The sequence below is a fragment of the Chenopodium album genome, chromosome 5 (assembly GCF_948465745.1).
Source record: "Chenopodium album chromosome 5, dcCheAlbu1.1, whole genome shotgun sequence".
Taxonomy (NCBI): Eukaryota; Viridiplantae; Streptophyta; class Magnoliopsida; order Caryophyllales; family Amaranthaceae; genus Chenopodium; species Chenopodium album.
The window spans coordinates 61,867,488-61,939,576 of record NC_137838.1 but is presented as its reverse complement, the minus strand read 5'-3'; the positions used below and the strand labels follow the sequence as shown (position 1 = coordinate 61,939,576).

Genomic DNA, 72,089 nt, shown 5'->3' with positions numbered 1-72,089 from the left:
TGGGAGCCCAGATTGTATCTCGGCTTCCCACTGATTTATTGTAGGTTGTATGACTTTTATTTTTGAGATAATAATAATAATAATAATAATAATAATAATAATAATAATAATAATAATAATAATAATAATAATAATAATAATAATAATAATAATAATAACAATAACAATAACAATAACAATAACAATAACAATAACAATAACAATAACAATAACAATAACAATAACAATAACAATAACAATAACAATAACAATAACAATAACAATAACAATAACAATAACAATAACAATCTATGATTCTAGGTTACAAGCCGAATTCTAGGTTACAAGCCGCGTGTCTAGTTATGGTTGAATTGGTAAAAAATAGAAAAAAAAAAATCAATTCACCAGCCTACAACCACCACCACCAGCAGTGGCCACCACCCTCCCTACCCCACCCTTCCCTACTGCACCACCGGAAGCATCCCCCTTCGCTTACCCCTGAAAGTATGGAACAATCCATAATAAAGTCCCCCTACTCGAAACCACCGTTTACCAAAACCCTCGCCCTTGAAATTTCCCCAACCTCATCCCCACCACCGAAACCACTCGTATCTTAAACCCCAGCTCCTGAAACTACCTCCCCTCCCCCACGCCTCCAAAACCACTAAATAAGAATCCAAACCTTCCACTTTCTCTCTCTTTAATGTGCTAGAAAACGCAAATAAAATGAGGTGAGGGTAGGTTTCTAGTGTGGAGGGAAGGAAGGGAGGTCTTAATTAGGGTGGCCACTAGCGTTGGTGGCCGGTGATTCTTATTTTTTTATTTTATTATTTTTTGTAAGTGGAAATATTAATTCTAATAATCGTAGTGGTTCGCTATTAATCCCAAATTTTGATTATTATCTAATAATCCCATCTTTATAGGAAATTTTCTTCTATTGGTTCTAACTTATTAGTAACCGGTTTTAAAAGGTTATATGCTACATATCACTTTGTTAGAAAATATTTTTTAATTTTTTTTTATACAAAAAAAGAAAGAAAAATAACCAACTTACCTTATTCCTTAAAAAAAAAACCCACCCCAACCCCCACAACAACCCTCCAACAACCTTCCACTATAGTGGTAGGCGACACAGATCGCTCCTCCACGCCGGTCGACCCAGTCACCCGCACCAGCCAACCCACTCCCTACTCTCTTTCATATCCCATCACAGCAGTATGATTCTCGTGAGAAAGAATCATCGGCTTATTATACCGAGCAAGTCCAGCCGATTCCTAAGCAAGATTCCTTAAGATTGTGGGCGGTTTTGAGGTGTGCCCAAAGTGAGGAGGAGCTAATTTGTGGTGGAGGAAGGAACGAGAAAGGTCGGGCTATCAGGGCTTAGGATCTAGAGAGAAGTGGATGGTCAAGGCGGATAAGGGTGAACAGGGGCGTTGCTAGGTCGACCGACACAAGGGACTATTAGGGATGTCAGTGGGGTGGGTCAAGTAGGAGACTCGCCCCATCTTCGCTCCACTAGGGCGGGGATGGGTCTTGGTTTGGTGGGTGGTGGGGCGGGGATGGGGATAAAAATCATACCTGCCATGGGTGATGGGGTGGGGGTGGATTTTACATTGTACCCGCCTCATCCCCGCCCCACTTCGTACCCGCCTTATCCCCACCTCACACCCACATCTATATATTTTACTAGGTTAGGTTCCGTGCAATAATGCACGGTTGTTAAAGTTCCAATATATGTCATATTATTATAAAATAAACTCTCACTATATTGATTTAGTACAATTAAGCCAATCTATATTTACCTTATTAAAAATTTACATTAAATAAAAAATATAAAAAAATCAAAACTAAAAAACACACCAGGAGATGACACGTGTCATTGCCGGTGTGTCTTTTAGTATATAGTTATTGATAAGACAAAATTATATACTTTTATACTATTTTATATAAAAAAAAATATGTAAAAAAAAATAGTAGATATAATAATTTGTAATACACTAATTTTATAACTAAAAAAAGTGTGAAATATTAATAATAATTTTATTTCTTGTAATTTATACGTAGTATTAAATTTTTTGGATTGTGTATTGGGAGGTGGGTCTTAGGTGGGGATTAGGCGGGTCTTAGGTGGGGATTAAGTGGGGATGAATATCCAAGTGGGGGGTGGGGCGGGGATGGTTTTGGAATTGTACCCGCCGGGGCGGGGGTTGGGATGAATTTTGGACCCGCCGCGGGGATGGGGATGGGGATGAAAATTTTAGGTGGGAATGGGGATGAAAATTTTAGGTGGGGATGGGGATGGGAAGACCAACATCCGCCCTGAGCCGCCCCATTGACATCCCTATAAGGGATGAGCTTAAGTTTGTCGGCTGTAAGAATCATTTGAAGCACGCCTAGGTAAGCATGTTGTAAATATGCTTGGCACTCATAGGAAGTGGGAATTAACATATATGATTAGGGACACGGTTACAAACAAAGCAAAGTAAGGAGCCGCCAACAAGTTTTAAAGGAACTTGTAAACCGTTCATGGATCATAAAAGGCAACCACGAATAAAGGGACAACGATAAGCAACAACGATTGACCCATGAATGTTACACCCGATTCATAATCCATGAGATTACTAACTCCATATGGTTCGGAACCATAATATCGTTAGCCAAATCAAACAATAATAAACCTAATCATGATACTAGCAATATTAAAATAAAATAAGTAATTAATTCGTGCGCTCCTTTAAGTTGCTACATCGTGAAAAAATTGTTAGTAACTTCAATAAAAATATAAATCAAATTGAAACAATTAAATTAAAAAGTAGAGTTGATTTGGTCCAAACCCTCATTTAATTCTACCATTCACGCCTTGGTTTAAGGACAAAACTTCGGGTCAACTATGGAATCCTAGGAGTGCTTAGGGGAAGTATTGTGGAAAAATAGGAAGGCTAGTATTTTAGGCTAAAGAGGGAGAAGAAAATGAATTTTCATGCCCCCAACTACAAAATTGAGGGGGTATTTATAGAGGAAATGAACAGGTGATTCCACGAAACCCTAGAAGATATAAGAGTTGCAAAAAAACCCTAATTGGGTACCGTGGCACAGTGTGTACCGTGACATGGTACTAGGCACCATGACACGATACTGTCCACCGTGGCACAGTACTGTACACCATGTCGCGGTATAAAGTTTGTCTAAAAATGTGTCCAAATTCATTTATCGCTTGAGGAAAAACACGCACGTGAAAGCACCATGGCACAGTGAAGAATACTGTGACATGTTACAATGCACCGTGCCACATTGGCATATATCGTGACGCGACGTTTTATCTGTTGCGCGGTACTTTTGGTTTTTTACACGTTTTCAAAGCTAAGATAACTTTTGGTCCGTAACTCATAATAAGGCATATAATATATAATTGGAAATCTCATGAAGTATACTTTCCAACCCAATTAGAATCAGGTCAAAATAATTTGTTTATTTTAAGCTATGGTTGTTTTAGTGAAAGGGTGTCAGTTATGGGTCGAGTTTAGTGTTTTGCTCATATCTTCTTCGTTTTAAACCGGAATTGGGCTTATAATATACCATTGGAAACATTATTTCAAGTCTTACCCAACCCAATAATAATTGGATCAAAATTATAGGGCCACAAAATCAGTTTCTCTCGGTTTTGTGATGTGGACACGAAAAGAAGAAAATAAGTAATGGTTTAGCAAAATGGGCTAGGAATCGAGGTGGTTTATGAAATGTATTGGGATTGAATATGGATTTAAGCACTCCAAGATTAAATACTCAACCCGACCAATAATGGGTGTGAAAGGTTGTTCATCCTCGGGCTTGGTTTCCGAGAGACATTTTTAGGTGTCTGCAGAAGCCTCCACTTTGGCTGAGTTTGTAGAAACGTCAATTTTGAAACCGATAGTCAAAGTAGTCGATAGGGACGGAGAATGATTAAAGACGTTCTGTGATACTAAATCACTCTGTAAACGCCGATACCTGCAAAAAAATGTTGGTTCTACAGATAAAAGAGTGAAGGGATAGATAGCGTATCTGACACCGATGTATTAGTGACGAATATGTTCGATAGTGTTTGACACCAGTGTATCGGTGGCAAATAAATTTGTTAGTTTTCTATGCCTGAAGAAATCCACCAGATGAATATTGTTGCGATATTATTTCTATGCTTGAGGAATGCTAATAATTGATATAATCGCTGACTTCTTTGCCTTAAGACATGGTAACGACCAACAATTTTCCATGCTTGAGGAAAAGCATGTCAGGTGATGAGATTGCAAGTCTTTGTGTATCGAGAACCTTGCGCCGTGAATCGTCTTCGCTTTGGGAGATGATCACTAATGTTTGAAAAATGATTATGGTTTGAGTGTCCCCGAACGTGGGCTATAAATAGTTTTCTTGCCACCAAACCTGGGCTGTAGAGCTTATCCCCGAACGTGGGCTATAAATGGTTCTCTTATCTCCGAACATGGGCTATAATTGGTTCAATTATCCTCGAACGTGGGCTGTATATGGTTTTCTTGCCCAAACGTGGGCTGTAGATGGTTCGCTTATCCTCGAACGTGGGATGTTGATGGTTCACTTATCCCCGAACATAGGCTGTAGTTTGTTTGATTGTCCCCGAACATGGGCTGTAAATGGTTTGCTTACCCCCGAACGCGGGTTGTAGATGGTTTTCTTATCCCCGAATGTGGGCTATAGATGAGACTTGCAAAATAAAACCCGTATAGACCGCGATTGACTTGACATGACATGTGTATGACTTATGATTGTGTGTGTATGTGTATGATTTGAGTGTGTGTGCAGACACAAGCAACCTACAATGCAAAAAGCAAAAATTTTCATTCACTTTTGTCATGAGTGGAGGGTACCAACTTTCTCCAGAAAAAGAAATACGTGAAAAGTAAAGTTTTGTTTTTGAACTTCCCTTGATGAAAATTTTTTTTAAAATTTTTTGAACTTCCTTAAAGGAAAAGACATGAAAAAGGGAATCAGTTTTGAACTTCCTCGTTTAGCAAGACGAAATGCATCATTTGGATTGAATTTCTTGTATTGAAAATAATGTATGCATGATGTATGTTCTTAGGCCAGGAGGCTAAGAAAAATTACATCATGTGACACGATAGATGAATGAACATAGGTCATGGAGCTAAGAATCATATATGATGTAAAGAAACGATCTTTAACGTCACTTAGCTCTAGAAGCTAAGCACATATATAGATGAAGTGATTGTTGAGTATTGTATAATGGATGTTGCTTAGGTCAAGAAGCTTAAAATGATATGATTTGTATGATTAAAAATCATTGATATATAAATGTTGCTAAGAAAATTATGCGATGCGTGAAACAATGAACATTGTTCAGGTCATAAAGCTAAGCAAGTATACAATGTTTCTTCTAATGAATGTTGTCTTGAAAGATGATGAAGCATGCGCAGTAGAGAAACAAGATTTACTGGTAAAGGGTTCCTAAGGGAAAGATGATATGTCTATGTATGTGTGAAAGTGATACTAAGGTAAGGCTACAAAGGATATGATGATGGTAAGAAATGTGAGAAGAAACGAGATGGTGACTCTTTAGGCTAGGTAAGTGTAGGGAAAATTTCAAGCATCTCACACTTGATCAGCCCCACTGTGATCATAACACTACTACAAAATAGGGATAAGGCACCAATAATAAGAAACCATTGATGTCACTTAAAAGGTTTCTTACATAAAGAAACCATACAATTCAAAATTATGGTATCTTAGGAATTAATAAGAAACCTTTGTTGAAGAATCATGGTCTCTTACATATGGAGCAAGGAATTTTTTTTTTATTTTTTTTGTAAAAACTGATTTGCTGACAAAATATTCTAAAATGCTTTTTTTTTTTAATTTTATTTTAATTTTATTATTATTTTTTTAAGTGAAGCAAGGCAAACATCAAAAGCCCAAACCCTATTTTTTTTCCATTTTCATCGCCGCTTCTTCGTTTCGCTCTCATCTTTCTCGCACTCATCTCATTAGTTCGTAGGCCAAAATAATTAGTTTGTACTGATTGAATTCTTAATCTTCTTCACAGCTTCGATCGAAATTGGTGCCCCTTTCTTTCTCTACATTGCTTCAATTATTTTCGAAATATTGAAAATAATCCCAATTATTTGCAGAACATTCTTTCTAATTCTCTGTTAATATCTACTCGTCTTCGTATTTCTCTCAGAGGCAACGTTGTTGGTGATAATGGGTAATTTTTTTTCTCAATTTTATGTTTATCTTGGCTTTGAATTGATTGCAGGTTTGGGAAGACCTTGATGAATTAGTATCCTTATTCTTTGTATTATTTGATTTTAATAACATTTTTAATTTTAATTTTTTTTCAATAATATTGAATTTTATGATGTATAATTTTCAAAACGTTGAAGGGTTTGATCAATTGAGCTTATTGTATAATGTTTGTTATTTGAAGAAATGGGATAAAAATGGCAACAATTGAGGCGGATTTGGTGACTAAAGAGCTTCAAATACAAGTGGGTTTTCTTCTTTTATGATGTATATTAAATCTGTATGGAGCGTTTTGTGGTTATTGAAGCGAGTTAACCTCGACTCATTGAAGCAGCAATGCCTCTCCCCCATTGAAGCATCGATCTATGAGAGGCGAAAGAGCAATAGGATGAAATTAAGATTAGTCAATTAGTTTTTTCAATTGCTTTGATAATTTTGTTACTTAATTTTCAATTTTAGACCTATTAATTTTATTAATTACTCCTCTCACTAAAAAGTTTACTCGTAATTTTTTTTCTTGTAATTTCATAGTATAATATTTGGAAGGATAATTGTAATATTTGAACATACATGTAAATTTGTGTTTGTATTTTGTATTTATTTTGTATTTAATTATAATTGCACTTAAAAAATTTATATCTTATAAAGTAATAATGTTTAATTCGTGGGGGTGGGTGGATGGTGGGTAGTGGGGGTGGCTACAATGGTTGCGCGTGGGTTCATGGTCGCGTGGAAACTGGGTTATGCAAAAGTCGGTTTCCCATGAATTTTTTTTAAAAAAAAATATATCGTTCTAAGAGACCAGACTTCTTTGACATGTGGTCCCTTTTCTCCAACCAAAGAAACCATTATTTGTTGAAAAAAGGTATCTTTGCCTTCTAGATTTATAAATTAAAAAGATACCTAAGAAACCATATATCTTATAATCATGGTCTTTTTGTTCTATTTAACAAACCATATCAAAAGTATGGTTTCTTATGCTAAGAGACCATTGAGATAGAAACCATACAATTGTTGGTTTCTTAGGCCTATTTTGTATGGTTTCTTAGCCATTTTTTGTAGTAGTGTAAACTTATGCATGGTGGCGTCCAAAGGGAAGGAAGATAGAGCAAAATAATCGCCAACAAGTTTTAGGAACTTGTAAACCGTTCACAGGATGAAGGTTACACCCCTTTACGATCCATGAGATCGCTAACTCCATAGTGGTCCGGAACCATGACTGGATATTCGAGGATGAAGGTACAAATCCAACCTAAAAGAGATTGAACCTGCCTTAAATAAGCCTCTACTTTATTCTTCTCACATTCATGTGTGCTTTCTGACTAACATACAATCATTATATTAATCCTAAACTTGTTTAATCTATGTTGGTTAAATATTAATGCACAAATAAATCTATTATCGGCGATCACTTAAAATTAAAATCACATTAGCCCAAATAAAATTATTAGTTGTCTTATTAAGAGTGATTTCAAGTACAAATTCCCTTTAAACCTGCAAGAGAGGGCGTAATCAAGCAATAACAATAATATCAAGCAACATAATAATATTGATACAACAAATCATAATAATATTATCATCAAAGAATTATAATATTAGCAATATCTTAGGCATGATACTAACATGATTAGTAACAAATCCTAGCATGTCGCTAAATAATAAAGATCAAATCTTTAGCCCTAACATGATACTAACATGATATTAGAAATAGGAAGCAACCTAAGCATGATACTAGAAAATAATAAATAACATCCTAACATGATACTAGAAATTAAAATAATATAAGCATGCTTTCTACAAAATATAGAGTAATTAAACAACTTACTTTGTTGCCTCATACCTCTTTCTATAAAACAATACACACGTAAGTAACTTCAAGAAAAATATTAAATCAAACAATTAATTTAAACAATTGAAATAGGGATTTGGGACTAATCCCTCAGAAATTATCAACCTTTCACGTCTAGGGCGAAGGCAACTTCGAGCTTGATTGGCTATATGTGTGTCTAAGTCTCGCGATGGACGAATATTATATTTGAAAAGGCTAGGCTTAGAAAGAGGGAGAAATAATAAGCTTCTAGCTTTGAGAGTGAATAGAATAGAAATATGATTGTTGATGATTGTTACTAGTCAAAAACGGGGAAATAACGCCCCAATTTATAGGGAAAACATCCGGAACGCTTAGAAAAAAAGTCAGAATTTAACTCGAAGTAAAACAGCCTCTATCGCGATACGATAGAGCTATCGCGATGTTATAGACTCCTCGCAGCGCGATGGTGTGACTACGATAAAACAACTATATGGAGTCCTTCCCCTAATATGATTAGACTATTAGACTTCGTGTTTATCATTACTTTAAGATCAGTTTATCATTAAAATATTTGTTTTATTCCAAATAAAATTCATTATCTTTTCTAAATAAAATATAATAGTATAATTATAAATCCTAATTCCATTAGAACTTAAAATAACCTTCTAGATTACTCTAAAAGATTAAAGTCAATCCTAATAACTTTAGGAATAACAATTAATGGGCCCTCCACTTATAATTGGGCCATATAAAATCATTTTAGGCTCAATTTAGTATTTTGGCCATAACTTCCTCATTATTCATCGGAATTGGGCTTATATATATCGTTGGAAAGCTCTTTTCGAGCCCTATCCAACTACACCATTATTGGACCCATATCATGGACCAAATGAACTTGATTGGACATTTTCCATAAATAAGGTACGAAAAAAAATATTTTTGAAAACAAAAAGAAGTATTTTTATTAAAAACAGATGCATCACGAGACTCTTTCACATTTCACCTTGTTCGATAATCAATGACGTGAAAGATATTCATCACTGAGTTTTTTTTTTTGGAGACACAATCAGGTGTCTATAGAACCCCCCACTTTGACTTAGTTTAGAGAAACATAAGTTTTGAGAACAAAAGTCAAAGTAGTGATAGGGGCGCAGAATGATTCAGAACGTTCTACAATCCTAAATGTAACGCCGATGCCTGCAAAATAGCGTTAGTTTAAACAGATAAGAGAGTTGAGAAACGTGTATCTTGCACCGTCGAGTACACGTCTCCGGGGTAACTGATTTTGTTGCTTTATCTGTGACGATTGTAGACACCCATTTGTGTCTCCCCAAAATCAAACCCAGTGATGAGTACCTTTCACGTCGAATCATAATCGAATAAAGTGAAAGTGTGGAAAGTCTAGTGTTGCGGATAGTTTTAATTTCTTTTCTCTTCTCTCTGTTTTTTAAAACTTATTTTAAGAAAATAGCCAATCCAGTTTTTTTGGTCCATGATATGGGTCCAATAGTAGTGTAGTTAGATGGGGCTTGACAAGAGCTTTCCAACGATATATTATAAGCCCAATTCCGATGAATATTGAGGAAGTTATGGCCAATTTACTGAACTGGGCCCGGTTTGAGCATTATATGCGGCCCAATGATCTAGAGGAGGGCCTAATATGGATATATCATTCCTAATGAAATTAGGAATGGTTTTAGTCTTCTAGATTCTTCTAGAAGGTTATTTTCATTCCTAATTCAATTAGCATTGATAAATTGACTTTTGTTGACTTTTCAGAGTTTTAATTAAAATCAAAGAGCATTTTTGAGGGAAATACGATTTTATCCTCCTGTACGGCAATTTTTATCTGATTTTAAGAAAACGCGTGATTTTCTGAATCAGCGCCAAACGCCAGCTATAGCGCCAGGCGCTACGCTTGGCGCCTGGCGCTAATGTTGGCGCCTGGCGCCAATAGCCAGTGTTGGCGCTGGTTTGGTTTTTTGTGCGCCAGAGCTCTGTTTTGATATTTTATCCTTTTGGCTGATTTTCTCTATAAATAACGTGTTAAAAACTCTGTTTTCGATAACCAGTTTTCATCTATAATTAACCAGTTTTTCATCTACAACCTACAATTCTCTCTCATTCTCTCTTATTTTCATTCTCTCTATTTTCACCAACTCTCATCAAGATTTCTTGATTACTCTCTCTCTCTCTTTTTCTAAACTAGCTTCTCTCAAATATAAAAAATTCCGCATTCATTAGATCTAAAAACACCTAGCCATATTCGAAGTTGGCTTCGCCCTAGACGTGAAAGGTTTAATTTCTGAGGGTTTGGTCCCAAATCTCTCTTTCCATTATTTAATTTAATTATTTTGTTTGTTATTTTCCTTGAAGTTACTAACGTGTGTATTTTGTTATTAGAAAGAGGTACGAGGCATCCAAGTAAGTACTTTAATGGTTTAATTGATATTATGATGTACAGATCATGTTTAGGTTGTTATTATGATATTCCTAGTATCATGTTTAGGGTAACTTTAATATTAAGTATGAAAAGTATGATGCTTCCTATGTTCTTCCTAATATTTATGATTGTTAGCATCTTGTTAGGGCTAAAAATTTGATTTTTATTGTTTAGTGACATGCTAGGGTTTGTTATTAATCTTGTTAGTATCATGCCTAGGATCTTTCTATTATTATTATGCTTTAACATGATTATAATTATTATTAATTATTATGATTTTCATGATTATTTTAATTATGATTATAATATTATAATGATGATTATAATTTATTTGATTATTATTATGTTGCTTGATATTTATTTTTATTGCTTGATCACGCTTTTATGCATGTTTAAAGGGAATTGGTATTTGTAATCACGCTTAATAAGATAATTAATAATCTTGTTTAGGGTTAATTTGATTATAATTTCAAGTGATCGCCAATAATAGATTTATTTGTGCATTAAATTCAACCAACATAGATAAACAGGTTTAGGGTAATCCTATTGATTGCATGTTAATCAGAAAGCGCACATGAATACGATCTGAATAAAGTAGAGGCATATTATTAGGGCAGGTTCAATCTCTTTAAGGTTGGATTTGTACCTTCATCCCCGAACCCTTATTTGGTTCAAGACCTATTGGAGTTGACGATCTCATGGATCGTTAAGGGGTGTAACCTTCACCTCGTGAACGGTTTACAAGTTCCTAAAAAACTTGTTGGCGACTCTTTTGCTCTATCTTCTTCCCTTTTGGACGCCACCGTACTTTAGTGTATGATCACAGCTAGGGGATTAACGCTTGAAATATTCCCTACAACGATCTTCCTCAAGACAAGGGAATATCGCCAAAGACCGCTCCGCTTGTAGTTGTCTTCACTTTTTTTGATGTGACAGTCCTCCGCAAGCTAGGGAACACCATCGAAAATTGCTCCGTTAGTAGCGATCTTCTGCTATTTTGTGACCATCTTCCGCAAGCTAGGGAAACATCATCGAAGATAACTCTACTTGTATCCATCTCCCGTTTTCGTGACAAATCTCCACAAGCTTGGGAACATTGTCGAAGGTGACTCTGCTTGTATAAGGAGGGTGTTCCCATCGTAGGGGATCTTTCTCCTTAAATGCTCATGGCCCTTTAAAAGCCTAGGACTTTACACTTGTTAGGGTGTATTAGGATTTGAATTCCCGACTGTTTGGGGGACCTTGAATTAGAATGGAGCCTATTATCACGCTTTTTTGTAAGAAACAAGTAGGAGTCGCCAATGAGTTTTAGAAAAACTCATAAACCTCGTTCATGCCTTTCTCCCAAGTAGAGTTCAAGGGATATTTAGCAAAAATCGTAAGTTTACCCATGCCTAAATTGGTCTACATAAACCAGAAATGAGTTCGGGAGCGATGGTACCAAGATAACATTCCCTTTAGAGGGTAATTGCTATCTTAGCCCTAGTACGGCCTTTACAAGCTATTCCTTTTTCACAATTTCATCACCAAACAATATATGCCACGTGATACCTAAAAACTAAGTTAGTTGATTTTATTTACACGCGTCAATCACGTAGGAATTACATTGCAAAAGTCTTTATTCTTATTTAATCAATATTCTGGACATAGAAGATGGGGGAATGGTTCTCCCAAGAGGTTGGGTGCTCGATCCTCACGCCCTCATTCATGTTATAGGGTGCCCTAGTATCTTACCAATTTACCATTGCACTAAAACGAAACAAAGTTCGTAAAAAGTGTGGGATGCAAAAATGAAATTATGTGAGATATCAAGACATCGATGTGTGGAAAAAAAAAAGTCTTAGGCCATGTTTAGTTAGTTCATCTTATTTCAAAATCTTACATATTAATTATCTTAAATTAAATCAGAAAAATTAAGTTTCAGATTTAATTTGATCAGAAATAAATAAGTTCAAATTAGAACAAATAAGCAAAAATAAGGTGAGCTAAACATGCCTTACACTTATCACTTCAAAATTTCACCATTTTTGTTAAAAATATTTGGAAAAACAATCATGATTAATCCCAACTTTGCTCCGTCCGACCCGCTAATATTAATTTTAACTTTCATTTATTTTTTATCACTCCCAACTTTATACCGTATTAATTTTTATTACCCCAACCGTTCATCCAACTTGATATTGCAAGTTACCAGACACGTGTCCACACGTGATAGGTCCAAAAACAATTTTTAAAAAATAAAAAAAAAAAATTAAAAAAACCCAACCCTTACCCAGCAGCAGGTGGCAGCCTGCCACCTTCGGTAGGTGGCTCCCTTGTCGTTTTCGACAGGCGGCAGCTCCTACTATCGTCGGCAAGGAGAAAACCCCTACCAATTCGGATAGGCGGCAACCGCTGCTAACTCCGACCACCGACCTTTTTCCTTCCCCCTTCCCCACCGTTTTCGCCCCTACTCCTGCCGTTTTGCAACTCCATCTTCTTCCCCGTCCGTTTGCGCCCCCTTTACCCACCAGATTTTGCAATCCTTTCACTCCTCCTCGAACTCCCACCAGCCACCTTCCATCCCCATTGAATTTCGACCCCTTTCCCCGTTGAATTCCGCCCCCTTTTCCTTTCCCCCGCTTTGGTGCGTGAGAGAAGAGAGACAGATGGGGGCATGGTGCTGCTATGTTGGTGGCTGGTACTCTGGGGAAGGGGGATGGCTGGTCGTGGGTGGATACGGGTTGTTGGTGGATGGTTTTTTTTTTTTGTTTCTTTTTTTTTTTTTAACCTATCAGATTGCGACATATGTACAAGTAATCCAAAGTCAGCAATATTCACCTCTTCACCCGGTTTCAAGTCACTTGGGGGTGATTAAAATTAATAGGGTACAAAGTTGGGAGTGATAGAAAATAAATGGAAGTTTGGATTAATAACAGCGGACGAAACAAAATTGAAATTAATGGTAGGAATTTTTCCAAAATATTTCACCATTGTTTAAATTTGTGGCATCTACTCGTGAAACAAGTGAATTGAGATAGGCTGATAGGGGGAGAATATATAAAAAGTGACTGCCTAAGCAAGACGAGAGCCAGTTATGAACACCTGGGTGTAACGTACACCGAGGGTCATTTTCTCATATAATTGACAAAATGAATAAATAAGTATTTGCTCAGTTGTTGATTAAATTAGCAAATTACCTGGGTGTACGATACACCCGGGAGTATATAACAAATTCTAAAGCAAGACAAACTCCTGAGAATTTCATATTACAGGTTACATATTATATACTGTAATGTTTTTGCTCCTCCAAAATACCTTGCCTCAGATCCCAAATTGTAGAAATTACATTTTTGTAAAATTCTTTTCCAATTTACAAAACATTATTGCCTTGGCTAATCTATAATATTATTAAAACCCAAGGGAACAACATGGTCACGCCATGTGTCACTCTTCCCACAATATGACTAGGCAACACATGTGTGTGAGGTGGCATCCTACGTGTCACGTCTTTTCCCAATATAAATTGATTTCACCGGCATTAATTAAAACTCTATAACTTTAATTAAAAACTAAATATTAAAAAAAAAAAAAAAAAAACTCTTTGTATGTATAACCTCCAAATTTAATTCTATAACTTTAATTCTCTATAATAATGTATAATTTTAATCAAAAACGCTTCATATGCATAACCTTCAAATTTAAATTTGACATGCTTATTTTAAATTTTCTCATATATTAATGAAAGATCATATAGATTATTACTCTGTATATATTTCATTCACTTATTAATAATCCGTATTGTTTAGCATTAATCATTTTTTATTAATTTTGATCAAACTTAATTATAAATTTACGATGTATCAGGGCATCACCCGGGCCAATAACTAGTTAGTGTTAAAAACTTAAATACTTGGTGCCTTGGTGGTGCTACCAAAAGGCTTTATTGGATAGTTATTGTTTTATGGATTTAAGATTAACCATGATTTAGGGCCTATTCTAATTTACTGAAATGAACTGAACTGAACTAAACTAAATAGATTTGAAATAAATTATTTATGAAAAGAAGGAAATTAAGAGCTGAACTGAAATGAGCTAAACTAAATTGAACTGATTGGAGCTGAACTGAACTGAACTAAGTTGAACTAAACTGAATTGAAATTAAGTCGAAGAGAACAAACCATTAATGAGAATTTGTGTGTAGAATAGCTTATGCTTAATCGATAGCAATCTTCCTTTAATTTGAATAAACATATGTTAATGTGAATCTATTCAAGTGTTTGACTAGACTATTCTATAAACACCTTTTTCTAATTTTAGCCCAAAATGAAGTATTAAAGAGTCCATACCAGTATCAAAAAGTCGAATTCATTATGAGTATTCAAGGTGAGACGATGGAGGTATGAAGAGAGAAAGAGAGAGCATTACACTATTAAATAACGTTATATTATATATTCAACCATTAATTTAATTAGTAGCATCAAACTAGGTTAACTAATAAACACTACTAAATAGATAGAAAGATAATATAGGCAACAAAAGAGCAATTACTTTTGTTAATATCTTAATCACTAGTTAATCATTCCTTAATCAGCAACAGAAGCAACACCAGACTCTCTCTCCACAACTTCTATCAGCTTATTAGCAATTGCACTTGCATACACTGATGACCCTTCACAAATCTGCAACAAAATTAACAAAAAAACACAAACAATTAAACACAAAAAACAAGCAATTAAACCATAATTAATCCAAACTTCTTGGCCTAATCACCTTAGTGTTGAACAGATAGCTGTAATAGTCCCCAACTTCGCCACCAGCTACATGGCGTAAATCCAACTGAAGCTCATCAAGAGTCCTAGACACAGACAGTAAACAGTTGATCTTCTTTCGTTGCACTAGCTTGATGGTAACATCATCATCAACAATTCGAACGTCGACTTCTGAGTCCTTCCACTTCCTCTGAATCCATGAGCTTCGGAGTTGGATGGCTGTGGAACAGTTGAAATCCTCCTCCGGTTCCGGTTTCACTGCTGCCACTGCATCGACACCGGTGCCGTGTTGGTCCCCACCAACAGGAGGGGTGTTGGTATCCTCCTGAGTTTTGTGCCTTTTAATTTTGGAAATTCTTTTCTTATCAACCAGGATTTTGAGCTCCCCTACTGTCCTTCTCAGTTCATGTATGTGGTTTATTGCATCCAGTACTATTGATGCTCTATCAGTCTACATTACATTCATGCATTTCAACAAACAGTTAATGTGCAAACTAAAAAATCAAAAAAATAAAATAAAAAAACTCCCTGCTTTCTGAAATAATAGTCATGTAGGTAATGTTATTTGAACGAGTAATTACATGACTATTATCCAACGATGAAATAATCCACATGGATAGAAAAACAAAATCCTTTGAAAAAAAAATAATTGATATGTAAATAGTGTAATATAAATAATAGTCACCCGCACAAAAATTTATAAACCAATCACCCACACCAAAAAATAATCACCTACATAAAAAAATTATAAAATAATTTGTTTCTTTATAATAAAATAGTCAGGTATACAGTATAAACTAAACGAATAGTTACGTGACTATTAAATCAATAGTCATGTAGATATTGCAAACTAAATGAGTAATTACATGACTAATAAAATAGTCATGTAGATAGAGTAAACTAAACGAGTAATTACGTGACTATAAAATCCGGACAAAAGAATAGTAAAAAATTCAACCATAATTTTAATAAGCATTATATACCTTGGTTTGGTTGGGAATGAGTTTGCTGAGATACTCATACTTGTCATTGAAGTTTCTCCTCCTTTGTTTCTCAGTAGCAGAATTCTTAGGGCTCTTATTATTATTATTATTATTACCCATTTTCCCTTTCCCTTTCCTAAACTCAAGAATCCCATTCCCAAGAAACTGGGTATCATCTTCTTGGTAAACCCCATCAATCCCATTCACATTCACAGTACTAAACTCGTGATTAGGATGAAACAAAATCTGATCTCTCATCATAAAAGCAGAATTCTGAGGGAACAAATTAGGATCATAAGAAGATCCGGACCCGGCACCGTGTACCGGGTAATCAACCATCATAGCCGGGTTAAACTCCCCTAAAAACCCGAAAGCCGAAGGCGGTGGTGGCGAAGAGGAGGAAGCAGAAGCAAAAGAGGAAATGGGTAAGTGCAGAAGTGTAAGAAGATCAGTTGTAGTAGTGTGATGGTGTATGTTTTCAACAAAATTGGTGAAACCCATTTCAGAATTATGGTCCCAAGTAGTATTGGGATCATAATGAGAATGATTACAAAGATTATTATTAGGGTTTTGGAAATCTGATTCCTGCAGATTTGTTGTGATAGTCTTTGTCTTTGTCTCATAGGATGAAAACCCATTAATTGCAGCAGCAGCAGCAGCAGCAGCAATTGCTGCAGCAGCAGGTTGGTCATCAGGGTGGTTGTTGGGGTCAAAGCAAGCAGCAGATTCACTGTGATTATACATTTTCTCTCTCCTCCACCTTTTATGGGCTTCTGTCTCTGCACAAGATCAAATCTTTTTTCAGTATAAAAAAGTAAAAGATAAAATAAAGTAAATAAAAAGTTGTTGATTATCAACATTTATGCATAAAGTTACTACTGTTTTGATCTATTTCAGGTAAAATAGAAGGTTTATGGAATTATGGATTATTGTATATATGAAAATTAATATTGAATAATCATATTGTTAGTATAAAAGAGCTTACCTTTTTGTTTGATTTCTTTCAATAAATGTGTAATTAAAAAAGTAAAAATGTTGAGGAGTGAAGTATGAATTACAGGGAGATAATAAAAAGGGGAATTTGTCCTGGTGTAAGGAAGAGGAATATAGAGGGCAAGGAAAGGGCAGGTTTATATTGTACTTGTTAAATGTGGAAATGTGGAGAGTAAATAGGCCTTTTTTTTTTTTGCATTATTTCCTTGTTATTCCTCATTTTATTAATGAGATAAATAAATAAATAAATTAACCCTACCTTCGTTTATTATTATTCTGCAACTTTGGAATATTTTATCTCTCAAATAATGCCCAAAGTTACAGATAACAATTAACGGAGATAATATATAGTATTCCATGGTCTCAAAAAAAACTATGTAGTACTTCGTATAAATTAAGTAATTTTGTGGTTGTTATTTAGTGATTTTTCATTATATTTGGATCACACACTTATTGATTTTATTACAAACATCACAAGTTCTCAAAAAAGGTGAATGTACATGTTAAAGATATATTAAAAGTACTTAAAGTTATCTTTCATACTGCAAAAGAAATTATATTATATTAATAAATTTCATCTTACAAAAACTTACAATGTATTACACATCAAAATAAAATAGTTATAGTGGTAGTTATGCTCAAAGTGACTGAAGCGATACCTCCGTTTCCATTCTTTGTTTATCTAGTACTACGTGTATAGTTGATAAACTTGAATTATCTCAATATTCATTTGTTTTTATTTTTTTCTAGCCTTATGGAAATGGAATATTGGACCTTTATCTATTTACACTCCCTCACTCTTTATGCATGTACTAAACTTTAACCACCCGCCCCCCCCCCCCCCCCCCCCCCCCCCCCCTTTTTTTTTTTTGGGTAAGGAGTTTATGAGAATGTACCATTCTAGGAGAAAATCTCACACAAATCTGTTCACATCCTTAACTAATAGCCAACATCCTATGCAAGTACTTGTATTAACCTAGATACAAATTCCCCCCTCCAAAGTGTTTTTAATGGGGATTATTCCTACAACTTCAGATCATGAAATATATAATCAACACTAGTTCAAGTATTATCTAGTAAGAATAGTATAAATTGTTCGTTGGTATGTAAATTTTTAATCCCTCATATCTATACTCCATATGAGGATAAGGAAACTCAAAGAGAATAAAAGGGTTAAAGTTATTAAGCAGTATTACTTCGTATAATATACAAACAAATTAATAATCCATGTTTATACGTATTGTGTAATTGATAATCTATTGTCATCAATTATAATGTTTAAAATATGTACATATATAGTTCCAAATTAAGCCTAAGCTTTGCTTAAGTGCCACATAACCTCGTAATACAACGACCAAACAAATTTTTATTGAGACAAATGGGACATAAAGGATTGCAAAATAGTCTCCCTCAATCTTCAAAACATTGACCTCAAATTTTTAATGATTGCAAAATAGTCTCCCTCCCTCCGTCCTCAAATTTTTAATATAAATGATTGCAAAGTTTGTGTGATTTTGGTATATAATATTGTGTTTTTCACCCCTATTAAATTTTTTAGCTTTATTTTTATTTTTTACGATTTTTTTTTCTTGGTGAAAAATTTAATTTGGATTTTGTAACACTAGCATTACAATATCCTAGAGGTACCCAATCTATGACAACTAGTTAATGTGATTCCCAAGTGGCAGATCTAAAGGGTACATAGAGGTATTGCCGTACCCCTGTCCCGAAGAAAAATAATAATAATAATTATAAAATGGAGCCATGCATGGAAAGATGAAGATTGTATACCCATAAGACCCTATTCAATGGTGAGACTCAAGTGAGTATTTTTAAGAGGGAGAGAGTATTTTTTGCAATGTATACCAATAAGTTGGTATCTAAACTTAGAAATCTAAAAGAAAGTTGCTAACTTTAGATACTCAACTTTAAGTCTTATTTGACAAAAAGTGTGGGCCCCTTGTCATATTCTAATATATTTTGTAATTTAGTTAAATTTTACCTTTTTTTTAATCTTACAATATTTGATAATAAAAAAGAAATGGATTTGGTGAGCCATAATTGAAAGTGACATTTGTATATTTTAGAGAGTCGCACCATTGGGAAATTAGGCTTCAAATGAGTTGCTAAATTGAGAAGTGACCACGGTATCACCATTGGGTAAAAAATAACTCATTTTGTATTTCAATACTCAAATTTGAGTCCTATTATTGGAGATGGTCTAAGTTTTTATTAAAAAAAAAAAAAAAAAAAAAAAAAAAAAAAAAAAAAAAAGCACCATATACCCTTAATGACCACGAGATAAGTGGAGTTTGATTAATTAAGCCACGAAATCACCTCTAGATCCCTTCCCTTACCACCAAAATCGGTCACCACTCGCTCTCGGCCTCCCCTAACCCCTGAATTCACCACAAATCTCAAGAATCATGTATGTATGATTAGTTTTCGAGGTTGGGAAAGGAGATTTAGGTTGGTTTAGTACTTTAGTGGGTAGGGGAAGGGAAGGTAGTTGGTTTGGAGCTTGAGGAAAATGATTTGGGATAAAGATTGACAGAGCTAACATTTGTTAGTCCATAAGGGTATTTAGTGCATTTTTAGAAAACTTGGGATTTATATGGTGTATTTGAAAAAGTTTGGGGGTATACGGTGAACAAACAAAAAATTTGGAGGTACATGATGAAAAAACCGTAGATATAAGTTAGGATTTTTTTAAAATAACACCACAAATTTTACAAAAAAGGGATTATAACACCACAATTTTTCAAATTTTTATCATAACACCACATAAAAAATCAAAAAAATTGGATTTCACCACCATGTAACGGATTCTTGGATGGAATCCGTTAGTGGGGTCCATACAAGACACGTGTCAAGTTGCTAGTGGTTTAAATAAATATTAAAAAAAACCTAACCTAGCCATCCCACCACCTTTGCACCACCTGCCTCAACCGCCAACCGCCGCCAGCATCCACTACCGCAACAAAATCCGACGAAACCGAAGCCTTTGACCGCTGATCACTTCGCCCCCTCTCCCTCCCCGAAAACCACCTTAAGCCCTCCAAACCACCGCAAAAACCATCCCTAACCGCCGCAAAATCCACCCCCATTTCCCGATCAGCCCCAAAATCCACACCCATTTCCCCAGTTTTGCGTAATCGGCGGCCGAAATAGACCAATCGAGGGCTGTCATGGTCGATTTCGGCCGTTTTGAGGGTGAAAGGTAAGGGTTTTCGTGGTTGGTGTTTGCTGTGGTAGGTGGTTAATTGCGGTGGGTATGTGGTGATTTGTGGCGATTAAGCAGGGTTGGGGTGGTTTTCAGGGTGGGGAAGAAGGGAAGGGGAATTTCGCCGGGTTTCAGGGGTGCAGGTGACGCCGTCGGCTTGGGGTAGGCGTTGGCGCGGCTGGAGAAGGTGGTGCTGGTGGTGGGGTTGGCTGGGTTTAGGTTAGGGTTTTTTTTTTAATTTTTCTTTTTTTTAAAACCAATGTGTTATTGACATGTGTCCATCGTGGGTCCCTTTAACGGATTCCGTCCAAAAATCAGTTAGATGGTGGTGAAATCAATTTTTTTGATTTTTTTTGTGGTGTTATGATGAAAATTTGAAAAATTGTGGTGTTTTAATCCATTTTTTGTAAAATTTGTGGTGTTATTTTCAAAAAAATCCTATAAGTTATAAAAAGTAGATATTCAAAAATCATACATTGATACATTCTAACAAGTATTCATGTGACTATGCTCATTTTTACTCGTCCTGTCCTAAATTACTCGCAACATTATGACTTTTTGCACTATTTATACATAACACTTTGACTATTTTTTTTAGCTATTATATAAATGTCAATGTAATCAAGTAAGATGTTCTTGGGTCTATTTTAATGTACAGTTTCTTAATATAAACTTTTTTAACTTTTATTAATATGTAATAAAAGATATCAACGGTCAAATATATGTATCGGCATTCGGCAAGTATGTCCAGTCAAAATGTTAAAAGTAATCTGTAACCGATGAAGTATGGATAAAACATAAACATTGGTGAAAGTAATATACTTATATAAATAATACAACAGTCAAAGCAGGATACTTAGAAAATGGAGGGAGTACAAGATAAAATTAAAGACGACTAGCAGCTAATTCATGCAAATTTAGAGGGTATACTTGCCACTTTGCGAGAAATTAGTTTAGGTTGTCAAAGACTAACAGAATTCAAAGGACAATGAAGTGGGGTCCGATGTTCAGCAAGAATTCCACGCAAATTGACATCCTTAACTAACTCCCTTTAACCGTTTAGAGATTCTTTGGAGACAATGAAGTTATTGCTTACAATTTTAAACAATCATTTTCACCCAAAAGGAGGAAAAAAAAAAAAAAAAAAAAAACAATATTCTTCACCAGTTCACCCTCGTTAATTACAACAATTTGTATATTATCCACCATTTTCATTTAATTACAACAATTTAACTTTTACATTATTTGTATATTTCTTATTTATTTTGGGAAAATTTGCAAATTGTAGTCATTTAAAGTTCGTATTTTGTAAATTGCAACCATTTAAATTTTTTTTTTGCAAATTGAAGCCCAAAAATTCGTGTAAATTGTAAATTGCAGTCCAATTCAAATTTTTCATCGGCTTACATGTTGAAAAATCTTCGTTTAAGGTTTAAGGGGCCATTTTAGCTCGGAATTAGCAAAACAATAACGTAAGTGTCTCATTTTTACAGTTTTCCACAAATCGATATATTTTTATTACGCAAAGCAAGGCACTTATGTTATTTTTTTTGCTAATTTCGAGCTCAATTCGAACCCTTAAGAGATAAAATGGCCCCTGAAACCTTAACCGAAGATTTTTCAACATGTAAATCGATGTAAAAGTTGAATTAGGTTGCAATTTACAATTTATACGAACTTTCGGGCTGCAATTTGCAAACAAAAAAAAAATTAAACGGCTGCAATTTACAAATTTTCCTTTATTTTGACTATATTATATATCTGTATTAAATATGTCATGTAAAATGATTTTTGAATATGTCTATTTTTATCCTATCAACCTTTTCTATTCCTTTATACGGAGTAGTATATATAGATTTTTTTTTTTTTTTTTTTTTTTTTTTTTTTTTTTTTTTTTTTTAACAAGTATATATAAAGTATTTGTATACTATGTTGATTGTCAAAGTTGAGCAATGACAGATGTATCAGACAAGTTGTTATAATTAATCTAAAAGCACAACAATGAATAACATTTAAGTCTTCCCTTAAATGTTGTAAGGGCCTGTTCCGATTGACTGAACTTAGCTGAACTGAACTGAACTGAACTGAACTGAGCTGAAATGAACTGAACTGAACTGAACTTATTAATTAGTGATTTTTAACTACGGATTAGTGATCTTTGATTATTTATTGATTATTTATTACTATACATATGTGTATATACAAATGTACATATTATTATTAATAATAATATTATTATTATTATTATTAATTATTGATTATTTATTACTATACATATGTGTATATACAAATGTACATATTATTATTATTAATAATAATATTATTATTATTAATTATTATTATTATTATTTATTGATTATTATTATTATTATTATTATTATTATTTATTGATGATTATTATTATTATTTATTGATTATTATTATTAGTATTATTATTTCAATTATTATTGTTATTATTATTATTATTGTTATTATTATTATTATTATTATTATTATTATTATTATTATTATTATTATTATTATTATTATTATTATTACTATTATTATTACTATTATTATTATTATTATTATTATTATTATTATTATTATTATTATTATTATTATTATTATTATTATTATTATTATTATTATTATTATTATTGTTGTTGTTGTTGTTGTTGTTGTTGTTGTTGTTGTTGTTGTTGTTGTTTTTATTATTATTATTGTTGTTGTTGTTGTTGTTGTTGTCGTCGTTGTAGTCAAAGCTTAAAAGAATAAAATTTGGCTTTATATCATTAGCAATATCATTAGACGTAAATTAAGAGTTGAACTGAACTGAACTGAACTGAATTGAACTGAGCTGAACTGAACTGAACTGAACTGAACTGAATTTCAACGGAAGAGAACATGCCCTAAGTCTTGTAATAATTGCACTTTTTGGCACTTTTTATCCTCTCACCTCTAATTACGGAGTACATGTTATTATATAGTCCTACGGGCTATATATAAGCATTAAATATACTATTGGAAATTGTATAAATTTGGAATTCAGACAAAAATACGCGTAAATCTATGTTATTAGTGTTTATATTTTTATGATTTCTTAACATTTTACGATTTTCAAGTGTAAATTTAATGTTTATATGTAGCCCTAATGGCTATGTATAACATTTTCCTTATATTTTATATGCAAAAAAAAAAAAAAAAAAAAAAAAAAAAAAAAATTCACCCAAAAGGAGAAAAAAAAAAAACAATATTCTTCACCAGTTCACCCTCGTTAATTACAACAATTTGTATATTATCCTCCATTTCCATTTAATTACAACAATTTAACTTTTACATTATTTGTATATTTCTTATTTATTTTGGGAAAATTTACAAATTGCAGTCATTTAAAGTTTGTATTTTGCAAATTGCAGCCATTTAAAATTTTTTTTGCAAATTTGCAAATTGAAGCCGCCCAAAAATTCGTATAATTTGTAAATTGCAGCCCAATTCAAATTTTTCATCGACTTATTACATGTTGAAAAATCTTCGTTTGAGGTTTAAGGGGCCATTTTAGCTTTTAAGGGTCCGGATTGAGCTCGAAATTAGCAAAACAATAACGTAACTGTCTCATTTTTACAGTATTCCACAAATCGATATATTTTTGTTACGCAAAACAAGGCACTTATGTTATTTTTTTGCTAATTTCGAACTCAATTCGAAACCTTAAGAGATAAAATGGCCCCTGAAACCTTAACCGAAGATTTTCCAACATATAAATCGATGTAAAAGTTGATCGAATTGGGCTGCAATTTACAATTTATACGAACTCTCGGGCTGCAATTTGCAAAAAAAAAATTTAAACGGCTGCAATTTGCAAATTTTCCTTTATTTTGACTATATTACATGAATACTTGTCATCAATCCAAAATCAATTAATTTCTAGGGTTTTTGAGGAATCAACCTTAAGTAAATTTGGGGAGTTTTTTTTAAAGAAATTGGTTGGGCTTGTAGTAGGGACGTCAGAATAGACGTTTCTGGAGCTCCTCCCAGCCGTCCCCAAATTAGCTTCCTGTACCACATTTCGAGGGTACTCTTTGGGGACGTATTTGGGTCGTACCCGTACCGCACCCGTACCCGATACACTTTGGCGTACCCATGCATCCTTGGTTGTAATAATTGCACCTTTTGGCACTTTTTACCGTCTCACCTCTAATTACGGAGTACATGTTATTATGTAGCCCTAAGGGCTATATATAAGCATTAAATATACTATTGGAAATTGTATAAATTAGGAATTCATGACAAAAACACGCGTAAATATATGTTATTAGTGTTTATATTTTTATGATTTCTTAACTTTTTACGATTTTCAAGTGTAAATTTAATGCTTATATGTAGCCCTAAGGGCTATGTATAACATTATCCTTATATTTATATGTAAGAAAAAAAATTACTCCGTATATATTATTTATACAAGGTCTTGTTAAATATACCTCGTTGTATATCTTTATATTATCCACATTTTAAAATTATTACTCCGTATTATAATATTGAAATTTGCATTATGATGCTTAAATCTCCTTCATGTTGCTATATTTCAGGGAATTGGAGGATATGTATGGCTTGGGGACAAAGTAATAGCGACAGAAAGTGCACTCTTGTACATCTGTCGCCAATTTTAATTAAAACTTACGCTTGTTAATGCGGATTTTATATTCTATTCGTAAATAAGATTGACAACATCAAATTTTAATAAATAAATAAATAACACAATTACTGTGTTCAACATTGAAGCAGTAATCAAACCAGCAGAGATAATCTGGATGTAAAAATTGAAATTCCCTGCTTAATAAACTGTAAACCTAGCCAGTCAGAGCAATTCTCAAAATACTTTGTATGATTTATGAACAGCTTACATGTATTTCATAGCCCCAAATGAGGAAAAACTCTTTAACCAAAATTCTATACAAACACCAAAAAAATTAACCAAGTTCGGGCATGAAAACCTCTGATTGTACAGACGAAGCAATCAAGCAAACGTATAGTAGCAAAGAATGGCATTACCACATCCACAAGATCAAACTCTAAAAAATAGATATGTGAGCACGGTGATAGTAAAGCAAGCCGCTGATACAGCAGTCCTCAGACCAGAGGAAGCTATCTGGATAGTAAAATTGCAATTCCCTGTCGAGATATTCTTCATTGTTAACCTAGCCATACCTCCAAAGTCGCAGGCCTCAAGTTTCTGATACTGAGTCTGATAGTACACATTAAAGGCATAGGACACGTTCCCATTTAAATCCAGACCGTTACATGAGGATCCATACCCAAGAGGTGTACAATCAGCATAAGTGCACGCGAAATTAATGTTATCTCCCAGCTTGCTCAGATCCTTAGCATTCGGGTCAAACTCACACCATTGCTTCTCAAGATATTGGACATTCCTTGCACCAATAAGATAGATTTCCCGGTTTTCACTGGCAAGATACATGGGGAATTTTGGCTGTCCGTCATACCGGAAAATTCCCCAGTGCCTCTCAAATGACCCAGGTCCAACACTTTTTGCATCCTCGTCAAGGAGCCCAAACAAGTACATCTCTATATATCCAGGCCTCAAAGGAGTACCAGTGTTAGCTGCAAGTCTTGGAAGGAGGCCTCGATAGAATTTGATAGCATTGTTAATATTGGCATTAATATCACCATCAGTGGGCCACCCAACCTCCCCAACAATTATAGGCATAGTCCCATACCCTGCTGCTTTTAAGGCCGAAACCAATGTATCAAAGTTGGCATCAAAAACATTAGTGTATTGGATCCCATTATCATCAAGAGGAGTAGCTCCCCCATCAAAGAATGCATAGTTGACTGGAAAATCGGGGTTACCATACAGACTGAGGAAAGGGTAGATATTGACGGTGAATGGTGCATTGTTTTGGCTCATAAATTGGACCATCTGGGTCATGACATCAGCAATATCAGGTCTGAATCTTCCAGCAGAAGGTACAGGATTGGACTGTGGTGATTCGTAAACATCAGCATTTAAGGGCACAGTTGCTTTAACTGAGTTTCCTACCCCAGCTTCATTAAGAGCATTTTGAATATTTTGAAGGGCCGGCAGAGTAGCATTCTCAAATGTACCATTGTAGGTCTTGAGAAAAGGTTCGTTTCCAACCGCCACATATCTGCAACCGGTAAAGGGTTCAATGTTGCAGAAGTTTGCACATTCTAACACATCAAAAGGGTAACTAACAATTGCATATGATTTGGCATGCACCAAGTACTTGTCCACTAATCAACCATCTCTAGATATTTGCAAAAGCAAAACCCAGTTATTTAGAATATTAAATGAAAATGATCATCAAATAAGATTTCTACTACTTCGAATTTATGTACAAAATGTTTTCTGGTCCTCATTTATACATTTTATATTTCGAAAAAATTGGACAATAAAACATAACAGTGCCCACATCATGAAAGACTACTTTAAGCATACAATAATGGGAATGTGCACAGATATAATCTAAGACAACCTACATTCATGTGCTTTTACTGTCTGGGTCATACTACAGCTACAGGCACACTAGAATTTGTCAAAATTTTTTATTTCTGCATCATTTATTATTGATTTCCTCTGTTATTTACAGTCTAGCAAGAAAAATAAGAAAAATGAAAAAAAAATTGCCCTAGGAAGTGCATTGTAATCATTACTTTTCTTAGCTCTATCACCTTTATAACACTGGAAAAGTTTGAGAAGCTTAAGATTAGCATGAATACAATCACATGCCAAAATCCCAAATATATTATCCTATCGACTGTTCTTTCTTATAAAGTGCATATATAAAGCATCAACATGTCCACTGCCACAGTTAGTATAATCAGTCTAGTGGGAATGTAAAGAGAATATGAAGATAGTAACTTACTAGAAGAATAGGATAAAAAATGGTTCAACAAAAATATAGAACAAGAGATGACATGACTCACATGAGAACAAACTAGTACTAGACCAAAAAATTGTACAGATGGATCCAGAGCATAGCTCAAAGTTGGTAATGAAAATGAATTGGATCATAAATATATGATATATCAGTCAATCATTTAACTACCCTTAAAAGGTTTCCCCTTGCTCAATAATTATTATACCTCATCATTAATTTCTCCAAGGTACAATGGTACATAACACAATCACATAATGACCTGTTAGCAAATTTAGATGATAAAGTTGAAGGTATAAAAAGAGAATTAAGCACTAATAGGTAACGTGATGTCCAAAATTCACATCAAGGTAGGTTTGTACATGTAACGTTACCCAAATTCATGGAAGGTTAACAATATCCCTAATCTACCCAAATGATATACTGAAATTCATTTCTTTGAAGCATTCAAATTCAGCAGGCCTAGTCATTACGACTTTTTTTAAAATTAGAACCAGTTACTCCACTTTCCTGTCTTTCAACGCCCTTCCCCCTTCAAAGATGAGAACCATCACCTGTCTGCTCTATCATGGTTGCTGCTTATACATGGTTAAATTCCTCTGCCATTTCCACTCAACCCTCCAAATTCAAAAATTTTGGCCTACAAGATCAATTACATCACAGCTAACATTCCAAACGTAACCTCCAACAAGATATTCCTATTCCAACTTCCAATAAAATTCCAAAATTTTTGCAGTTCAATTGGGTGTACTCTGATTGCTCACCACTAATAGTAAGATGATGTTGCTAGAAAATTTGTCCTTCAACCACTCTCCATATAAATCATCTAATTCAATTTCAATTGGGGATGGATTAGTCAATTAGGAAAATCAATTATCTCCTAGTTCAATCTTGTGGAACATAGTATTTTGGAACTCCCCCGTACTTCTGTAAGTCGAAAAACTTTGTAGGCTTGAGTGTTAGTTGATAATTGCATAGATTACTTTTTTGTGAAAAAATCAATGCACACAATCACTTTAACAAAAGTTTAGTACCTTTTCCATAAACTTTTTAAAAGGAAATTAAAAAGTAATCCATAAAAGGCAATTTAACATCAAAAATGAAAATAGAGGTAGCTCAAAATTAATGTGAATTTTGGAGTAAGCTCAGCACAAATTTAGTGTAGTGAAGTTATGGTCCAGGAAATGAAGATGCTTTAAAAAAATGAGCTAATAAGCACAAATCACATGGCAATTGGCAAGTGGATGAAATATAACATCCCACAAAATGAAGAAAAGGGGAACACAAATTTTGCATTTTTATCATTTTGGATCAAGACAAATTCTTTGTCACAACCCAGATAAACAGGACAAGATCTACCAGCATATTCTAAAGGGTTAAAACAAGGGAAATAAAATTTGATTACACAACTCACTTGATGTTGACTCCTCCTTTGAAATTGTAACGCACAACATTGCTCCGAACCCACTTTTGAGCTTGATGATAATCAAGCATAGCAGCCAACTCACCATTAGGAATGGCAACCATAACTTCAATATTAGTACCAGTGAGCGCACTCAAAGTAGATTCATCAGCATCAAACAACTTCACTTTTTGAATACCATTATCCTTTAACAGCTGTACTACAGTACTAAGAGGCAATTTGTGATTAGCTTGAGTTCCCCAATTGACTCCAAGCCCTTCAACCTTACAAGCCCTTAATGATACCCCGATTATCAACCAACTTACAAACAACAGCCACTCCTTTTCCATCGAAAACGAATGTTATCTATGCATATAGTACAAGTTTTATGGCGGCGCCAAAATGAATTTATTTAAAAAAAGTCAACAGCTAAAGGTTAAAGCCTCCTATTCAAAGAAAAGAGCAATTGAGAAGGTATAGATAATTAAAGGACGATGCAGAGAATGAGAAAAATGTCAAACAGATACCTCTCGGTTGATTATTTGTGAGCAGAAAGGAAGCCAATCAATGAAATTCAAAGAGGCTTCTTAAGTAAGAAGAAATATGAAATGGTAAAAACCCCCAGAATATGTCAACTAGAGAGGTTGACTATGATCAAATTATTGCAGAAGAACTGTAAAAGCAGGATAATGCAGAAAACCCAAGAGGGTGATACAGGATTACAGTAAAATTTATGCAAAAGTGGAGAAGGGAAAAGTTCACTAATCTGAAGAAAATGAAGAGATTTTGTAAGTTGTATGTTGTGTGGACAAGATTGAATGGTATAGAAAGCATCAAAGCAATTATTTAGTATGACAATGAGTTGATATATTCCCCTTCCTGAAATGGACGAGGACAAACATATATGACTAATAAGAATTAATGTTATAAACTATGAATAGGACAGCATATCAAAAAGAGTATAATGATGTACTTGCCTAGTCAGCTATCTACCCTAAACCCAAACATCATTATCTTAGGTGGGTTGGTTAGAGTCTTTGGGGTTGAACCGAAAACTTGGGATCGAATATTGTCTACATCATTGCCTCTACGGCTCTCTCTACTATACTACAACAATAACAAAAATAAATTAATATATAAAATAGGATTCCATTTTTTATTAGGTTACTTACCTGTAATAATAACTCAATCAACCCCTAAAAGTTGGCAGCCATATCTTCTTTCCTAACATATCAAAGAAAAACCATAATGTAAAGAAGAAACACTGTAGAGAACTGGTCCACTTGATGAGCTAGTCTTTTCAACTACACAACCACTTCCAGAAACATAAGTCAAGAACAATTTATAGGTAAGTTAGTGAAGTTAATAATAAGCTTTTCAAACGCGAGCAATAATCAAAAGAAATGAAATTTGGTATTTACTGTATAAGTTTAAATTGCTCATCACACATCAAAACCCCAGATTAAACCGAGAGTAGGCGGTGTCGGAAGCAGTTCAACTGAGTAATACAGGTTGATCTCAGCAGGGTGAGGAAAGGGTGTTGATGTCACGCCATTACCTAGTTGACAAAATTAACAACTAACACAACAGCAAAGGAGCAAAAACAGAACATTCTTACAAATTAATTAATTAATATAATTGAACTACCAACTATCTAGCCTCTAACTTAATATATTACTGGAATATTAGCACTTATTTGCATGTTATGTCAATAATTAATAGCTATATAATCATGAACAAGTTAATAAAAAGTAAGATTACAACCATAATTAGAGGTCATAATCAACAAAAAATATAACCCATAAAAAGACTGAAAACTACATATAAATAATAACACCATAGGTCCAAGTTTAGTTGTCATATTAATAGTTCAAATTACGCTATTGACGTGACTATTAATTCTAGACCGAGCAAAAAAAATCACAAGAACAGTAATTCAGGGTTTTTCTTTCAAACTTTAAACATTAAACAACAAATTTTACACTGGTTCTTTGTACAACAAATCAAATAAAATTCAATGTTACTCAGTTCAAGAACACAATTACAACGAAATTACTGTCACAAAGAGCTAACAAATCACTGTTGTATTCTAAAATTAAAATCCAAAAAAATAGACTGTAATTTTCAATCAATGAAAAGATAAATATCGTATATAATTGAAATACTGAAACTAGAATAAAAAGTTCTGTAAAATTGAACTCACTTGATATATGAATAATATGATTGTAGTGTTCATCAATAATTGAACAAGAACATCAGAATATCAGATAGTGGCTTTTATGGATAGAGAAGTGCGGGAAACAGATCTGCACCTTTTCGTTGGTAATTTCTCTCTCCAAAAGTAATACAAGTGGAAATTACCCACTGTCATGTGAAAAAAATATAAATAAATAAATGTACTCGTAGAAAACTTTGGGTTAAAAGCTTATCCAAGATAAAACTTTCATTTCTTGTCAAAAAAATAAATTAAGTAAAATAAAATCAAAGTAAAATTGTCGGGAAAGTACCTTGAATTTGAGGAAGTACTGGACAAAAGGGGAGAGGGTCCAATTGGACCAGCGCAACAATAAAATAATAATATCTCCAATTAAAAATAAAGGAAAAACAAAAAAAATAATAAAATCTTCCGTTTGGTTGCAAAAACGGGAACGGCATATGTTTTTGGGGGGAAATTTTGCGCCAAAATACTGCTGATTGATGCTGAGGTCACTGCTGGAAGAGAGAGAAAGCTCAGTCTTTCCCAAAATTGATAGAAAAGGAAGAGAGAGAAAGCTTCAATCTTCAACTCTTCAACCAAAAATACAAAGAACGATGAATCTAAGTTTTCAAGCTGCAACACTTACGACTATGGCAATTCCCTGTTCGCAAATTTGTTCTCACTTCTTCTCGTGTTCTCATGATTGGTTGCGAAAATGCTGGTAAGTTTTCGATTTTTATTTTATCAATTTTTTTTATTTAATTTGTGATTTGTTGATTTAAGCTAGATAACTTATTAAGGAATTCTGGGGTTTTTGTTTTGGTTGTTTCGATAAGATTTTGGGTTTTTAATGTTGGAATCGAGTGTTTTGAGCTGTTTGATTTTGCTTTGTATTAGTGATGATCGACTGATTGTCATCAATGCATCAAGAAATGCTTTAAACTGAAAAAAAATTACAGCTTTATTAGAAAACTGAAATTGCTGAAGTTTTTAGATGAATTCAACTTCGTTGATGAATTCTTCTACACCTTGCCCAGATGCTCTTGAAAGCCTTTATACTGCTATTTGTTGACCATTTTCTAGTTTACCCTGTAAACAAACATCATATTATCTCCTGCTACGTTTTGTTGCATTTTAGACTACGTAAGATCGTGTTTGAATTGAACTCATTCTTACCTTGGCCAAAACCACCCTTCCCAAGCAAGTTACTCTCACTAAAGCCGTCTGTTGCTATTATCAGATCTTCAAGTTTTGAGACTTTTCAGTCTTCAATCATAACTTGGGTTTTGTCTCTGAATAGATATGAATCTGTTGCTTTCCCAGCTTTCTTCTCTGGTATTAATTTAGATTTTCTATTTCTATCCGATGTGTGTTTACCCTTTTTCCGAGCTCTCCATTTGAACAGGAAGTATGTGATATTGGCAATCACTGTTGTTCCTAAAGTCATATCTCTTACTAGTACCTGCAAAGCAGAGGAAATTATTTTACATATGCATACTAACATGATCTTTTTTACTAGGTGGGAAGATGAGAATTCAGAAGCCTATAATATCTCCTAAAGTGTCTAGCATTCAAAATTTCAAAGAGGTATGATTAACTTACTTAGCTCTGATTGTTCAAGCCGAATGAATAGGTCCACCCCTCCAGGCGAAAGGTCCTCTATGTCAATCAAGTTCTCGCTCCATCTCATACATCCAGTTCCAGTATCATGTGTATAAGCCAAACAAGAGCAGTTTGCCAGGCAGGTTTTTCTGCACTGATCAGGATTCAGACCCACAAACCATTCAGCAATATCAGCATTAACTGGCACTTTCATCATCTTTAACCTCAAAAACCCATCTTGTTTTCCCCCTTGAACCCCACATTGTAGGCTTGCAGCTTCTTTCTTCTCACACACCCACTTGTCCAGTTTCCTCTCCTCCATTCCTCCGTGTTCTTTGGCACAAACCCTTTTAAGCAGCTGCACATAGGTTTAGTCTGCGGGTTGCAGTTTCCAAATTCTCCACACATACCATAGGTGTCACATATATTTTCCGGGGCATGCCACAGTTCTTCTTGCTATCATCCCACCACCTTTCAGCTAATATCCCTTGATCAGTTATTACATAACGAGGCAACAAAGTCTCATTCGCACCTGTAAAAACTAGAGAAAGCATCCCTCTTACTTCCTCCTGTGCGAATGACCCAGTGTTAATGAGTATATCACCATAACCAGTATTATGATATCTTGTTCCCATGAAAATGTTTCCATTCCAAGGTCCACTTCGCCAATAAGGGCGATTCCCATCCCATATGATAATCTGAAAAAACCTAGAGTTAGTACCAACTGAGTACCTTCCAACTGATGGATCTGAAGGACTTTTCCAGGCTTGCACGACTTTCCTGAATTCAGGATTATTGTTAAGAATGAACTTCATATTTGGTAAGACTGAGTCTGCAGGATACTGAAAACTCTGCCATATGATCGTCCCATTGCCACGACTCGTGTTGTTCGGAAATCCTTGGATAAAAATGTTCCCGGAATCTTGAAGTTGAGCTGCTACGAAACCAGCTGTAGGATGAGTGACATTGGATGACCAAATAGTCTGATATTTTTGCATCAGAGAGTGATATCTTAATTACACCAGAAAGTATCAGTGAGGGGATTGTTCCTGTTAGCTACCCATACTAAATACAACTTCCATTTCAGAAGGGTGATTATACCAGATTTCAACATAACGATTGGAAGAGTTTTGAGGGCTGAAAATTCCTAGCTTGAAAATGCTATTTTTAGAAAGTATTGATTCTGAGTCTTTTAGGAATTGTGTTGGTGTAATACTGTCAATTGCAGAGCAGATTTTAGAACTGAAAAGAAGAATGTATGGAATTAATGCAAAAATAGGTATCATTCTTTGCTTAATTGATTATATCATGTAACATTTGGCAATTTAGAGATAATATAAGGGCTCTGAAGGTAAGTTGTGTGTGTGTGTTTTTTTCTCTCTTTTTTTTTTTTTTTTTGCTCAGAATTTCAGAGGTCTTTGGTGTTAGGCCTGTTAGCTCTTTGAGTGAAACACGTGAACTTATGAGTGCTTTAAACTAGTGGATGTTCTGGACTTCTAGTGTATTGGTGCTGTTGTTAAGGTTTGTATTGATTGACGACTATGACGAGTAGATTAAAATATTTCGAGTTTGACTAGCCGTATTGTTATATGAGATGCGTTATATAAAAAAATCTTGATATATATAAGATATAAACTTTAATAATTTTTACTAATCTGAAATCAAATATATAAATGATCAAAGTATTTGTATTGTTACATAGCAAGATAAATTAATATGTAAGATCATTCATGAGTTCATATGGAACGACATTAGTTGGTACTTGGGACACAAATTTCTCAAATTTTCTCCACACCAAAAGAAATAAAACAAGCTAAATTATGCATTACATCTTGAAACCATATGAACATTACAAGGAACCTCTTTGGAATTAAATGTTGGAATGTATTTCGAATGCAACTTATGTATGCATTATATATATTTGAAGGCTTGGTACTTAATGTGTAAAACATAGTATTTTTAGCTATATTCCTAGTATGATAATGAATGTACTAAAAACAAGATGAAGGGTACCAAATTCACGACCGAGGGTACCTAATAAAAAAATGAATGATCAATGATAATATATGTGACATGAAGTAATTAGATTATTAGTACTACATCCGTTACATATTATTTGCAACGATTAGACATTTTTCCTCTCTACTTTATGTCAAATCGTTGCAAACAATATGTAACGGAGGTAGTATATTAGATCAAATAACAAAGAACTATATACTATTCGCGAGGAATTCAATAAGGTATTAATGTTGTTTTGACTATAAGCAATGATACTGTCACTCTAATGTTTCTTAATCCCTCTAGTAATATATGAATTGTATATTGTAGATCATACTATATACAACAATTGCGTGTCAACAATTGAACGCACAGGACTAACAAAGAATCTATCCACAAATGTCTTATTGTACGCGTATCAACAAATGAATAACAAATGTCTCGATTTGCTTGTTCAAATTTGAATTAGAAGGGGCTATAAGAAACAAATCTGAAAATCGAATCATAGAATCGAAATATTCGACAGACATGCACAATCAAGACGTCATATCCAAATTTAAATCGAATAATAGAATAACATCAACAACAACAACAACAACAACAACAACAACAACAACAACAACAACAACAACAACAACAACAACAACAACAATAATAATAATAATAATAATAAAATAATAATATTAATAATAATAATAATAATAATAATAATCAATAATAATAATAATAATCAATAATAATAATAATAATCAATAATAATAATCAATAATCATTAAATAATAATAATTGATAAATAATAATAATTATTATAAAAATAATCAATAATCAATAAATAATAATAATATTATTAATAATCAAATAATCAATAAATAATAATAATAATAAAAATAATAATAATCAATAAATAATAATAATAATAATAATAATAATAATAGTAGTAGTAGTATATTTTTCTTAAATATTTTAATATTTATATTTGTATATACACATATGGATAATAATAAATAATCAAAGATCACTAATCCGTAGTTAAAAATCACTAATTAATAAGTTCAGTTCAGTTCAGTTCAGTTCAGCTCAGTTCAGTCCAGTTCAGTTCAGTTCAGCTCAGTTCAGTTCAGCTCAGTTCAGCTCAATTCAGTTCAGTTTAGCTGAGTTTAGTCAATGAGAACAGGCCCTAAGGATACTGAACTCAAATATTGCTTACCAATAAGTGTCTAACCTACTAAGGATACTAAGAGATGTTGTGTAGTGGGGACACTAGGAAGGGTACTTCGAAAACTATGTCATATAAAAAGCCAGGGCTACGAACCTTCACATTATAATTTTTTCTTTTTTTTTTTCTTTTTTTTTTTTTTTTTTTTTTTTTTGCTGTTCCAATGTATTCGCCCTAGAACCTTCACATTATTTTTTGGGTTTTGATTTCCACCATACCTCCTAAATCACACAAACATGAATTGTAATAATATATTTGACCAGGAAAAATTACTCATGCCTTGTTCGTATGAAAAATTAATTTTTCTTTACATGAGTATTCTAAATGAACGCATAATATGAAATACAGAACAAATTGATTAAAGAGATTATTTTTATTTGTAAATCTATTTATCTATCTATTTATGTATAAATAAATATTACTAAAGTAACAACCGCTTATATCACTACTTTTTTTCAAATTGTACACGTGTCAGCTTTTCATTCATTTTTTTTCCGCCTCAACTTCTTTATTTTTCTAAGTATTGATTGCAAAGTAGTTTAATATAGTACATTAGACTTTTTAGTTTTCAATACTTTTTCTTTTACAAACCTTTAAAAAATCTTAAGGAAAACAAATATCAACCTTTTATAAATGTGATTACTCCATCTAATTACTAAGAGATGTTGTATTAGTATTGATAATAAATTAATGTAAAGTCTTTCACTATTATGCATTATAGTTGAAGGCTTGGTACTTAATGTGTAAAACATAGTGTATTTAGCTATATATCTAGTATGATAACGAGTGTACTAAAAACAAGATGAAGGGTACCAAATTCACGACCGAGGATACCTAATAAAAAAATGAATGATCAATGATAATTTAATGGCACATATCTTGACTTATAGTCATTTTCAACTCAATTGCTAATATATATGTGACATGAAGATTATAACAAAGAACTATATACTATTCGCGGGGAATTCAATAAGGTATTAATGTTGTTTTGACTATAAGCATTGATACTGTCACTCTAATGTTTCTTAATCCCTCTAGTAATATATGAATTGTATATTGTAGATCATACTATATACAATAATTGCGTGAAAACAATTGAACGCACATGACTAACAAAGAATCTAACCACAAATGTCTTATGGTACGCGTATCAACAAATGATTAACAAATGTCTCAATTTGCTTAATTTATTAAAATCGGGATTTTAATTTGAATTGGAAGGGGCTAAAAGAAAGAAATCTGAAAATCGAATCATAGAATCGAAATATTCGACAGACATGCATAATCAAGACGTCATATCCAAATTTAAATCGAATCATAGAGTCGTAAATCAAATTGCATGACATTCTTAAATCATAAAATTGTAAGATTCTAAAATATAATCGGGATTTTTATCACATTATTCACATGAATAGTCAAATGCATTTAAATAAAGGTAAATGATTTGATATAATTTACTTAATTTGAATTTGGCTAAACTTAGGGCATGTTCTCTTAAGTTGAAATTCAGTTCAGTTCAGTTCAGTTCAGCTCAGTTCAGCTCAGCTCAGTTCAGTTTAGTTCAGCTCAGTTTTGTTTAGTTCAGTTCAGCTCCTAATTTCCTTCTCTTATAAAATATTCATTTCAGTTCAGTTCAGTTCAGTTCAGCTCAGTTTAGTTCAGTTCAGTTTTGAGAAATGTGAAGGAAATAGAGAGGGAAGGGAAAGAATTGGCCCAAAATGACGTCACGTGCTAGTTGGAGGGCAAGAAGGTGGTAACTTTTGATGTTTTTGAAAACAGAAGGTGGTAATTTTCAAAAAAAATAAAATAAAAGGTGGTAATTGCTAAAATGGACATAACAGAAGGTGGTAATTGTCAAAATTTCCTTAATTTAATATCTTAGTCGGTCCATATTTTAATCATGTTGTAAGCCGTTTTGAACTTAACTATATTATTTCCTAATTAATAATATTTAACAACCTTAGCTTAGTTATTATCTTATAATTTACAACTACTTTCGATTTTGATATTATCTAAAATATTTTATAGTTGTATTTTAATGATAAAATGATTTAATTATCAAATTAATTACTTTCTTAATGATTTTCGTATATTATTAAAAAAAAAATCATTGGAAGGATCAATTGTTTAAATGCTATCCGGCTTTCTCAACCGCAGAAGTTAATTTTTATGAACTTTATCCTTGTAGCAATGGCTTCCCACATTCTCGCTTGCTTCGAGTTACCAGCCACGATTACCGGAAAAATTGATTCTTTACTCATGCGCTTCTTCTAAGCGCATTCTGATACTAAAGGTATGCATTGGGTTAATAAGGATATCATGCATCTACCTCGGGGCCTGGGTGCATTGGGTATACGTTGCATGTCTTCCTTAAACAAGGCGTTGCTTATGAAATAGGTTTGGAGAATCTTTTCCAACCCCCAGTTGCTAGTTTCTAAAGTTTTCGGCGCTCGTACGACCATTCTTTCCAATACCGCTCATATTCGGTTAATCTATTCTGGTCGTCATTTATATGGTCTCCGGGGTTTATTAAAGGCGGATACTCTTTTAAAACAGGGGTGCAACTAGAAAATTGGTAACGACCGATCTACTCTTGCTGGTTCAGCTAACTAGGTCAATGGTTGCATTCCTGAGTTCAAGCCTGGATTCCATTACTGAATTCTGCAGCTTATTCTTTTAGTTTTTTCATCCATCCTCTGACCAAGAGGTGGGATACTGATGAAGTAGCAGAATGGTTTGTTCCTGCGGATGCTTCCTCAATCCTTTAATTGGAGGAATTTGATACATCGCAGCAAGACTTCCGTTATTGGGCGAGTACCCCTTCGGGAAAGTACTTGGTGAAAACAGGTTAAGCAATGCTTCAACAACAACTTTATTCTGCTTGCACACATTCTGGTCCTAATTCCTTTTTGAAAGTTCTTTGGTCTCTCCAGTTATGGCCCAAATGGAAGCTGTTTTTATGGAAGCTACTACATCGAGCTCTTGCAGTAAAAGTGGAACTCCATCATAAAGGTGTTCTAATTCAAGATGTGTTATGTGACCTTTGTCGTACAGAACCTGAGGATTTACAAAACCTTTTCAGAATGTGCCTTTGTACACGATTAGTTTGGAGGGGTGGATGTCTTGGTATCCGCTTAGAATTTAATGAAGACCTCTCTCTCTCTAAGATTGGATCCAAGATTATATCCGAATTTTTATTAGTCAGGATGGGCTTTCTAGTACTCGCATAGGTACCTTCGTCGGCACGCTATGGAGTTTATGGTTATGTCGAAATTCTAGAATCTTTGGAGATTCAACTGCGTCTCAGCCGTTTGCCTCACACTTTGCCGAGGTCATGCACTCACATTCAATCTTTGTTAACTCCGACGCTTCTTTAGGCTCCTCGAATGGTGTGGGGGTGGTGCTGTTGCTTCTCCTCCACCAGGGTTCTACGCAGCTCAGCTAGGCCTGAGCACTCAGGGGAGTGCTTTACTTTCTCTTCAAATCGATGGGTCTTGGTTCAAAGATTCCCAACAAGCTAGGATGGGTTGGTGCTTGGATAATGAAGACCCGCTGGATGATCGAATCATTGGTTGACGTAACTTCGGGGTTTGTTCTTCAGCTTTACACGCGGAGGCTATGACTTGCATGCATGGGTTACAATGGGCTTTTGATCGTGGCTTTCATTTCCTAACGGTTTTTACTGATTCATATAATCTTGTCACCCTTCTCAGGGGAAATGGTCAAGGTAACGTCGCTTACCTTTGGCTCATTAGGAAGATAAAGCAACTTGGCTCAGACTTTCAGTATTGTTGTATACATAAGGCGGATCGTCGGCGCGTTCATCGAGCTCACTAAATAGCTGGAGAAGTTGCAGTTAATTTTATTTGCTATAGTATTTATATGTAGTTAGTTTATATCCTTTGTCCAAAAAAAAAAAAAAAAAAAAAAAAAAAAAAAAAAAAAAACTACGTACAACTATATGTAGCCTAAAGTTTGGGTGGATAATAGTTTTTTTTCTTAAGGGGCTAATCCTTGTAATATTGATCCTTACTTCTACCAAATCATCACTTATCCTATTTCTCTCCTCATCTTTTCATTTAATTTCCACATAAATTAACCTAGGCTAAATTGCATTTAATTTTCACTTAACTTATCAAACTTATCTTAATTCTAAATTTCCTTGAACCCTATCTTTTCAACCCTTAATCACCTATAAATAGACCCTTATTCCCCCTCATTCACTCACACCAAAAATCAAAAAACCCTCTTGATCTGAGAACTCTCTAAGTCACGCCCTCTTTCTTGCTTGCTTAAACAAACACCGCAAACCGACCACCTTTTTCATAGCTGCTACTCATATCTTTGCCGCCTACTACCCTACTCCGTACAACCTTTGCCGACTCCCGTCAACTAGACACCAGCATCATAACTACTCGTAAGGTGCTACGCAGCACCCCTGATCTTTTATCATTACTAAAATCCCAACATCTTTGCATGCATTGTTTTATACTATGCATAATAATGCTATGTATACTTTATTACTACTACTTTAATTATATTATTATACATAATTTTCTCCAAAAGTAAAGTATGAGTTTTATTCATATTACGTACTAGACTCCTACTACTAGTATGTTAGACTAATATTATTATTATGATAATACTAATAGTTTATCATAAAGGTTTGGTTTTATAAGTTAATGGTAGTTCATGTAAAAATAGAGTATTATTTATAGTTTTGTGTTAGTCTTGTTAACCTTATATTAATTAAGGTTACTTTTATTGTGTAGGAGGAGTCCCTCGATCGTGGTCAAGTTTAGTGGACGTACCTTAATTGTTCTCGTGATCAAGGTACGTATAGGTGGCTAGGTCCTTGATACAACCTTTGAATACGTGTTTTGGTAAATTTTTATTTTAATGATTGTTTAAATAAATGTTGTGTATGAATATTTAAATTAATGATTTTTATGACGAGTTAAAAATACATAACTTTACAATTTAACGGTTGATCTTTAAAAGTATTGATTGATTTAATAAAAGTTGTTTTATAAATCATTTGGTTGAATTAATTTGCAGCTCATTATGAGCTTGAGTACTTGATATTTTAATTGTCCCGCTACCCGAGACTGGTTAAGTAAGACCATGAGCTTTGCATGATCTGGTCTTTCCTCGAGTATAGTATTGGGGGGTGTACACACTTAGGTGAGGAAAATTGGTTTAGAATTATATTTTAAAATTGGAAAGTTTATAAAATGGAAATCTATTGATTTGGAAAGCTTTCATTGATGAATATTACTACCCTTGGAAGGTTTAATTTTAGAAAGTCTAATTTTGAAAGTGCCTTATGGCAAGTTTAAATTTAACTACTACCTCCGGTCCAAGTTAGTTGCAATTTTGGGGTATTATTTGTGAGATATAAAATATTCCAAAGTTGCAACTAACTTGGACCAGAGGTAGTAGTTATTTCGAAAGCATGTTTGCCTAATAAAAATATTTACATGCCTTGCACTTATACGTACTTAGAGTTTTTGCTAATTTGTTTTCCTTTTTGTTTTGGTTCGTCCTGTTTACCATTACTGGCAAGCAGTCTTGATTTCAGGTGTGGAGTTGTTCGTGCGCATGCTAGAGTCGGGATGGGATCACATAGTGAGGAGTTAAATTTTATTTTATAACTGGACAAGTTTTTATTGAAGTAAATTGAAACAGTTATTATGGTTATATTATTCATATTATTAATAAAAGTTAGTTATTTTTCGCCGCAATTTGAGTAATTAATTAAGCCTTACGTTTTCAAGCGGCGGTATTACGCACAAATCTATCTCTACGGTATTTATATACGTATAAATAGTATTTACGTAGAGGGAGATTTGGGGGTGTTACAGGTTACATGATCAAAGGTTACTTAGTCAGTTACGGGTTAGTCAATCGGTCAGGGGTTGCTCAATAAGAAGTTACTTGATCAGGGGTTACTTGGTCAAGTTACTCAATCAGTCAGGGGTTACTCAATCAGAGATCACTTGATTAGGGGTTACTCTGTCAGTTACGGGTTACTCAATTGATCAAGGGTTACTCAATCAGAGGTTACTTGATCAAGAGTTACCGATCGATCAGGGGTTACTTAATTAGGGGTTGCTCGGTCGATCAGGTATTACCCGATCAGTGTTTTGGTGTATGTCAGCCACCCACGCGGTGAGGACAACCACACGGATAAGACGCTGATGTATAAATAGGAAATTCAAATATATTCTACCTTAATTTTACCCTCTCCTCATTCAATAGAGTGCATCGCACGTGCATAAAGATGAGGGAAAATGAAAGTCAAACACATATAATATCAATTTCTAGAAAAGAATTATATAAATAACAATAACCTTAGAAAAGAATTATATAAATAACAATAACCTTATTTATTCATTCGAGTTTCATATCTTCTTTATTTTAGCTAATAAACTAAGTGAAAGTATTGTGTAGAACGGACTCACGTGAGTCCGGTCATACAAACAGAAATTCTTAATTGTCGGAAATTAGATAATGATGGTTAGATTTTAAGTTATAAATATCAGATTTTAAATTAAAAGTGTCAGAAATTAGATAATAATGGTCAGAAATTAGATTATAAGTGTCATATATTAGCTATTAATTATCAGAATTTAGATTATAATAGTCAAATATTAAATTATAATATCAGATTTTAGATTGTAATTGTTAGAAATGAGATTATAATTATCATATAATAGATTGAAAGTGTCAGAAATTATATAATAATAGTCACATATTAGTAATCAGTATCAGATATTAGATTGATCAAAATATTTTATCTTCTTAATATTCTTGTAACAACTTTAGATCGTCGCCACCATCATTTTCAACTCCAGGCAACTTTCCTGCAAGTTATGGACCTTATAGCCCTCCACTTGGATCTCTTCCTGCAGGTTTAGCTGCTCTGCGACTCGACTTCAGTCTCATCACCCTGGTAGTTTTCTTTATCACAGGAAAACTAATTCTGAGTACATGAGTTTTTTGAAATAAGAAGGTTAACTAGGATCCTAGCTAATGGTAAAAGAATGTTATGCTGTTGTACAGATCTTTTAGACCTATGAGATTGAGACAACGAAATATGGTAGTGATTTATAGAAAATTACATTAGCTTTTGAAACAGTGGAAATCAGACAATATTGTATAAACACGGAGAAGGAGAAGGTGGGGTCGTCGTTGTTGGGGAATGGGTGGAGGAGGGTCGCCGGTGCCGGGGGGATGGGAGGGGAGGGTGGTCGTCGGCCACCGAAAGTGGCTAGGTAGTGGCAGTGGCAGTAGGTGGGTGATGGGTGTGTGAATTTAAAACCGGACTCATGTGAAACGGTCTCACGCAAAATCTTCTCATAAATTAATAGATCCAATTATTTATAAGAATAACCCCATTTTTTTTGTAGCAATAACCCCTCAATATTTGTCAAGATAACCCCATATCATCTTCAAAACTACAAGAAAATTGTCTTTTCGTAGCGGTTGTACATTCGCTATAATATGCACATATGTTTGTGAAAATAGTAGAGGAATCCGTATCATTTTACAATGGACATAGTAAACCTATATGAAATCGATATGAAAAACATATGAATATTTATTCACCTTTATTCTACACATTTACAAAATTATGGAAAATCGTATCGTTTAATCGCCACTAAAACCCAAAAATCGATACGAAAAACCTTTTTAACACTAGATTTTAAAAATTTTGCTTGACAAAGAGAACATTAAATGTCATAGCTTATTGGAAAAACATTTAATATTATAGCTTGAGGTTTAGTGATATTATTAATCCCATTACTCCATTAGTTGCTTATATGTAATTAAAAGTGGTCACACATTATACTATCAACTAATGGTGTAGCTAACCATACATAATAATTTGTGTTACATTTTATCCTTTCAAAAATTAAATTACGAAACTAGACTAATTTAATCAGGTGGATCAAATAGATTTACGGCGTGTACAACAATAACTTTTGTGTAACTTTTAGGTAGCATAAAGCCTAATAGTGGTTTGACTAATTCAAACCACTATTTAATTTTTAATTTTTTTTTTTTTTTTTTTTTTTTTTTTTTTTACAAAAAATATGAGTGTTTGGCAATGCAGTGGTTAATATAATATTTAGTAGTAGTAAAAATAGCTTGTGTTAAAAGCCAAAATTATAAGCTTTTGAAAAGTAGAGGTAGTTGTTGGTTTTTTTCCCTATGTTTTTAAAGGTAACGGATAGTCATCTGGCACTTTACCAAATGTGATGGAGAGCTAAGGATTGTATGACTATATGATCCGTTTAATGACACTTATGACCTCCAATCTACTTTTTGGATAAATTTCCTATCTAATGACGTGGGTTAGGTTAATAAGAGTGATCCTTGTCTCTTTAATTACAATTCGTGCGTGAATATGTGAGCATGGAAACAAGGATGAAAAAGAAAGGCTTGTACTTGATCAAAGAATTTCTCAAATTCAATTTAGTCATGTCTATCTTCACTCCAAGGAATTTGAAGTCGATTCTAATTCCATATGAAAGTAGAGTCTGAGAGCTTTCCAACGCCAAGTCATGTGCCCAATTTGAGCAAGAAACAAAGAAGTTATGAGCATTTATTTTCTGAGTTGTCCTCGCACGCAGTAGCGAGGAGCTTCCACTCCTCCCTAAAGAAGCGCCCGCTCCTTTCAAGTGGAGTGTCCGTTCTTACCTCTTGGAGCGACCGCTCCAAATGCTCTGTTTCACGCGGACAAATGTTAAATTTATCTTCTTACTTTTATTATATATTATTAGCCATTTATCTTATAATCCTAGGGATGTAATTTAAGAAATCAAGGTTTGGTTGTAATACCTTGTATGCTCCCTTCATTTTTTTTAAGTGTTACAATTCGATCGGCACATAATTTTAGGCAAATGAATTGACTTAAATAAAATAAGAGGTAAGTGGGTTTAGGTGATGACCATGAGAGGAGAGAGATAAAATATTAAAATGTAATTTTTTGCCAAAAAAAAAAAAAAAAAAAAAAAAAAAAAAAAAAAAAAAAAGAGAGAGAGAGAGAGAGAGAGAAGTGTAACACTTAATAATAATACGGCCACATTTAGTAAGTGTAACACTTAATAAAACACGGAGGGAGTATATAGGGGTTAAGCTAGTTCTTTTGAAACATATTTTTCTTAATTTTGAAATCAATGAGATTTCTCTCTTCGTAATCTTGGTGATTATTTGCTATTACCGTGATTGCTACTTTGTAATATTTATGGTTACTTTATAATCTTAGCTTTACTTGGTGTTTGGCGATTAAGAACCCTTATTTCATATATATTTCGTTGATTTTTGAGATAGGTTTGTCTTGCGTTATTTGCATTGGAATTGTTGTTGACTAATATTTCCCTCTTTTCCATGGTTATTTCATATCGAAACATCCATACTTAATTGGCTATCTTCACAGCTAACAACTTATTAACAGCTACTTCATTTAAGGCTTGTTTAGTTCACCTTATTTTTGCTTATCTGAACTTATTTGATATGGTCTGATCTCATATGGTCTGGTCTGGTTTAATCTGATCTGAATGTCATATTTGACCAAACTTTGACCTTAAATATACCATAATCAATAATAAAAAAATTTATCAAGTGGGATCTTGTTAGATTCGTAATAATTTATATTTTATTATTATGTAATTTTCATAATATTTTTCATGCATTACTAAATTACAGCTATTTAGCGATAAAAAAAAAATTAAAAAAAATAAAAAAAAGAACTTCACATAAAATGATGATTTGATCTGAACTTATTTTTTCTGATCCGATATGAACTTATTTTTTCTGAAATAAGTATAAATAAGGTGAACTAAACAAGGCCTTACTCCAACAGCAACAACTACTATCATGGTGAATACTCTTAACAGTCACCTTTACAGCTACATTTTGCCGAATATGCCCTTAGTGGTACATGAAATGTCACACAGTCCTAAGTTTGAGGATTTGAATCGAGAAGACAAAACAACATGAATCGATTTGTACAATTACTACATATTGTATAACTTACAAGTTGATATAGTCACTTACAGTAAAAGAATCTATCCAGCAAAATAAAACAGAACAAGTTACGGAGTACAATTTACAAGAACAGATGCAGTCATGCACGATGGTAACTGGTACTCGTATGCTTTGACCCATTATCACAATTTTCACAACTCCCACGCGTTCTTCAATGGTTTGACCCATTATCAAGGTCCACTAGCCCAATATTACCCGCTTTGTTTTGATAAAAATAAATCTTGTTTCTCGTGTAGTATTATTGTTCAGTTACTTAGTCAATACTGTATAAAATAGCTCTAAATTCTAGCACAACTGTTATCAAGATTCAAGCTTGTTGACAGTAAAATAGGTCCATGATTTTTGTTTCGTGTGCAGAGTGCTTCAATTGGTTGTATTTGCCTATAGAAGCTTAGAAAGGCGGTCATTGAAGAAGCCCGTGAGAGTGACTCAAGGGGATGGCCGGATGGGGGTGCACTTTCTAGTCTGCTTTTCCGGCCCAGTTGTTTAATCTGATCCTGTAATTTTCAGCCTAAATGAACCATTTTATTCAGTAACAAACTTATAGGATCAACTTGTAACGATCATAATTCTGTGAATATGTACTTAAATTGAACATCAACTCAACAAAGGGTATAAAAAAATATACTATTGTACTGAAGCATGTGGGATTGAGTAAGCAACTGTAACATTGTCAACTCAGATTACACTATCCTGGTAAAAACTATCTGCAGCTGACATTCTATATAAATCATCAAAAAATACCCTATAAAGTTCTATTCTAGTATCAAAATCTCAGAATACAGAAACAGACAGACCAAGCATATGAAAGCAAAAGAATGGCAGAATCATTATATCCACAAGATCGAACTCAAAGGAATAGATACATCAGTGCGGTGATGATCAAAGAGAAAGCCGCAGGTACAGCAGTCCTCAGAGCAGAGGAGGCTATCTGAATTGTAAAATTGCAAGTATCTGTCGAGATATTCTTCATAGTTAACCTAGCCAAGCCTTGGAAGTTGCAGGCCTCGAGGTTCTGATTCTGGGTCTGAAAGTACACATTAAACGCATACGAAATATTCCCATTGGTGTCCATGTTCTGGCAAGAGGATCCATACCCCAGAGGTGTGCAATCCGCAAAAGTGCAAGCATAATTCATGTTCTCTTGTAGCTTACTCATATCCTTGGCATTCGGGTTGAATTCACACCATTGATTCTCGAGATATTTGACATCCTTTGCACCAACAAGATAGACATCCCTGTTTTGGCCTGTGAGATCCATAGGGAATTTTGGCTGCCCATCATACCGGAAAATTCCCCAATGCCTCTCAAAGTTCCCTGGAGCAACAGTCTTTGCATCCTCATCAAGGAGCCCAAACAAGTACATCTCTATATTTCCAGGCCTCAAAGGAGTGCCAGTGTTAGCTGCAAGTCTAGGCAGTAGGCCTCGATAGAATCTGACAGCATTGTTAATATTGGCATTAACATCACCATTCGTGGGCCATCCAACCTCCCCGACAATTATTGGCATGTCCCCAAACCCTACTGCTTTTAAGGACGAAACCAATGTGTCAAAGTTGGCATCAAAAACATTAGTGTATTGGATCCCATTATCTTGAATAGGCTCACCTCCCCCATCAAAGAATGCATAATTTACTGGAAAATCAGGGTTACCATACAGACTGAGGAAAGGGTAGATATTGACGGAGAAAGGAGCATTGTTTTGGCTCATGAACTGGACCATCTGGGTCATGAGATCAGCTACATCAGGTCTGAATCTTCCAGCTGAAGGTACAGGAGTTCCCTGTGGAGACTCGTAGACATCAGCATTTAGGGGCACAGTTGCCTTTACAATGTTTCCTACTCCGGCTTCATTAAGAGCATTTTGAATATTTTTCAGGGCGGGCAAAGTAGCATTCTCAAATGTGCCGTTGTAAGATTTTAGAAAAGGTTCATTTCCAACAGCAACATATCTGCAGCACAAAAATTAGCGTTAAATGTGAAGATGTATCGACATTCTTACATTATAATGCTAATTAAAAACCATAAAAGTCATTATAGAGCACAACCCAACTGTTCATATACCAGTTAGGCGTTCAATCATCAGTAGATAGTTTAAAAAGCAAGGACACATTATGTCAGGCTTAATAACAATGATCATTCTAGCCAATTAAGCCTCTAGAAACACAACCAATTACAGTAAAATTTGTGTGATTATTACAGTTTGTAGAGTTCACTTTTACGCGCCAATAACCGCCTCAGTAATCTGTATCAGGGGTAAAAAATTCCCATCATTGGAAGGCAACTGCTCAGATATTTCCCTTAATCCAGTCCGTGTTATATTCATCCAGAGAAAACAAACATGAAGCCGAGAAAAGATTTTGTTTCTTACTGAGTTATTTTTACTGTAATTACTTGCAGACAATTGCCCCAGGAAACAGCAGACAGCCAAAAATGCATTCAAGTTCAAAGGGAGGTTTGCAAATAGCACAAATCGAATCAGACAGTCGAAAATTTAAGCTTATAACTCTCCTATACAGTAGCTTTATTCTTCTAAATGCATTTAAAGTGATTCAAATATCTACTGTTAACACTCTCAGGACAAACTTCAGGTAATTTAATTACTAAATGAACCAAACTTTACTTAATTACTAAATAAATGAACCAAATAAATGCTTGTAAAAGAAGTTTTGAAGCAATTAAAAACATCCTTCAAATGAAAGCAAACAAAAACTAGATTTAATGGTCCCCAACTCCCCATAATCTTACTCAAAGGCAAGAACAGTAATACAATAATACAGATAAAAGTGATTCAAAAAATTATTATACTATATATTAGTCAAATAATTAACTAATCTAGGTTGATTAATCTATGTCACTAATCATATTTCTAGGATCATGAAACTCTCTAATTAAGGACCTTATCACAATCACATGATGGTCGGTTAAAGAATATATATATCAGCATATCAAATGGGGCAAAAGAAGATGCAATTTTCCAACATATTCCGTATAAAACTCAGCTTCATAATCACAAATCACATGGCAAGTAGATCAAGAATCACAATCAACCAAAAAGATGCAAAGTAAACCCAAAAAGAGTTCCCACTTTCCACTTTTTCAGATCCACTATAGAATTAGCCGCTAAAATCTTGTATACCACGGGTGTATTGTATTGCGTGACATAACTAAACAATTTGTACACCATAGATGTATTGTATACAACAAGGTCGGCAACTCTAAATCACATAAATAAATGTTAACCGCCCAAAAAGTAAACTTTTATGTGATTCGAGGGGTGACTAAGTATGTTGTATACAATACACCCGAACTTCAACGCGAACACGAACTAATAGATGGATGGAAGAAAGAGAGACTTACTTGATATTAACACCACCTCTAAAATGGTAACGTGTGACATTCTTCTCAACCCATTTTTGAGCTCGTTTATAATCAAGCATAGCATTTAAATCACCATTAGGAATAGCAACCATAACTTCAATATTAGTACCACTAAAAGCACTCAAAGTAGATTCATCAGCATCAAACAACTTCACTTTTTGAATCCCATTATCTTTTAACATTTGTACCACTGTATTTGGAGGTAATTTGTGATTGGCTTGTGTTCCCCAATTAACTCCAAGCCCTTCAACTTTACTATTATCACTCCATAACATTATAAAAAATACCCAAATCATCAAATAACTTCCAAAATTAACCCACATTTTTTCAATAAAAAAAATTAATGGGTTTTTTATTTATTTTTTTTTTTTTTGAAATGGGTATTGGTTGAATAAATCTGAAATTCCGTGGAAAACAATATAAAATGTGAGAAATGAATAAAAATGTATGATTTTTGTGGGTTTTACTTCAATTTTCAGGAGAAAAAAAATTACTAGCTGAGAGTAAATGAGGAAAGAATTTGACAAGAAAACGGTTTATATATAGAAGTGAGTGGGTCGGTGACTCAATGAGTCGGCGAGAATTCTGGGATTATTCTCTCTCCAACTTTGGTTTTCCCCAAAAAAATGGAGATCGTGAAGTTAATGTGTTGAATTAGAAAGAAAAAATTTCGATTTATAAGTTACAAATATCAATGAAATCCAATAAAAACTTACCAGTTACTTCAATATTAATATTTTAAAATTACAAAAATAAAATAATATAGAAAGAAAATTAGTGAAAATTACTACTCAACCGCTAAAAACTTACTCAAAAAAGGGTGCTGTTTGATTAATAATAAAAACCCAGATATGAATTACAAATTTAGAAAAAAAACCCAGTTCAGATTGTGCAGAGGAAACCCAGAAAAAGGGAGAAATTTGGTGATATTTAACGTAAAAAAGGAGATATCTTTGAAAACCCCAGATATTTAAAGAAAAAGGAAGTTTAGAGTGGATTAAATATAGGAAAGGGGTTACCAAATCTAATGAAAATGAGGGGTTTTTTGTAGTTTGTAATTTGTCTGGATTAATTAGATTGAATAAATAGTAATGGTACTCTGTACAATTTTAATTTTGAGAAGAGGGGTACAACGGCTACTAAATTTTGGGATGGACAGTTGAAAAAAGGACTGTTATGAAAAAGATTTGATTTGAATTAAGAGGGGATGTGACAAAAAGTGTTTTTGAACACCTCAAGTCCTCAACTTTCCATGTGTTTAATAATGTAATGGGGGATAGATAAAAAAAAAAAAAAAAAAAGTTAGTTGGAAAAATAGAAAATGCACTCGTAATTCTCAAATGTTGGCAAAAGATCTTTTGCTTTTTCAATAGATGCATTTAAGATTTTAAGTATTTGATTATGATAATCAAGTTAAGTTTAAGTCGTGTCAACTAAGGGGTTGTTCACATTAACTGAACTGAACTGAACTGATTGGAGCTGAACTGAACTGAACAGAACTGATTGGAACTGAACTGAATTGAATTGAACTGAAATGAATATTTTATGTGAGAGGGAAATTAAGAGCTGAACTGAACTGAACTGAACTGATTGGAATTGAACTGAACTGAACTGAACTGAACTGAACTGAACTGATTAGAGCTGAACTGAACTGAGCTGAAATTAAGTAAATGTGAACAGGCCCTAAGAAGAGAATATGAATTTAAGTCTCTAGTCAAGTATGGATCGTTTTAAAATAGGTGTCGAGTTAGGTCAAGTGAATCTTTTTAGTTCAGGTTTAGGCTTTAAGTGCAAGTAGATCCGAATCAATTTTGATTTGAGTTGTGTTAAAGTAAGGTTTGGAGTGGATCTACGATATGATGGGTAATTTTCTTCCTTTTTTAATTATTGAGTTACAACACTTTTTTTAGATATCATGCTTATGTATATGTATTTTTTGTTAAAGGAGGTAGATTAATTAATTACGCCCAACTTGGGCTAAAAAAAGTAGCAGTACAAGGGATAGTTAGGGGGGCTAGGAGCCCATTAGAGTTAAAGTTTACACTTTACAGACATAGGTTCCATACATAAGTTCTTAATTAGACCCACGCATGGGTTTAAAGTACTAGAAAAGGGATTATAGCAGCTAAGCTCCAGCGTACATCATGCCCACCATGCACCTAATCAGGTTGATGCGCTAGATGATAGGCCTGAGTCACCCAATTTTTTGGGAGACACTGAACACTCTAAACCCCTGTCTTTGGAATAAATTCCCTAGAAACATGAGTAATATTAAAGTACTTGTCTTTGATTTTTTTGCGCCTAGAATCGGAACATATATATTCACATCATCCAGGCCATTGGTACGTGGTACTGATCTGTCCAAGTAGCAGCAACAAGAACATCCATGAATTCAGCAAAAGTGGCATCCTCAGCCTTGGGTTTTAGTAGGAAACCCCCTTTCCACTCCTTAGAAGGAGTATAGAAAATGCCTCCAATTCCCACCTCAATGGTGGTTTTGTTAAAAGAGGCATCCACTAAGATAGAAAACTGAGAGGAAATAATGGGGTGAATGAGCTTCACAAAGGGATCAATAGGATTGTGGCAAGGTTGGGCATAGAACAAATCAGCATATAACCACTTGACATACTTAGAGATAGAATTGAGGGGAATGGTGATCTGGGAAAAGACCCAACAATTTCTACTCTTCTAAATTAATCAATAAGACAAAGATGAGAGGCCAGCGTATGTGTAGGGAATATTTCAAGCACTATAACCCCAAGCTTGAACCCCACTGTGATCATACACTAAAGTATGGTGGCGTTCCAAAGGGAAAGAAAAGAGAGCAAAAGAGTCGCCAACAAGTTTTAGGAACTTGTAAACCCAAAACGATCCAAGAGATCATCAACTCCATAAGGTCTTGAACCAAATAGGGTTCGGGGATGAGGGTACGAATCCAATCTACAAAAGAAAGGACCCGCCCTATAAAATAGGCCTCTACTTTGTTCTGCTCGTATTCATGTGCGCTTTTTGACTAACATGCAAACATTATATTAATCATAAACCTGTTTATCTATGTTGGTTGAATATTAATGCACAAATAAAACTATTATTGGCGATCACTTGAATTAAAATCATATTAGCCTAAACCAAATTATTAATTATCTTATTAAGCGTGATTCCAAGTACAAATTCCCTTTAAACAAGCATAAAAGGTGTGATCAATCAATAACAATAATATAAATAATATCAAGCAACATAAATATAATAATAAATATAATAATAAATATAATAATAATCATGATAAGGTATAATAAAGCTTAATAATAATAGCAAGATCCTAGGCATGATACTAACAAGATTAATAACAAATCCTAGCATGTCACTAAGCAATAAAGATCAAAGCTTTAAACCTAATATGATAACATGATATTAGAAATAATAAGAGGCACCCTAAACATGATACTAGAAAACATTAAAAACATCCTAACATGATACTGGGAATTAAACATTAATAAACATGCTTTCTACATTGTGAATAAAATAGGGAGTAAGCTAATCTACTTACTTTGAAGCCTCGTACCTCTTTCTAATAACAAAATACACAAGTTAGTAAACTTCAATGAAAATTATAAAATTAAAGAATTAAATCAAAATCAAATTAAATAAAGTTTTGACTAGATTTGGACCAAACCCTCAGAAAATATTAAACCTTGCACGTCTAGGGCGAAGGCAACTTCGAACTTGGCTAGATGATTCTAAATCTTGTGTATGCGGAATATTGTTTGTAAAAGGCTAGCTTAGAAAGAGAGAGAGAAAGAAAGCATATATTGCTCAAGAGAGAATAGAGATAATTGGGTGATTGTGAATGAATGAAAACGGAGTTTTGGGACCCTATTTATAAGGAAAATAATCCGGAAAAGTATAGAATTTGATTAGGAATAAAACTACACGCTGTCGCCAGAAATTCACGTTGTCGCCACGCGACAGACTTGTCGTTTGGCGACAGTCTAACTTGGACGCGTTTTTCCACGCGGAATCCGATCTTTAATCAACTTGATCTACGGAATCCGTACAGAAGATAAAAACGTATTTTTCAATAATAATATAATAATAAGAATAATAATATTTTATTCCAAATAAAAATCCATCTTAAAATAATTATTAAATCTAATAATATCAGAATTAAAAGGAACCTTCTAGAAACTTCTAGAAAGCTATAACTAATCCTAATAATTTTAGGAATAGTAATTAACATTGGGTCCTCCTCTAGATCATTGGGCCGTATGTAAATAATTAACCGGGCCCAGTTTAGTATTTTGGCCATAACTTCCTCAATATTCATCGGAATTGGGCTTATAATATATCGTTGGAAAGGTCTTTTCAAACCCCATCCAACTACACCATTATTGGACCCTTATCATTGACCAAACTAAATTGGATTGCACGTTTTCATAAAATAGAGTGAGTTTTCGAAAACAGAAAGAAAAGAATTCTAATATAAACTAACCGCAACACAAGACTTTTCACACTTTCACCTCATTCGATTATGGTTCGACGCAAAAGGTATTCATCACTGGGTTTGGTTTTGGGGAGACACAAATGGGTGTCTACAGAAGCCCCTACTTTGACTGAGTTTGGAGAAACGCATGTTTCGAAAACAAAAGTCAAAGTAGTGATAGGGACGGAGAATGATTAAGAACGTTCGGCGATCCCAAATCATTCTTGTAACGCCGATACTTGTAAACAATATTAGTTAAACAGATAAAACAGTTTAAGAAATGCGTATCTTGCACCGTCGAGCACACGTCTCTAGAGTAACCGTTTTGTTGTTTTGACGACCTTCCACAAGCTAGAGAACGCCATCTTGCTGTTGTTGATGTTCACTCGTCTTTGAACAAAGGAGCCTTTTTTGAGGATTGTTCACTCGTCTCTGAACAATGGAGCTTTTTGAATGATATGTCCACGCGTCGCTGAACAAAAGAGCTTTAATAGGATGCCCACGTGTCTCTGACCAAAAGAGCTTTGAATGATATGTCCACGCGTCTCTGAACAAAAGAGATTTAATAGGATGTCCACGCGTCTCTGAACAAAAGAGCTTGATGATGAGATGTCCACGCGTCACTGAACAAAAGAGCTTGATGATGAGATGTCCACGCGTCTCTGAGCAAAAGAACTTGATGATATGTCCACGCGTCTCTGAACAAAAGAGCTTTGATGATATGTCCACGCGTCTCTGAACAATAGAGCTTGATACTTGAATGCTTGTTGCGATCGTTCGATTGGCTGCGAACAGGAGCTTTGCTGAATGGTTGTATCCTGTAAAAATCAAAAGAATTGCCAAAAGACTTTGCTGGTGTTTTTCTTAGGGTTTACCTAAGTCTTGATGTGTTTCTTAGGGTTGACCTAAGGCTTATTGACTAATTTGAGGTTGACCCAATGTGACTGACTGACTTGAGGTTGACCCAAGGTGAATAGACACGTGTGACTTAATGTGTTTTGACACATGTGTTAGACTCAACTCGATGTGATATGACACGACATGACTCAATGTACATGACTCGTGTGTGATGTGCAAAAAAAGCAAAAATTTTCCATCAAAAATTTTCCGTCATTTTTGTGGAGGGTACCGACTTTCTCCCGAAAAAAAAAGACGTGATAAAGAATCAAAGTGTTTGATGGTGCATGTCGAATGAGCTTAGGCAAATATATGCGTTCGATACTGTCCCTCAAGGTGTAAGGATTAATTCATCCTAAACTATTTTAGTTGACTCGATTATGAAAGTATTTAGGTAACTTAGGCACGGAGGCTAAGTACTTCATACTTCCTGATGCAATGGTGATTATGAGTGATGAGTGATGAGTGATTTTGATAAGGCATGCTTCAACGTTATGCTAAGACTTCATGACAAAGGGTTCCTAATTGGAAGTCTATTTGGTCATGTATCTGTGATGTGTGTGAAAGTGACACTAAGGTTAGGCTGCAAAGGCTAAGTGTACGGAAAAGTATTATTTGATAAGAGTCGAATAATGATGACTCTTAGGCTAGGTAGGCTAATGATGTAAGGATCAAGCCCCCAAGTCTAGCTCTAAGTAAATAGGGATGAGCATAGGAGATCCCTTGATACGATCATGGTGTAAGTGTGTGAATGTGAAAATGAATGCATTTTTATTATGGCCGCACCTCAATGTGAGGTTGCCTACGTATCCGTTAATCAGGCCAAACGTAGCTCTAGCCGAACCTCACACAAGTGTGTGTATACCTCAAAAGGTCTTTTTAAGGGTTGTAACGTGGTTAGGCTAAAGGTTAGAGAAGAAGGGGATAAAGGCTCAAGACCCTAGATAAGCCCCCAAGGTTATGCTTGAGGCTTTCTCACTTTTGAGCTCTTTTTTTTTTTTGTTTATTTTTGCTCTATCTTTTTATTTTGCTTTTGCATTTTTATTTTTATAAGTGTGGGCAATCCCGATCATGCGGTCTATCACTCAATTGGCATTCATGTTTCTCAGGCACGGTACCGAGCACTCGATAAGAAACGCAATCTGAGACATGTTCTTATCAAAGATATTTTTATATCCAAGACATTGGAACACTTGCCCTCTTGTACACTTTTTTTTTTTTTTTTTTTTTTTTTTTTTTTTTTTTTTTTTTTTTTTTTTTTTCTTTTGAGATCACTCAAGCTTTTTTTCTTTGAACTTGCATAAGTTACACACCATCCCATCCCATGGTTAGGTAGATGTGGGTTAAAGAAAAATGTAAGGTCTATCGTTAGACGAGGCTCAAAGTGTTTTATCAAAATAAGATTGTATATATAAAGGGTGAAGACGGTATAATGTATGGGCTACAAGGGGTGCCTCTAATCATGGGTATACCTTGTGCTTAATTCGACATGGATTTTTTTTTTTTTTTTGAATAATGCAATGCAATGATCATATGCAAGAAATTAAAATGCTCATTTTATTAAAAGGAAAAATTAAATGAAAGTCCTACAAAGTAAAAACTAGGGGAAAATGAAAGGTGCCTATGCTAGACTTATTTGGGAAAAGAATAAAAAAGAAATAGAAAAAAGAGGTCACGAAATCTTGTCGTTGAAGCTCGCCTCTTGTCTTGTGCTTTATCATCACTCGGTCTTCTTGCCGACTGGAGGTATAGGAAGCTTGTTATTGTCAATCAAATATTGGATGGCCTCCTTTAGCTTCCAACAGCTCTTAGTAATATGACCCCTACCTTGGTGATACTTGCAATATGCGTTGGGATTCCAGCTAGCCGTCCTCCTTTCGACAGGTGGATCCCCAAACGGTCCAATGGGAGTTATAAGACCTTTTGCATGTAAACGATCAAATGCGGTGTCATAACTTATACCAATAGGTGTGATGTTTCTCATTTGCCCTCGTTTGTTCATGGCAAGGATCTCATCCAAGTCAAATGTGCTAACGTTATTTGAGTGGGTAGTTTTGGAAGAAGAAGGATTGTCGTTCTTCTTTCCTTTCTAGCCACTGTTATTATTGGTACTATTCTTGGCTATCCTGTTGCTAAGAGGAGTATGAATGTGATTTGAATCAATGAGGTTTTCCATGGTCCGTTTTGCCCGTGGCTTAGGAGCATTGAATTCTTCATTGAATCCTTGGTGAGAATTTTGTTCGATAACCATTATCCGACTTGCTAATTCTTCTACCACATTCAAGAGCATGGCAATGACATCTTGTAGTTTTCGAACGTCTTCTTTTAGACTTGAAAAATTTTCCTCGATATTATCTAAGAAAGCCCTTTCATCTTCCTCGATCATGGCCACTTCACCAATAGAAGTTATATAAGCTATATCGATCATGGGCTCACCTACAGGTGTGATAAGGAGTGAAGGATCGAAGGATGTTTGATCTTCTGTGATGGCTAGAATCTCGGAAGTTTTATTGTCATCAATCAGGTCCTGAATAGCTTCTTTGAGTTTCCAACACTCCTCAGTGTCGTGACCCTTTCCTTGATGATATTTGCAGTGTTTACTAGGATCCCACTTAGGTGGCCTGGCTTCGGGAACTGGGTCTTTGATAGGTCCTATGGGCATGACCAGTCCTTTGTGGTGTAGCTTTTCGAAAGCTGTTTCATAACTCATACCAAGTGGAGTTAACACTCTTTTTGACCTTTGGATTCGCTGCTTAGAGGTGTTCGTAGCATGTACTTCGTTAATGGGAGAGGAAGAAGAAGGATGGTCGTTCTTCTTTCCTCTCGCACTATTATCTTTCAGAAGGTCATCTTCAATGTCAATGCCTATATTATACACAGCCTGGAAAGTATTCAAGTTGTGTTGGTATTTTAAGTGCTTTGCATATTTTTCTTGAAGATTCTTGATGAAAATCCTTACAGACTCTTTTTCAGTAGGGACCTTAACCATATTAGCTGAAGTTTCCCTCCATTTGTTGAAGAAAGAAGTGAACCCTTCATTTTCTTTTTGTTTTAACATCTCAAGTTGTCTGTGGTCTGTTTCATCTTGAGTGTTGCACTTATATCTATCTATGAAAGTGTTTGTTATTGAATCCCAAGAAGAGATTTTCTCTTTTCCAAGAGAAAAGAACCATTGTTGACAAACGGTTTCTAAAGACAGTGAGAACAAAGAATGAAAACTCTTCCTATCAATCCTCTTAATGTTCATTATAGTTTCAAAGGCCCTTAAGTGGAAGTAAGGATTGTCAGTTGGTTTAAACTTAAGGATGTCATTGGCATTGAACTTATGCGGAAGAAGTTCCTTGTCCACCGAGACCCCTTGTGAAATAATGCCCTGGAACCTATAATCATTAGATAGTTTGCTCAAACTTTCCTGGATGAGGTCCATTTGTTGTTGTTTTGCAGGGTCATTAACTTGAAGAGTTAAACCCTTCAATATCTCAGCTAAGTTAGCTACCTCTCCCCTAACTTCATTGAGTTCTTCTTGACTTGCCATTATCTTCTTAGCTTTTCTTTTCCTACCAATTGATTTGTCAAAAAGTGCTACTTGAATGAAAGTGTTATCCTTGATTAATCGCCCTCCTCTCCTTGACCAAGTACTGTGAAAAGGGAAATTAGGGGTAAGTTTTATACTAATTATTTTGACTCAAGCTTTATTCAACATGCAATAGATGGAAAAAGATCATGGAAGAATGAGGGGAATAATATGTGTGGAGAAAGTATGTGGAGAGTGGGAAGATGATGTAGATGGAGAAATATGGAAGAATTAGGAAAATAGAAATAGAACGAACCCACCAACTCAAATGACGAAATAAACGACTCATGCATGAACCTAAGGCATGGTCATGGTGACATATACAAAGTGTGTGCTAAGACTAATGAGTGTAGGTGACATGTTAAGACTTGTGTCATGACCATGTGGCTAGACTATGTAACTAGACTCAAACAAAGACTAAGTTAAGACCTCACACGCGTATGTGCACTAAACTGGACAGGCTGTGGTATTTTAGTCATAACTTTTGATCTGTGACTCTTATTGGGACAAAACCAACGCCAAATTATAGATAAAACTCGGGGATACAGATCCATAGGTTATACGACTCGTAGTTCTTCCTAGAACTCTGGCTATGACCAAAACAAGTTGACGCAAGTGCAGTATACGGGAATAAAAATCCGGGTTGACTAAAAGGAACTATGACTCGACTTTAGGCTTATTTATTAGTTCAAATTAATTAATTAATTAATTAAACAAAGTCCTTTAGCCATTGGTTAGTTTATTAAGACTTATTTACAAACACACGTCAAACCAAACGGTTAGCACATATATAGTATGCACAAGCAAATAATGCACAAGTAGTCAAGTAGTCACAACATGATGCAATGAGTTTGCAACCTAACCATGGCTCTAGTTCTCTAAAGTTCAAGGATATGGGTTAAGTCAAAGAGGGTCCATGGTTATGAGTCCGGATGCATCGCGCGGAAGCCTAACCGTGAAGGGTTGGCGCGTATGGATGGGACCCCGCAAGTTAAAAACTTGCTTCCATGGTTTGGTGGATTCACAAACTTGCATGTACCCGTCGTTGCCAGGAGCGTTCGTTTGGGTAGATGAAGCGTGAACCCCCAGAGGGTTATGTCCATATGTAGAACACATATGGGTTTCAGAAAAGTGAGAAAAGCTCAATCAGGAAGTAGAATCGAGCCAACGGTACTAGAAATGGTCAAAACAAGAAGGCAGAGTTCTGGCTCGGTATTGGAAGAACTTGGCGCCAGACTACAGGGACTGTCGCCGCAAAAGAACCCCTGTCGCCAAGCGACAAAACTGTCGCCGGGCGACAAAAGCTCTTTACAGGCGACGGTCTCTGTTTTCTAGACGCTAGTTCCTACATGCCTCAGCAGGTATCTGTGTTCTTAGAATTTTCCAGATTTCGCAGTATTATTTCGATTCTAGTTGTGAAAGAAATTTCTCAAATTTCCTACGTGTAAAATCCTATGTTTTTTACTCATTGGTCTATCCAATGAGGACCTTTTTATGCATATGACAATAATGTTAATCAAATTACGCACATGAAATACTTAGAATTTTTCGAGTCTCATCCGCTCATTCTAAATAATTGCCAAAATAAATTTCAGGAATATAAATAGAAATCCTCCCCAGTGGAGTCGCCAAAAAACTGTAGCGAATATTTCAAGCACTATAACCCCAAGCTTGAACCCCACTGTGATCATACGCTAAAGTATGGTGGCGTTCCAAAGGGAAAGAAAAGAGAGCAAAAGAGTCGCCAACAAGTTTTAGGAACTTGTAAACCCAAAACGATCCAGGAGATCGTCAACTCCATAAGGTCTTGAACCAAATAGGGTTCGGGGATGAGGGTACGAATCCAATCTACAAAAGAAAGGACCCGCCCTATAAAATAGGCCTCTACTTTATTCTGCTCGTATTCATGTGCGCTTTTTGACTAACATGCAAACATTATATTAATCCTAAACCTGTTTATCTATGTTGGTTGAATATTAATGCACAAATAAAACTATTATTGGCGATCACTTGAATTAAAATCATATTAGCCTAAACCAAATTATTAATTATCTTATTAAGCGTGATTCCAAGTACAAATTCCCTTTAAACAAGCATAAAAGGTGTGATCAAGCAATAACAATAATATAAATAATATCAAGCAACATAATGATAAGCAACATAAATATAATAATAAATATAATAATAATCATGATAAGGCATAATAAAGCTTAATAATAATAGCAAGATCCTAGGCATGATACTAACAAGATTAATAACAAATCCTAGCATGTCACTAAGCAATAAAGATCAAAGCTTTAAACCTAACATGATAACATGATATTAGAAATAATAAGAGGCACCCTAAACATGATACTATAAAGCATTAAAAACATCCTAACCTGATACTAGGAATTAAACATTAATAAACATGCTTTCTACATTGTGAATAAAATAGGGAGTAAGCTAATCTACTTACTTTGAAGCCTCGTACCTCTTTCTAATAACAAAATACACAAGTTATACTAGTACAAAATTAACCTAAAGGAACACTTGTTGGTAACACTTTTTATATTGTCAATTTGCTAAATATTTAGGTAACACTTATGTAACACTTTTATTTTATGTAACACTTAATGTATCACTATGAAAAAAAGGTAGCATTTTAAGGTATCACTTCAAAATATGTATCATTTGTATCATTATAAGGTATCATTTGTGAAGTGTTACTTACTCCACCGTCCTATGATGTCTATTACTATATTTTTTTTATTATTAATTAATTTACTCATAACAATTACGAAACATTTAGAAGAATTTTTTTTGTTGGAAAACACATTCTCGTCGCAACCACCTAGGTTTCTCCAAACCGCCTTGCCGATCATCATTCATCAATCATCGCTGCCAAGCTACTTTCGGTGCTCAATTAGTCAATTTCTATCAGCCACCCTCTTTCGTTACCCAATCCATGTTGTTTGTGAGTCTTTAACCAGGTTTGATTAGAATTAGTTTGTTTAATTTGATTGAACTTGTACATATTAAAGTTCTTGCTTTATATTTTAATTTTTATTTTCAATTCTGATTGATTAAACTAATTCAACATATTTATTTATGGTTTTGGGTATTTCTGTACTTCTAAATATCGTTAATTTTCGGTGAGTTATACCCAACTTAAGTTTGTTGTCTTGTTAAATGAGGTATTGATTGTTCTGAAATTTTTCTTGTTTATTTATTGATTTTATTATCATATCTGTTGAGTCCAATTCATTTTTTAAAGGTTTTGTTTAGTACAGTACTTCGTATTGATTTGGGTTTCTTAGTTAGAAATCTATGTTTTTCAAAGGGAATGATGAATTTTATGATTTGAAGTATTGGGATTGTAAATTTTTAATTATTCTAAGTATAATTTTATAACTAGTTGTCGATTCAATAAATCTTTGTATTTTGCAGAGAGTATAACAGTTTTGGATTAGCTTATTTTGCTTCTGTAATTGATCTCTCAATTTAATGGAAGAATTTAATATATTGAATTGGTATTGATCTTATTAAGTTCATTAATTTGTAGGCTACATTATACAATTGAGGATCCTATATTCTGCTTAGACTATTATAGTTTGACGTCTCCTAACTGGTGTTTGTTCTTGTAGTTGATTTGCCACCATAGTTCTCTTTATTGTCTAAACTCTAAAGGACTATAGTAAGATGTCAAACTTGTGCTTACACAGTTAGTAAGTGTGCTTTGACAAAAGCTTGGTTTTTCCTCTAAGGGAAAACTCTCTAGCACTTTTGGTTTATACTAGATAAAAAAAAAAAAAAAAAAAATTGCAATAATTAATTTCGCATCTTAAGTACTCTTACACCAAATATTTAATAATATGGGACATAGGACTCTTATGTTAAACGAATTTATGAACTCATCATGATTAGCTATAGTATACGAGTGCTTTTAAATTGAGAAGTTGAGAACAACTAGATACTCATACAATAACTTTGAGTTATTTGTCCTTGCCTGCTCTAGACACTAACAATTAGATGAAAACAACATTTTATGTATATATCATATATCATTCTAAGGTTTCTTTTCTAAAAAAATAAATAAATAAAAACTGTTTGATTAACATTTTACTGTATTCTTGATAATATGTGTTGATTCTATTCTTCATACTAGTATTTAGCTCACATTATTGAAATTTTAATGTACAAGTTTGTGTGATTTGATATCCTTGAGCACAAATTGGTTTTACTTTGAAAGCTTTGCTACCTTGAAGTAATTGCATTATTTTTAACCCGTGTATCAACATAACTTTTAAGCTACAGGTCAGTTACTTGTTTGAAGTAGTTCTTTATCTCTTTATTTGCTACTATGTTGGAAATAGACTATAGCTAACTGTTGACTGTTGTGGTAAATTTTGGTGCCATTGGTGTGCTTGTAGATGGGTCACCTCTATTGGAAAAAAAAAATATGGAAAGCATTCTCTTGGAAGCACAGATGATCAACAACATGTTCAGGTGCTCTATTTGTTATTCAATACAAGTTATACATCTTTTTTTGTCCTTGTTGTATTTGATGAATTCTAGTTTTTGTTTTTGATTCCTTATGTCTTATTTTTCCGATCTCTTGTCTTGTTTCAGATCTAATATGATTCTTATGATTTGTGTTTTATATCTCTTGAAATAAGTTACTCAAATACTTATAAAACAAAATCTAGTAATTTATGAGGCTGTGTTTGTGCATAACAATAGAATTTTACAATAAATTCACGGCTATATGAATATTACCTTAACAACTACAATATTCTCTCTTGTTATTGTTGCTGTTAAAGTCCCCTGTGCTACATTGATGGAACAAGTCCAATTTTTGAAAATATATATTGACCATTAGGTACTCAATCTCTCTTTTACCCATATAATTATAATAATTTTATAATAAATTTTGACAAAATTGTATTGACTGCGTGCAGAATGAAGAAGATAAGAGTGGAGGGATATTGCATTTTGAAGCTACGGGAAACATATGCTGCATAAAGAAAAATTGATGGAAGCTCATAGAAAAATAGAAGAAGTTTTTGTTTCCAGGAATTTTTACTTTCAAATTTATCTATGTATTTATTTTGAAAAATCTACCGCTTATGGAGTTGTATAGGTGGTAGATATAATCATTTATGTAATCAACATATATAACTTCTATAATATATCTACTTTAATTTAAATTTCTTTTATGATTGATTATTTACTTTTTTTTTGTATAAATAATAATAATAATCATAAGTGTTTCCTAGTTTATTAACAATATGTTACAAGAAGCGACAAAAAAGTGATACAAAATGTCAAATAAAGTGGTACTATGGGTCATTAAATAGTTGAAAATTGTTACTATTGGTTCTAAAGTGTTACATGAAAAATGTGAGTAACACTTTAAAACTGATACAAAAGGTATAGAAAAAGTGATACATAATAGGACATTAAGTAACACCCGTGAAAGTGCTACTATAGGAGTTTAAAGTGTTACTTATGAGTATAGGTAACATGGGCAGATGTATCACCCAATAAACTGTTACCTTTGATCTATGATACCACTTTTACCACTTAATGTAACACCTTTTGGATGTTACTTAAGGTTAGTTATGTACTAGAATTAGTAAACTTCAATGAAAATTATAAAATTAAAGAATTAAATCAAAATCAAATTAAATAAAGTTTTGACTAGATTTGGACCAAACCCTCGGAAAATATTAAACCTTGCACGTCTAGGGCGAAGGCAACTTCGAACTTGGCTAGATGATTCTAAATCTTGTGTATGCGGAATATTGTTTGTAAAAGGCTAGCTTAGAAAGAGAGAGACAAAGAAAGCATATATTGCTCAAGAGAGAATAGAGAGAATTGGGTGATTGTGAATGAATGAAAACGGAGTTTTGGGACCCTATTTATAAGGAAAATAATCCGGAAAATTATAGAATTTGATTAGGAATAAAACTACACGCTGTCGCCAGAAATTCACACTGTCGCCACGCGACAAACTTGTCGTTTGGCGACAGTCTGACTTGGACGCGTTTTTCCATGCGGAATCCGATCTTTAATCAAATTGATCTACGGAATCCGTACAGAAGATAAAAACGTATTTTTCAATAATAATATAATAATAAGAATAATAATATTTTATTCAAAATAAAAATCCATCTTAAAATAATTATTAAATCTAATAATATCAGCATTAAAAGGAACCTTCTAGAAACTTCTAGAAAGCTATAATTAATCCTAATAATTTTAGGAATAATAATTAACATTGGGCCCTCCTCTAGATCATTGGGCCGTATGTAAATAATTAACCGGGCCCAATTTAGTATTTTGGCCATAACTTCCTCAATATTCATCGGAATTGGGCTTATAATATATCGCTGGAAAGGTCTTTTCAAGCCCCATCCAACTACACCATTATTGGACCCTTATCATGGACCAAACTAAACTGGATTGGACGTTTTCATAAAATAGAGTGGGTTTTCGAAAACAGAAAGAAAAGAATTTTAATAAAAACTAACCGCAACACAAGACTTTTCACACTTTTACCTCATTCGATTATGGTTCGACGCAAAAGGTATTCATCACTGGGTTTGGTTTTGGGGAGACACAAATGGGTGTCTACAGTATGCCCTCATGTTGAAGGTGACCCAATCTCTGAATGAATGTTGTTGGCTGCTAGGAGGAGGCTAGAAGAGACCGGAAGCTTTGTGCAATCTTTGTGGACATGAGTTGGAGTCTCCATGACCATTTGAAAGAAGAGATCGGAAGGAGAGATTTAAATTCCCTTTTTTGGACGAGGGATGTTTGGTAGGAAGCCATCACTACAAGCTTGCCATAGAAACGCTTTGGTTCCAAGAGGGGTAGGAGAAGCCCAAAAGGACTCCCAAAAATCAGAAGCAAAATCAAGATCACTTCCATTTGCAGATAACCATTTCTGTATGTACAAGGCAGAAGCATTGAAGAATTCCCCACTAATGTGGGAACAAACGAGGTTATCCTTTGTGCCTGGAATAACAAGATCTTGACTGACTTGATGCTCTAATCAATGTGAAAGGGGGGGGGGGGAGAGATGGTAGCTAAGGGTGAAAGTAATATGAATTAAAACTGAACCGAACCGAAAATCAAAACTGAAAAGTAATTTGGTTTGGATTTTTTTAAAAATCGATTCGGATCAGATTGAAAAAAAATATAAATTCAGTTTTTCGGTTTTGAGCTTCTTAGAATCGAAACAACTGAACAAAACCGAATTTTTGGTATTAGGTGTATGTTAACTCCAAAAATGGCCCAAATGAAATCAGCCCAAATCTTTTGTGGCTCATCTTATAATTTTAACAAAAACCCTAAAACTCATTTTTCCTTCCTTCATCCGCCACTTTCAACTCCCTCTCTCGCTCATAACTTTCTCTCCTCTCTCTTTAGTCATCGCAGATCTCAATTTGTTCTTCAATTTCAGAAAAAAAAATAATAAAAAATAATAATAAATCACATACAAACCCAAATCTCCAAAACTTCAACAGCAAATGTTTGTAGTATTAATCTTATCCCTTGTATCTTTTTTCATCCTATTTGTTGTGTTCTTGCATGATTCTTTAATTTACATTTTGGAAATGGCAGAAATAAGCTATAAATTCGGATGCTATTGTCTCCGAAATTTTAGCATTATTTTAAATATAAGTGTTGTAAACTATGTTATTTTATCTAGGGGTCGTTTGGTTGGATCATTAGGATATTTTGGAATGGAGTTACAATGGATTCCATCTATTTTATAATTTGGTTGAGCTTTTTAGGAATTGAATCTCATACCCAATGGGTTCCAACTCTACTCCATACCTATGGAATCCCATACCCACCCTCCCCCTAAATTTCACAATCAATTCTATTAATAAAATATATAATCCATTCCAACATTAAAATTAAACAACTTTAGACTAGTATGGGTTTTAGAATACATACCTCTCTATTATGAGATTTCATACCAATCCAATCCAACTTAATGAACCAAACACCCCCCTAATATTGTAGTTGTATTTACTTCTTTTTTTTATTTTATTTTGTACATCTGTAAAGTATAAATTTGGTTGTAATTTTTATTATTGTTGTTATCATAAATCAAGGCAGTAAAATCCAATTCGATTTTCGGTTTAGAACAGAATTAGACTTAAAATATGGATAGATTAGTTCGGTTTCTTATCAAATTCGGTTTGGAAAATTCAATATTCTGTTTTGGATTAGGATTTTGCCAAAATCCAAACCAAACACCGAACTTTCATCCCCAGGAGAGCGATGCTTAGAGACTTGGGAGAGATTCCAACCCTCTAGGCTCCTTACTTGGCTCGTTGGCCCATAAAAAGAGTCTCATCATCGGGGGTGAGGGGCCCTTGGATTAGATTCCTAGCTAAGTATACAAATAGATCGATTACCACTGATTATACCAAAAGGAGAGTTGAGAGTCTTGGCCGGCTACAGGCAATAGAGAAGAAGAAAAGTTGTCAGCCCTTTCGTATATCCTGCAAAATATGAGAGCCTAATTTGAAGCTTTTAGGGTTTTGTCTACTAGCAAAATATTTGTTGAAGATCATTTTTAGGCAAGGTTATCATGAAAGTGCATTTTCAGCATAAATTGGCCATGTAGATCTTATTAGATATGACATTTGATCTCACTCTGAGTCCCCCTAGGTCATGGATGAGGACCACATATTTTTTTTCTAAACCACCATTGGAAGTTTCTTCTTTTTAGGGCTAGATCCCCAAAAGTAGTCTCTCGTTGTAGAATCAATAAAGTGAAGGGTGAATTTTGCATAGAATTGCACTACATAGTATAGAGGATAATAGCATTTAGTGTGGACTTAATTAATACCAATCTTCCAGCCTTAGACAGGCATTTGGTCTTCCACTAAGCCAACCTTTGTTTCACCTTCTGAAGAAGGAAAAAAGAGAAGACTTTAGAGGTCTCCTATCACAAAGAGGGAAATCCAAGTATGTACCCAAATTAGAGGTGGGAGACACATTGAAAAGCTTAGAAATCTATTATCTAGCCTCCACAGGGGTGTTATTGGAACAATACATTTTACTCTTTATAGGGTTCATTTTTAGTCCAGAAAGTTGGTGGAAAGAATCTACACATTGAGTATAGTGGAAGTAGTCTGAACTGAGGCTTCTTCAAAGAGGAGGTATCATCTGCAAAAGAAGGTGAGAAATGGAGAGAGAGAGAGAGAGGGGATCTTGGGAGTTTAAAGGAATTCCATGAGTTATCCGAGCAAGCATCACATATCATCTCAGAATAGAAATCCATACAAAGAATAAAGAGGTAGGGAAATTATCATTGATACACCCCAGATTTTTGCTTTTATCAATGATACACATGCTTAAGTTTTAATTATCGGCGATACACCTATACTTTCAACTAATTAAGTATAGTAAGCATTGTGTTAATTAAACGTTAGTAGTAGGTTAATGACTTGCAATTTTAACCAATTAACTCACTCCTTTTATTTCCCTCTTATATTTAAAGTAACCCACCCAAATCTGTCATTATGTAAACGAAGCCCCCACATGTGCTTTGATTTATGCAGCTTTTTCTTCTTCATTAGGCTTTTTATTTTATTTCTTCTCTATTTTTCTATTATATACTGTACTATGATTAACATTGATGTCGGCAAAGGTACCAAATATAGGCGGTGTTTTGGTAGGTAGATAAATTATTATATAACTGCATTTTGAATTTGGTTTCCCATAGTTATTTCTACGTTTTGGAGTGAGATGGTCAGATGGGAGAACTTATTTGGAGCATAGATATAGATTATAGTTTTGGTTTGGGTGGCAAATATCCACATTAAGTTTGTGGGTGGACTGTGAATATCTACTAAACTATCTCGACCTCTCGAGTTATGGGAGAGGATGAATAGCTGGGAATTTTTTATGGGTGCAGTGGTGCACTTACATGCTATGGGATATTGCTATCTTATTCAAACTCTTGGAACATCTATCTAAGATATTATGGGATTTTGAATGTAGCTATATGGTGGACTTGTCATATTAAATGTCTAATGTCATTACACATGGGTCTCACTATAGTTATGCCTTTCATATGTTGGGTAGAGATCAAGGTGAAACCCCCTCGACTTGAATTATATCCACCCACATATTTACACACAAAAAATTAAAGTAGAGACAAGGCCAGAATATTTTCTTTCATAGTTTGATGTGGAAGAGATGTATTGATCGCTTGCATTGATATGTCTGAGGGTTAAGCAAATACAGTTAATAAAAAACAGCTAAATGAAGCAGAAGCTGCATAAATCAGAGCAAATTAAATGAGGGGGCTTCGTTTATATAATAATAGAGGTGGGTGGGTTATTACTTCAAATGTAGAAGGGAAATTAAGAAGGGAAAAAGGAGGGACTTAAAATTGGTCAAAAGTGCAAGTCATTAACCTATTACTAACATTTAATTAACAAAATGTTTATTGTAGTTAATTAGTTAAAAGTACAGGTGTACCGGTAATAATTAAAAGAAAATTTTAGATTTTAACACCATAAAAAAAAACAGAAAAATGGTTTTTAACACTACCAAAAAAAAAAAAAAAAAAAAAAAAAAAAAAAAAAAAACATTTATTTTAACACTACAAGAACATCTCAAAATTGGATATTAACACCACTTACCAGTTTTCGTCCAAAAATCCGTCAAGTGGGGTCCATTGTGCCACGTGTGACCACATTATTAGTTTAAAAAAAAAAAAAAAAAAACTAAATATTTAAAATAAAACAAAAACCCTAAAACTTAAACAGCCACCCACTCCAACACCGTCGGCAGCCCGCGTCGCCGCCTACCCCACTCTAACACCCCCTTTCTCAGCCCCAACCACCGCAATCTCAACCCCCCCTTTTCTCCGACCCTAAAACCGACCGTTTTTGACCCTACCTCAATGGCCACCAAAAACGGGTGGCTGTCATCCGTTTTTCAAACCACCAAGAAACAACCACCATAAACGGCAACTAAGGGTCAGAAACGACCGGTTTAGGGCCTAAGTGGTCGATTTCGACCATAAACCGGTCGTTTTCGACCCTGAGAGCCCTATTTGGTTGTCGTCTTTGGGTGGTCTAAAAAACGGCCGCCCATTTTAAGCGGTCGTTGAGGAGGTTCAGTCGGTTTTGGGGAGGGGGATGGAGGAGGCGGAGTATGCGGTTGCTAGGGCTGGGAGCGAAGGTGTTGGGTAGAGCATTGGCCGGCGCCGCCCAGTGATGGGGATGGGGGTGGCTGGATTAATTTAGGTTTTTTGTTTTTTTTTTTAAATTATTTTCATCTAATAGTATGCTGACACGTAATCAATGTGTATAGCGATGGCAATTTAATCCGAGTTCGATTCGAATCCGACTTGAAGAAAAAAAAATCTGATCCGAATCCGTTTTATACTAGTCCGAATCCGAATCTGATAAAATAATAGATCCGAATCCGAATAGGAGGCGGATCGAACTTGGACCCTACGCAAAGTCTAATGGAGTCCGATCCGAGTCTGAAAACGAGAGTATGAGCATATGCTTTATAACTTGGGACAATTGTTTACTTGTTTTGTAGCAAAATTTGTTATGTAACTTAGTTCATAATTTAAATATGTTATGTTTATTCTATACTTGGTATGACAATACAAGCAACTATAGGTATATATGACATTACAAAAAAAATAATAAAAAAATATTTAGATTGTTTCGGAAGTCCATATATATAAATGGACCGGATTTGGATCCGAAAATCACAAGTCGGATTGGATTAGGACTCGGATTTTTCGGATTCGGATCCGAGTCCAAGGTCCGTCTACTAAACGGATCGGATTCGGATTTAACTACATCCGACCCGAATCCAATCCGTTGCCATTCCTAAATGTGGATCTCATTAACGAATTACATCCATGAATCAGTTTAGTGGTGGTAAAAGCCAATTTTTAAAAAATTTTGTGGTGTTAAAATAAAAGTTTTTAAATTTTTTTTTTTAAGTGTTAAAAACTATATATATTTTTTTTTTGTGGTGTTAAAATCTAAAATTTACTAATTAAAACATAAGCATGTGTATTATTAATTAAAGCCCAAACATGGGGTGTACCAATGATAAGAAAGAATCCTTCCTAATATGGGGGTTGATACATCAATCTAGCTAGTAGAGGCCTTTTAGGTAGACCTTCTGTCTTACACCAAATCAAATTCTTGCGGCCTAGGGCTCAAAGAGGACAATATCTACTAGTGGGCTCATGTTGACTTAAATTGGGGTGTACAAATTGGGTGATACTAAGTCTTGTTTAGGCCATCCTTTGTTTCTAAGCAAGTTGCGGATAGCAACACAATGCCTAAAGGGTCTACATCGATTGCTAATGAGGCTATTTCTTCAAGGAATCCTTCTTTAACCTCGAATCAATTTTGTATGAAAGGAAAACAATGTTTCAAGTGTCAAGGGCATGGCCACATAGCTAAAAATGTCCTAACTTGATGATCTTGTGTCCTTACGTACATGTGACCGAGAGGAATACTACCACTACGCTTAACTAAACAAATTTGGAGGATTCTTCGTTCCAAGACAACTTAGTACCACCCTACGGAAGAAAACGCACGTCATATTGGTATTTTGAGGAAGGTGTTGCATATGGAGGCCACACATATTGTTGATTTGGTGCAACGAGAAAATCTCTTCCATACACAGTACTTAGTTGGTTCTAAGACATGCTCTTTGATAGTAGATAGTGGTTGTAGCACATGTCATGGACAACAAGCTAGTTGATGATTTAAAGTCACTCGTGCTCATGAGCGACCATATAAGTTTAGTTGTCTTAGAGCATACACAATGGTTGCCCAACCCCATCTTGGTTATTGATTATTTTATTATTTTATCCATCTTCCACCTCACTTATAACCACTCTTATAACCATTTAATAACCAATGTATGCCAATAGTTAACCATAATATTTTGGTTATACATTTTCTCTCTCCTACTTTTACCCAACCCCACCACACAATTTATTACTTAAATTCTATTATTATTAAATAATGCATTTGGTAATAATCATTCAAAATTAATAATTATTTATTAGCATACATTAATTAGATAAAATCTCAAAAATTTAAAAATAATGCAATTTTGATATTAATTAGTACGTAATTAGTCGTTAATTAAGACACAAACAATAATTGTAACCCTACTACATTCCACAATAATAAAAATCATACATATATATTCTATCAAATGACAAAAGTCTTTGAAAGATAATAACGAACCGCGAACAAGTACAAACACAATGATATAATATTGCGATTACACATCTATTAATGCATATTATTGTCCCTACTTTGAACACCGAATTTGAGCCACATATGTTCAACTAAGTCTTTCTTCAATGCTTTATGCATAGCTTCATCACGAACACGTGCTCTATTAGACATGTAAGTTTCCAAACTTGCAATTCGGTTGTTGCTATTTTGGAACTGAAAAGGCTCTTCATTATTTTCATTACTTGAAGACGCATTTGTAGCTTGATCATATTCATTTGGATCGTAATACGTTTTATATGTATCTCTTTCATCCTCAACAATCATATTGTGCATAATAATACACGCTATCATTATTTTTCCTAACATTGATGCGTCACGAGCTAGCGCTGGATTCCGTATTATTGCAAAACGAGCTTGTAATACTCCAAAAGCACGCTCAACATCCTTTCGTTTAGCTTCTTGTACTTTGGCAATTAGACCTTCTTTTTCATTTTGTGATAGTGATATTGTAGGAATGAATGCCGCCCATTTAGGATATATACCATCAGTGAGATAATATCCCATATTGTATGTGCGACCATTCACAACATAGTTAATAGAGGGTGCACAACCTTCAAAAACATCATTAAACAATGGGGATCTATCAAGAACATTAATATCATTACGACTACCTGGTGTCCCAAAA

At 34.3% G+C, this 72,089-nt stretch overlaps 3 protein-coding genes and 1 pseudogene across 3 annotated transcripts; all 4 read right to left on the bottom strand.

Moving 5' to 3' along the window:
- Nucleotides 1-14,882: 14,882 nt before the first annotated feature.
- LOC145630831 (transcription factor bHLH91-like) lies at nt 14,883-16,776 on the bottom strand. Its single transcript, XM_081682978.1, has 3 exons — nt 16,237-16,776; nt 15,255-15,704; nt 14,883-15,163 (listed from the first exon to the last, which is right to left on the bottom strand). The coding sequence occupies exons 1-3, from the start codon at nt 16,735-16,737 to the stop codon at nt 15,068-15,070; spliced, it is 1,047 nt and encodes a 348-aa protein (XP_081539104.1). The 5' UTR covers nt 16,738-16,776; the 3' UTR covers nt 14,883-15,067.
- An 8,522-nt stretch (nt 16,777-25,298) lies between these two features.
- On the bottom strand, nt 25,299-29,640 carry LOC145632152 (glucan endo-1,3-beta-glucosidase 8-like). Its single transcript, XM_081684452.1, has 2 exons — nt 28,766-29,640; nt 25,299-26,601 (listed from the first exon to the last, which is right to left on the bottom strand). The coding sequence occupies exons 1-2, from the start codon at nt 29,101-29,103 to the stop codon at nt 25,497-25,499; spliced, it is 1,443 nt and encodes a 480-aa protein (XP_081540578.1). The 5' UTR covers nt 29,104-29,640; the 3' UTR covers nt 25,299-25,496.
- Nucleotides 29,641-46,437: 16,797 nt separating this feature from the next.
- Nucleotides 46,438-50,283, bottom strand: LOC145630829 (glucan endo-1,3-beta-glucosidase 8-like). The gene is made up of 2 exons (XM_081682977.1): nt 49,183-50,283; nt 46,438-47,774 (listed from the first exon to the last, which is right to left on the bottom strand). The coding sequence occupies exons 1-2, from the start codon at nt 49,524-49,526 to the stop codon at nt 46,673-46,675; spliced, it is 1,446 nt and encodes a 481-aa protein (XP_081539103.1). The 5' UTR covers nt 49,527-50,283; the 3' UTR covers nt 46,438-46,672.
- A 21,175-nt stretch (nt 50,284-71,458) lies between these two features.
- LOC145632984 (uncharacterized) overlaps nt 71,459-72,089 on the bottom strand; it is a 1,483-nt pseudogene continuing 852 nt past the window's right edge.

What these genes read in the sequence shown, in the direction of transcription:
- LOC145630831 (XM_081682978.1), bottom strand. Translation starts at nt 16,737, where the DNA reads ATGGGTTTCACCAATTTTGTTGAAAACATACACCATCACACTACTACA. An exon ending in TCATTCCCAACCAAACCAAG is followed by an intron (nt 15,705 to 16,236) that starts GTATATAATGCT and finishes AATGTAATGTAG; the next exon opens with ACTGATAGAGCATCAATAGT. An exon ending in GCTATCTGTTCAACACTAAG is followed by an intron (nt 15,164 to 15,254) that starts GTGATTAGGCCA and finishes ATTTTGTTGCAG; the next exon opens with ATTTGTGAAGGGTCATCAGT.
- LOC145632152 (XM_081684452.1), bottom strand. Translation starts at nt 29,103, where the DNA reads ATGGAAAAGGAGTGGCTGTTGTTTGTAAGTTGGTTGATAATCGGGGTA. An exon ending in AAAGGAGGAGTCAACATCAA is followed by an intron (nt 26,602 to 28,765) that starts GTGAGTTGTGTA and finishes TACCGGTTGCAG; the next exon opens with ATATGTGGCGGTTGGAAACG.
- LOC145630829 (XM_081682977.1), bottom strand. Translation starts at nt 49,526, where the DNA reads ATGTGGGTTAATTTTGGAAGTTATTTGATGATTTGGGTATTTTTTATA. An exon ending in AGAGGTGGTGTTAATATCAA is followed by an intron (nt 47,775 to 49,182) that starts GTAAGTCTCTCT and finishes TTTGTGCTGCAG; the next exon opens with ATATGTTGCTGTTGGAAATG.